A 72,089-nucleotide genomic window follows, 5' to 3' on the forward strand; every position below is an offset into this window, starting at 1 on the left:
AATTTAATTCCATCCATTACAGTAACCCACTTGTAACCTACTGTACAGCAGAACGACATCCTCGAATTATCCGCCTTTTTTTTGTTTAAGTTACATCAAAAACCAAAATCGATTTTGTCGAAAACTGATTGTGCGTAAAATTTCCCGTTTTTCCCTTAACTTTTAGTTTGTTTATCCCGATTCTTAGAAAAATATTGAGAATATTTTACTTTTGACACCCCAATGTTCCAACTAGATTCACTTTCTGATCGAACGAGGTACTGAAGTCAAAAACCTAAGAACTTTTACTGCCCCAAAACATGATGACAGGACACAAAAAATAAAAATAAAAACACACATCATAATAAAATCAATACATTCATCGCTACGCTCAGAATCTAAAATAAAAATAAAAATGTTATTATTATTCCATATGGGTTTTGCAAGCCTCTGTTAATTATATCTAAATAATTTTTAATTCGAATAAAAGTTCTAATGTCATGTGCCATGTTCGTTTCATCGTTTGCATGTGCCAGGCCTTCCTGTTACGTCCCGAAGATCTGCAATATTATAATAAGTATTAGTTATTTTATAACAACATTTTTTCTTTCAAACTCGTAGCTGGAAATATGTATACTGTTTACATCCAAATCATCATCTTTGCAAATTTCCAATACTATAAGTACAATAAGTATACATAAAATGATATGTACAATTAATAATAATAACAACAAAAACATAAAAATAAATAACACAATATCACGGTCACCAGGGCGTCGGCCCGGACTGAAACTCTAGACACGTTGTCCCCACTCCTACACAGCACCTGTTTCTTCGATGCGCGCGTGCAATATTCCTGAGGTTAGTGAAGTGTATCGTTCGCAGTATTCTACCGCGCACCGACCTCTACGCTCGTCAGCGAAATACGCGGTGGTCGAGACTGCGAGTATAAATCGAGTGGCCGGATACCGACGACGCTGACATCCGATAATTCCGGCACCGGCCGTTCGGTCCGATAACCACCGTCGAGCCTCTCGATATAGCTCGGTATCGTAAACCCGGCCACGTCCACACCGGAAGTACGAATCGATCTAAATTATATTACATAAAAACAGACGAATAGACAGCGGAGAACACCAGATCGGTGATTTTTTTTCCTACAAGGAACATCACCTTCCGTGGCCGTTGGTCATGTGCAGGCCGGCCGATGCTGCTGTAAAACGCCTAGTCACGGTCTTCGCAGCCGCGGCGGTGGTTGCGGGGGTAGCGGCCGTCACGCGACACCCAGTGGTCGTGGTGGTGTCATTCGACGGTTTCAGGCCCGATTACATCCGGCCCAACGTGACGCCGCACATGGCCCGGTTCCGGGACGCGTCCGCCGCGCCGCCGTACATGCGCAGTGCGTTCCCCACGAAGACGTTCGTCAACCACTTCACCATGGCTACCGGAATGTACTCCGAGAACCACGGCGTGCTCGACAATTACATGTTCGACAAAGACTACAAGACGATGCACTACACTTACGAGCAGTTCCATTACGATGATTCGGTGGTGCCCATCTGGGTAAGGTCATTTCGCCCAAGTTATCCATAATGATTATCATTTATAATTGAGTACCGGATTTATATGTTCCAAGAACCTCAGAAGCGCATGCACTATAAAATATACATTTATGCTCTTATGTTTTTAGAAACATATACCTACCCTATAAATTAAAAAATATACAAAAAAATCGATTCAAAAAAGTATTTTTCACTACTTGTTATGTTACTATATTATATTTATTTGATTAATTTTTGGCATTTTAAATATAACGAATTAAATCGAATGAAAATTACGCGCACTCGGATCACGAAAACCACTCAATGATAGATTTACTACTTGTCTCGATTGGTTTCAGATATGACGAGAAAACGACTTCGTCAAATTACATGGACTATAAATATAACTATAATACGTTATTTTAGTTGATATAAGCAAAATATTACATATTATGCATTTAAAACTCGTATACCTATACACAATAAAAAATTTTAAAATACAGAAATATATGCAGTAAATATCCAAAAATGGTAAAATATTCAAAAAATATGCTAAATCAAAAGCGTACTTCGGATCCAACGACTTTAATTAAAACTTGTAGCTTACCTAGTTATTTTTTGGACTATTTAGAAAAAACATTCAAATCCATATAAATTCAGGGACTATTTATAATAGTTTTGTTTTGGACACTAGCAATCTCAGTCCAAGAAAATCTATCCCAGTAAAATCAGTCCAAAAAAACTAGTTACCACGATCAGTTACATATGGTTGAGACATATAGTCGGACTTAGTTAACTCAAAATTGAAGGGAGTCATCAAGGGACCGATCAAAAAGTTTGAATTGTTCAATTGTACTAGGACAAAAATAATAGGAAATTTTACGGACCGGGAAAAAGTTTGAGATATCAACGATTTCGAGTTAAACAGTTCAAGCTAACCAAGTTTGGCTGAATTTTGAAGAATAGACCATGGACCGCCGTTTCTTAACCTCTTAACCTGTAGTAAGCGAAAGAAACATAGACGGAGATTTTATTGAATTTTAGGGGAAGGCTTGAATATTTCTTTACAAAATAAATAGCCAGTAGGGATTTTTACCCATACTCAGTGTCTCACCTAATCATAATATTACCTATTTACGCATTAAATTTTAAAATACTAACTAAAAATCTAAATGGAATGAGAAAACTTTAATTCCACCAGGCTAAAATTCAATAATATTTTGAAAAATTGTCCTACAATATGTTTACGTATATTTAACTCAGAATTACTGAAGTCTACATCCCCATAGAAAAAAAAACATTATATATTTCGTTGTACAGGTATTTGTATTTTTGATAGAGTTACTCAATCGTTTTTATTAATTAAATGAAAACTGACAAAAACCTAATATGTTCTCAAACCGATAACCTAACCGAAAAATGTGTTATTAAAATAAGTAATACGATTCGACATAAATAAATTTCTTCTTCATTTGTTGTAAAATTTTGTTTATTCTATTATAAATACGAGGAGAAAAAGTTGGTCTGCGTGAAACAGTTTTTATAACCAAATTACTGAGGTATCTTGAATAATTATCTTTGTTCAAAAGTGTGGTCGTTGTTCTCCTCAGACATTAGTCTGTGTTATCACTTATCACAGTACCGTCTGATATTATCTAATGTAATTTATTTGATATTCTAACTATTATATGTATTATTTAAAATTATGTATTCAGCATTTCTCATTTTTGCATTTTTAGCAAAAAAATATTATGTCAAGTTCCAAGATTTTGTAGAGATGTGTATTTGATGTGTATTGTTTTCACAAGCTCTACAGTTTCTACTCCCTGTAGTGTGTCAACATATCTTTGGAATTATTATTTTTTTTACTTATCGCATAAGTACAAACAATTATTGTACAGAAATAAATGTAATTTAGAAATAATTATTTAAGATTAACTCGGGTGCATATTATATTTTTACACCGAATAGTGATACTTAAGGCCGAACAACTGAAACATACTGTTATTACTTATTATATACTGTTACACATGAATCCCCTTACCGATTAAATGAAATGTCCATCCTATAATATCAGGTCAATGGCTTTGGTCCATCATCCGCAAATCCGCAATCATGCACGTACAACGGTTTTGATGACGTTTGACGTGTACTATAAGTTATAATGTATATTTGCCGGTTTTCGGAATAATTGTAGTTTCTTTTATATACAGGGCGATTCTTTTAAGTGGGTACACTAATTATCTCGAAAAGTATTTACTTTTTTCAAAATATTTTTTTACATGGTTTCAAGTTGATAAAAAACCAACGTTTTTATTAAAAAATTATATTTTTAAATACTTTTTATCCTTATCATTTTTTAAGTTTTTTACTTTTTTGAATGACAACATAGAGTTTTAATTTCATATTACAAAGCAGAATATTTGTCTAAGTGTTTTGATTCATAAAAATCGAATCTAGGACGAGTAGTTTTTGAGTTATAAGTATTTAAAGTTTTGATTGGCAGAGTGGAGTGATATGGGGTTACCCCGCAAAATGTTTGTCCACTACTCCGCTTGTCTAAACTTTAAATACATATAACTCATAAACTACTCGTCCTAGATTCGATTTTTATGAATCAAAATACTTAGAAAATTATTCTGCTTTGGAATATGAAATTAAAACTCTATGTTGTCATTCAAAAAAGTAAAAAAACTTAAAAAATGATAAGGATAAAAAATATTTAAAAATATAATTTTTTAATAAAAACGTTGGTTTTTTATCAACTTGAAACCACGTAAAAAAATATTTTGAAAAAAGTAAATACTTTTCGAGATAATTAGTGTATCCACTTAAAAGAATCACCCTGTATACACATCTAACTGGTTTTCAGTAATCGATATTCCTAACGATTTATAACGATGATTTGTGACGTCCAACCATAGATATTAAAGAATGGATAGGCCATGGCTATATTAATAATGGAGGGAAGTGTGCCGTAATGAGGAAGAGAGAAAGACTGATTTTTATAATAACCTCTATTACCTCAAAATATTTTCATGTTAATTAATCAATGCTGTTTGATAAAATTAAAATTTTAATCGATAAAAGTACCTGACATCTATATATTATAATAAAAACTGAAAATAAATTCGAATTTCAATTATCTATAAATAACTCAAAAATAATAAAAACATTTAGAAAACTATCTTTTTATTATTATTATTATTAGCTTATAAATCTAACTTAACAATTACAATATTTAGGAAATTATACCATGATAATATAAACATTGAGTAAAAATTTGAAGCATTTACGGTTATTTGTTTTTCAGTAAGTTACCCCAAAAACCAAGATTTTGGCAATTATTGGTTTTACGTGAAAATTGTTTTACTTTGATACCACTAAGTATCGATTGGATTAAATTTGTTATAACTAAACGCCCTAAAAATGAAAATAAATGAAATTTTATTACCAAAAAGTCGAAGACTGAAAGGAAAAACACGCATCAATTAAAATCAATACATTTATCACATAATCTGAAATATCCAAAAAGACACAATTGTCATAATAGGAAACCAATATGTTGAATACATTTAATTCCAAAACATTTATATTTATTTTTCTTATAGGTGTCCATAGGTAGTTGTCTCAATATTGTAATAAGATTTATAAGAGAATGTTATCCTTACATTTGTTAATGTATACGCCTTGAACCACCTTACTAAACATATAAATAGGTATCCACTAGTTTCAATAGTTTACTGTTAATTTTTATATCAGAGTGAATTGATCTATTATTAATTTTTTAGGTCAAAACATTATCCGTGTTTAAACGTGATCCTTCAAGCGAGATATGATAATCTTAAATTTGTGATGTTTCTCATATTCATTTCTTACTTAAAAATTAAAATATCGAAAAACTCACTGATACTCAAGCATAAATAATGGCCTTACCTAAAAGTTTGATTATAGGTCTATTCAGTTCGACATTTAAAGTAACAGTATACTATTGAAACTACCTGGTTAACGACAATTTATGTTTATAAGACGGAGACCTCAAACGAATGGGTAACGATAATTTTGATAATTCGTCTAAGAGTGAAAGTGTGTATTGTATAAATTCAAATATCTTATAGTTAGATAAATTATGTATATTTAATATTTATTATTTATAGTAAATTTAATAAGTCATTTTGGCAGATACTCAACAAAAAGTTATACTGTGCAATACAAATGGTTATTACAATAATATAGATACATTTACCCAATTTTGTACTTGTATAAATTGAAAATTTGTAAATGTTTGTTAAAATTATAATTGTATACTACACGACTTTAGGTAGGTACGTCGAAGATCGAAAATTACCATAAGCTTTATGAATATTGATAACACGAGTGATTATACCTGTGATAACAAATGGCAAAATAATGTTATATACTTAAATAATAATATATTAATAACAATCACATCATTATAAATATTCAATTGTAAATCCGAATTTCTTGGAAGGTAACGTTAAGATTGGAATATGAAAAAGTAAAATGTATCAATTAATTAATGGAGTGTTAAATAATAATTCTGTTCATAATGTTCTCACGTGGTATTTGAGTAGGTATGTATAATATGTATAGTAATGATAAGCTTATTAGTTATTACGACACAATTATATAAATGTAGATAATCATGTAATGTAATATAATAGTAATGTAGGTATTACATACGAGTATACATGATACATTTATAATAATATATAAAATAAACTACACGTAAATTGTGTTTTTGTACAAAAGCTACTGATAAACATTCTGTAATTTGTTGGTCTATTTTAATCATAGGTACCTTTATGTTTCAACATCCAGCTATTCAGTAACTTTAAACTAAAACGTACATAGTATAAAAGGTACGACCTAACTTCACTTAACGACAAGCGTCCGCTCTCTATGTTTTTACATAACTTAATATTATTTAGGTTTTATTGGTTGCCCTAAACTCCTTTTTCTAAACCGATTTCAAGAAAATTCTATTAATATCCGAAATCATAAATTTTTTATAAAATGTGCACCAATTTAAAACTATAATATCATGAATTTCCCTGTCAATCTTATAATGACTATGGGTAATAAATGTTTATTTGACCATTATTAGAGGTCTTTGAATTTAATATATTTAAATTTGTAATTCAATTTTTTTCCCTTTTAGTTATTAGTATATTCATAATTTGATTTGTAAATGCACTATACGTAATCATATAGTAATAGACCTTATATTTGAAATAAATAAATAAATACATTGTAGAATTTATCCTTTGTTATTTATTGATTCGTTCTCGTAAATTGGACACAACGTCATGAACTCACAATATTAATTGATGATAAGAATTATTTAAATAAAAGGTCAAGTCAGGTTAGGTTAGGTAATTTATAAAAGGAACCGAGCGCATCACAATATTCATTATTTAATGATATTCTAATGTTAATAAACGTATTAATGCATAATTGTAAATACTTGATCATTGGTCAATTGTATCAGGCTAATTATTGTATTAATTTGGAAAATTCAAAATTACTAAAATGGTACTGATAAAAAACATAGACAGATATGATCTGACACAGTATACACGACACACGTCATTGAACAATTTAGGTATACCTGGTGTAGACATGCATCACACACAATCATTTTTTCGAATTATAATGACTCATCATTTCAATAAAATTCAGAAAAAAAATAGTACAAGGTTGACATGAAATACGAATGTATGAGCTAGGTGTACAAGTTTATAACAACCAGTTTTCGTAGTCTATATTCAGTACCTACATTACTTTTGATTTAATAAATAACAAATAATTTTTCAAACCAATGTATCTTATCATTTCTTATTATTTTAAGTCAAAATTTATTTTTTTTAAAAGCAGGTAAGTCGTAGATGTCGCTCTGCTGTACAGTAGGTTACTGTAATGGATGGGATTAAATTTGAATGCAATGATAGGTGTCATTGTATACGAAAAACGATTCTGAACGGAGATGATTTGTCAGTCTAGGATATATTATTATATTTAAATATTGTCATGTATTCTATTTTGAAACAAATATTTTATTTTTCAATTAAGACGCATTTTGAATAAGGCATGGTTAATCAATTTTTCCAAAAACATTGCATGTAGTTATCATAATTCATAATACTTTATATTATCATAGATATACATATACCTGGTTTGAGGATAAATCGTTATCATTACGCGATTTCATAAAAATTTAAAACTCAAACGCTCAAAACATTTTTCCTATAATGATGACGCTTAAAATTTTCTCTATAGCTATTTGAAGCAAAACTTATGGAAAACTTAGTGTTACATTTTATAACCTTAGATATAAATACAAACAATATTATGAGTTTTGAACTACAAAATAATTTGCAAATATTCATGGTTATCAGTTCGGTCGATACCTCCAATGTCTACACACGTACGTAATGAGTTTCGCTCCGTTATCGCAATCGCCTACGGTCTTAATAATTAAGTATATCGTCTGAGATATACGTATTACACGTTGGTCGAAGTCCACGTCTCCTGACGCGCTTCGCCAAATATGCCGTCCAAACGAAATTTATCTGCTTCCTCAATTTCACCCAACGCCAATGACAATAAGTCAATAAAAAAATTTTTTGTTTCACCAAATCGGTTCTCCGTTCTCGCTACGGATGAGTCCACCGATAGTGCACTCGAAATGCCCGTTTCAAACAGCTCAAACGATCCTGAAGTACCAACTATCATCGAACATGTTGTGGAGCCGGAGCCTCCCCCTCTGTATATTAAAAATATAAACAATTTCTCAGCATTTAAAAACGAACTATCAAGGATTACCAATCTAAACGCCTTTACGTGTAAGTCAACTTCTCATTATCTGATCGTTCGTCCCAGTGATCGTATCAGTTATAATACAATCATTCAGCACTTAATGGATACTAACGCCAGTTTCCACACTTTCCTTCCTCGTCAACTTCGCCCATACAGAATCGTGATAAAAAACCTTCACCATACTACTCTGTGCACGGATATTTCCACCGCCTTGTTAGACAAAGGACATTCCGTGAAACACGTAATGAATATTAAAAATAAAAACAAGTGCGCTCTTCCAATGTTTTTCGTCGATTTATTTCCCCAAAATAACAACAACGATGTTCTTAATATTACGTCTTTACTCAACACCATTGTCGTCATCGAGAAACCTCATAAAGCCCGTCGTGGTCCCCCACAATGTCATCAATGTCAAAACTACGGTCACACAAGAAATCAGTGTCACCATACTCCTAGGTGCGTCAAATGCAGCGAAGATCATTTTTCTGAGGAATGCACAAAAGACCAAAACAGCCCAGCCAAATGCGCCCTCTGTGCTGGTGATCATACGGCCAATTACAAAGGCTGCCCAGTTTTCAATTCACTTTCTGAGCGTCTTAAAAAACATCAGAACAAAAAACGAACGCAGACTCTCAAAATAAATAAACCGGTCGAATCATTTCTTCCAAACACTTTTACTTCCTCTCAGTCCAAACCGTCTTATGCATCTGTTGTTTCCAAGCCCGATGATATCAATGCTACTAAAAATAACATTAGGTTGAATTCTTTTAATGACCTTCCCACATTATCTAATTTTCTGTCCGAGCTATCCTCACTGATTAACCCCCTCCTCTCTCTGCTTACAGTTGTTTTACAGAAACTTAATACACCATAAATATTATTGTATTAATAATTGTATAATATGCTATATCTGACTTGTGCTAACATGCAATCTTGTTATTATTTTATATTACTTCTTGACAATATCTATATTTGTATTATTATGTAATCTTATCTGCTGTATTATATATTAACTGTAATTGTTGAGCTATAATGGTTTTATACCGATAGCTAATAAAAAAAAAAAAATAAATAATATAAATTCATGGTTATGACGAATTTTGTCAATATTTGAAATTCAAATGCTTATAAAAATTTAATTTGCATTTCCGGTGGACATTTTTTTTGTGATAAAGACTGAAAAACTTGTAAGGAATCTTATATTAAATTTTTAAATCTTAGTTTAAAAAAGAAAATTTTTTATTAATTTCTAGCTTAAAATAATTTGTGAATTTTTGTGATTTTTACGTATTTTGTCAAAATTCAAACTTTGAATGCTTATCAAAAAAAATTGTAACTATGAATTTATTTTATTTTTCAACTGCTATTGTAATAATATGTTAAGAGCCTTGTATTAAATTTTCAAGATTTTCTACCCAAAAAATAAATTTTTATCGATTTTAATCTAAAAAAAAAAACTAAGAATGATTGAAAATTGCATATACCTATGAATAGTTCAACTTAAGTCAATTTTTTTTTTAAATTTCATGGTGGATAGAACATAGGTACTTATATAAACATTCGGTAAAAATTTCATGTATCAATGGTCATTCGTTTTAAAGTTCCATAAAAAATCAAAATTGATTTTGTCGAAAACTGATTGTACGTAAAATTTCCTGTTTTTCCGTTAATTTTTTGTTTGTTTATCCCGATTATTTAGAAAAATATTAAGAATTTTTTACTTTTGATCCCCCAAAGTATCAACTAGATTCACTTTCTGATTTAACAAGGTACTGAAGTTAAAAGTCAAAGCATTTTTACTGCCCCAAAACGTAATGACAAACACAAAAAAAAAATATTCATGGTTTTTACGCATTTTTGTCAATATTTGAAGCATTATTTCGACTAGTTATGCTGCTGTAAACAGACACAAAAACAAATATAAAAAAACACACATCATTGTAAAATCAATACATTCATCACTTCGTTCAGAATCTAAAAGCGGGAAAGTGGATGTCGCTCTGCTGTACATTAGGTGGTGGGGTAGACCTCTGACTAGGGTAGGTTAGATTTAAATGCAATGATAGGTATCATTGTATACGAAAAACGATTCTGAACGGAGACGGTTTTTCTGTCTAGGATATATTATAGATAATTGGAAATTTTCAAATCTTAGATATAAAAGGAAAATTTTTTATGAATTCTAGCATAAAATAATTTACGAATTTTCATGAATTTTACGTATGTTGTCAAAATTAAAATTTGAATGCTTGTAAAAAAAAATTGTGGCTATATTTTTCTTTTCTTTTTCAACTGCTATTTTAAAAATATGTTAGGAGCCCTATATACAATTTTAAATTATAAGATATAAGAGAAAAATTTTTAATGAATTTCTAGCATAAAATAATTTATGAATTTTCGTGATTTTTACGTATGTTGTCAAAATTAAAATTTGAATGCTTGTAAAAAAAATGTGACAATGAACTTCTTTTATTTTTCAACTGGTATTGCAACAATATTTTCAGAGCATTGTATTAAATTTTCAAGTTTTTCTACTCAACAGATATATTTTTATCGATATTAATTTTAAAAAAACTAATAATGATCAAAATATGCGAATACCTATGAATAGTTCAACTCAAGACGAAAATGTTTGAAAATTGCATGATGGATAGAATATTCTTATATAAACATTCGGTGAAAATTTCATGTATCTAGAAAAATATTAAGAATTTTTTGCTTTTGACCCCCCCCCCCAAAGTACCAACTAGATTCATTTTCTGATCGAACGAGGTACTGAAATCGAAAATTGAAGAACTTTTACTGCCCCAAATCGTGATGACAGACACAAAAAAAATAAATAAATAAAAAAATAAAAACACACATCGTGGTAAAATCAATACATTCATCAAATCGCAACAATCTATCCAGCGATTTATACGATATACTAGGACCTTTTCTGCAATCACCAGATATATTTGTGTTTCTCCAGGAGACAGGACTGGACAAACTTATTTAATCATTTAAAAAAAATAAAACACAACCTTATTATTATTATTATTATTATTATTCTCATTTTCATATAATTTAGGCATTTATTGTTATTGTTATTAAACTTTTCCTTTATTATTATGTAACACCTATCAAAAAAAAAAAAAATGTATCTTATCCCAATGGCCAAGTTGCCCAGGGTTATTTCTTAAATAATAAAAAAAAAATACATTCATTGCTCCACTCAGAATCCAAAATAACAATTGTAAAATATATTTTTAATTTTAGTTCCAAATTTAAATTAATTGAGAATTTTAAAACCAAGTGATTTCGCTACATACAGTGGCGTATAGCCAACATTTTGAAAGGGGGAGGGGTGAGTTTAAATTAAACCAAGTTTTTTTTTATAGTTTTCGTATATATATACATATCGTTTTATAAGCGAAAAAAATTTCAACGGAAGAAAGTTTATCACCCAAAACCTCTCCTAGTTATATACCACTGACTACATACATTAACATTATACCACTAAATATTGATATATGACATCTCCATCGTCATCGTCCATCTGATCAACAAGCTTCAATTATTTTTAGTTCTACTGACTTGCACGCTCGTAGTAATATTTCCCATAATACAATTTTCATTCAGAAATTCAAAGACTGACTGAAAATTTGGAGAACAGTGTTATCTTATATTGTGTATGCTATAATATTGTTCAAACTACTATATAATAGTAATTATATAATTATATTAATACCTATTGGCTGTTGGGTAGTATGGCTATAAATTTTCAATCTAAAAAGAGAACATTTCCTAAAAACGCTTAAGAATTAATGATACCTATTGAACACCTAAACTATAACTTAATAATTGATTATTCCGCTAATCAGTTATGTATTGTATTTATACTTTATAAAATAATTACAATTTATTACGATAGTGGTCAATGCTCGAACTATGTCGTTTTTATAACTAAAACTGCTGTATTCCACATTATTGATTTTTTTTAAATTTGTTTCAATATTTAATAATATAGTATAGCTGCCAACAGCCGCCCACTGAGAAATCTCGAATAATTTGAGGGATCCCTACCCCATTTGTAAATCCTTGCACTGCTACTGATCCTAATGCATGGTCTAATCGTCTAATGAGATAAAATAATTTCAGATTCAAAACGAAAACAACGGAGATGGACGATATAGTGGTGTGATGATGTGGCCAGGATCCGAATTTGCATATCAAAACAAATATCCTACCCATATTCAAAAATACAACCAGTAATAAAACATTATAATTGTAATTATAAGCAATGAGTCAATTTTTTTTTACTTTTCAACTTTATAAACCTTTCTAAATTACTTAATATATGGCCATATGGGATATCTTTAAATAAAACCAACACATTATAAATACAATTCTGCTTTTAAGTATTTATATATTGTTTTATTACAACGAATTAACTAGTTCATTGCATTTCAAAACTAATTTTAAAAAGTTATCTCTATTATAAACAATACCTATATTATTGATCTTCTTTAGGTTTTCTTACAAATCGTGTTAAATTAGTTATTGATATTAATGAGTTATTTATTTTTGTCTAGTTCAATGCCTTGGACTAATCGTATAGACACCATTATGTCTTGGATTAAAGACAAAAATAAACCAGCCAATTTAGTGTATGCGTATTTTGAAGAACCAGACAATACTGCTCATTTAAAAGGAATCAACTCACAAGAAACAATAAATCAAATTGTGAGAGCAGATGTCACACTAAAGTATTTATAATTTATAAATTAAATTAAAAAATAAATTATAAGTATGTTTTTAGATATATACACGTCACTATGAACAATGTATGGAAAATATTTTTAATTTTTTCATATTTTTTTTAAATATTATATTCATTTTATTAAGTTTAAAATAATGTGTTTTATGTTTTGTAAAACTTAAAATTTAAAAAATCATAATTTTAGGTACATACTCGACCAAATAAAATATGAAAAACTAGAAAACAAAATAAATCTCATTATTCTTAGCGATCACGGCATGGATACAGTTACGTATGATCGAATGATACATTTAGATGATTACGTATCAAATACGACTTACAAAAGCGTTATTTCAGGTCCTAATGCATTCATACATCCAAATCCAAGTGAGTAGCTTATACAACCGTCGTAAAGAGCATAATGCTAAATAGTGATACTAAACACTTTAATTTTTGCTATGATTTTCAGACAAATTTGACGAAGTTCATAAAAATCTTTCAAAAATAGCCAATACTTCCAGGAAATTTAATGTATTTAAACAAGATGAATTACCAGACCGTTGGCATATAAAAAATAATACAAGATTGAAAGATATTATTTATTTGTTGGCTAAACCTGAATATGCATTTTGGGATAAATATTTTGAATTGATTTTGAACGGAACAAGTTAGTACTTACAGCTCAATAAAATTACGTACAACGCTATGATATCGATCAACGAACGTTTTTTAAAGTGCATTATTACGGTCCTAATTTTGTAGAGACAATTTTGGAACCTATCAAAACACTTTTTACTAAAAATAACAACAATACATATTCGAAAAATAATAAGCCACCGTTCAGTCGTTTAAAACTAGTTTTTTTAATTTTCAGTAACATTATTTTGTTTCTAGTTAAAGATAATACATATTATACTGTGATCTTGACCAACATTTTATCTTTGATAAAAAGACTTCAACCATAATTTTTATTAGCCAACAAATAAATTAATAGCAAAGAAAATATATGTTAAACGATATTAATATAAAGTATATCCTATACTATGTTTGTAATTAGTTACATGTTTGGGAAAATGTTCAATTTTTGGAGTATGGAAAAATGTACATATTGCTCTTGTGTTCTCTTCGGTTTGGTTTGATGAAAAGGGATTGTTAGGATTTTGTGAGTTTCGGGATGTTTGAGGAACTTGAATACCTACCATAATTTATTCTATTGTTATTTGTTGGTATTTCATTGAAAGTATCACAGTGTTGATTCCTTACTGATCAAGTGATGAATGATGATATAGAAATGTATAGAATTAGATGAGAGAGGCTTATTCTTGCTCGAGTGATGATATTTTCTTATAAATATTTTACACTACTTGTACATTAAAATGCATTAGCAAATATAAATTATACAGGTACTTCAATATTTAACAGACATATTCGAATGGAATTTATCAATACATTTGTTTGAATTAACGAATCTTTGCGATGAACAATGTGCTATGGTTAAAAAAAATGACCGTACCGTTATTACTTGATCGTTTATCATTGTACCTAACAACTGATCTAATCGTGTTTCAGCCAAGGAAAAATTCAAAGTTGGAGTGCACGGGTACGACAACGAGGAACCACTGATGCGAGCCATCTTTATGGCTTCCGGCCCGGCGTTCAAGAAGAATTATTCGGCCGTGCAGTTCAACAACGTGGACCTTTACCCGCTGATCGGCCGGATCGCGGGCCTAGCCGAACCGAGCCGACCGACTGACGGGACCATCAAAGGCGTTGAACAACTGCTGTCGCCCCAGCCCGACGGCGCCGCCCCCGTGACCACGCAGCCCGTCTTAGGTATATTCTCAGCTTTGTTATTACACACGATCGCACGGAGTCTGTGAACCCAAAAACCACTCAAATACCCCGTCACCACTCGTCTGTGGTTTGACCCAAAATTCGATGTCACACAACAACAACATGTTACTTTTGTCGTCGTCCCTGATTTTCGGGCGGGGATGATGAGGTGGTTGTCGACCCTTTCTCAAGCCCTATAAACTATATATTAATTATATCAAGGTACAATTATTTTGTTTCAGTAGTTTGATTAGTTCTTCTTCTCGATAATTATATTGCGTTAAGTAGTTAATTGTTATTTATAACCAAATAACTATATACTTTGATTCGATTAATTGTCCGAACGTGTATGCACGGTTTACATAATATTATAACGAATTACAAAAATAAAAACTAGCCAAATCGTAGCCGATATATTATGATTTATGAGTCTTATCACAGTTGTATTTTTTTCAAACAATTTTGACTACTCTAATAATATCGCAATACCTTAAGGGTAAAAATATACTTTTTTCTATTATATTATATACCTACCTATAGTTATTAAATTCGTACGTGTCGTATCGATTCGCCTTATTTAAAATTCATGTATATCGCTTATTCGCTTAGTCGTACTTATATTATGGTGAAGTAGGTACAATAATATGTAAGTATGCTGTTGTGCATTTTTTTTGCCAGCAGTAAACTTATTTTTACGGTGTATTGTTATGAAATATTTGTCATTAAGATTTGGGGAACGAAAGTTCTAAATCATATTTTTATTTTTATTTATTAAATTATTGTACCAAATTAAACAATGTAAATAAGTGAGTCAACTACGGAGTGTGTTTAATGTAAAATCAAAAATAGAACTTATATATATTTTTAATAGAATTAAAATACAAAAAAAATAATAATAATAATAAACTTGTCTGCATTATATTCGCCATCTTTCATATATACTTTTATTTATACAACAATATGTTCTGCCAAAAAATACATATAATACAACATGTTATGTGATTGTAATTTTCATTCTATTGATTTATATAATTACAAATTAACATCATTATATTTCATGAAAATAACATTAAGTCATAACAGCTATTATGAGAGTATAATATTTGAATTACATTATAGTAATTTAATTTATTTTGTTATCCAATTTATTCTAATTTTAAAATCTCATATTATGATTGTTTTAAATAGTTCACTCAAGAATCATTTCTACAATTTCGAAGAATAAAATGAAACATTTTTTTATTCCTGATTTCTAATTAATTATTTTATAGTATATTTCTCATTAATACTTTGTGTAAAAATAATATATTTTGCAACTTTAAAATGGTACCTATATTTCTTTATACTCTTAAAATATTTAAACGTTGTAAATGTGTTTAAATTATTTATTTTAAGAATGTAAGATATATATTAAATTACTTGGAAATTGTTTTTTAATTAAATCATAGTTTTTTTTTTAAAAATGTATTAATATAATTGTTTCAACACGCCAAGTATTTTTACAATGATTTTACAATGATTTTACAATATTTTAAAGTTAATTAATTAAGTTTAGAAATGCACGAACTTTTCATGAGCTTCAACTGCTTCAAGTAAAACATCTCGTGGTAGCCGTGGCTTAAGTCTAAGATTTATGGATTTTTTCCAAGGAATATTGAAACACTAATAATGGAAATGACGATGATGTTAATCATAGTTAAAACCAGATATTTTTTCTGTCAGAGAAAAAATGATTTAAAATATAACTATGACATACTACATTTCAACCAAAATCTTAACTTGGAATGCAAAGACTATAGATGCCATACGGTCTTCAAATCAAAAAAAAAAAATAATATATATTTATGATTTTTATTTAAATACCCACTGTTGTTCATAGTATATTTTAATATGTATGATAACATGTATATGTATGATTTACAAAAAATAGGAAAAAACTGCACAAATAACAGCGGCTCCACTCATCACAGGACAAAATGCTAGTGTGTTATCATGATAAATTTAAAACTTTGATAAATTATTAAGTTCATAAATCAATTTTTATAATACAGAACTTGCTAAGACTTCTTTGACTTTTTCGAAACGTGTAAAATGCATTGCTTTCTCTATTGTGTAAACATAAAAATCATCTCTTTCAAGTACTACTTAGTCACATTTAACGCATTATCGCCTCAGTGTTCATTGTATATACAGTACGTCAACAACACGTTTAAATGTCACGTCCAGTTTTACTGTAAAGCCAAAAGCTGTATGCAACTGAATTTAAATGTATTTATAAAGAATTAAGAAACATTGAACCTATCATTATATAGACTAAAGCATTACTTCGTTCTGTTAGTCCAGTTGATTGATTTTTAGGGAATAGCACGATCAAAAAAAAATAATAATTTTACAAAAGGCGATATAGATACGATACCTAACAGTAACACATATCGTGTGACATATCTATTGGTAAATAATAAGGAAACAAGAACATTCGTGGCTCAGCTGTATATTAGGTCGAGAGTTATTCGTCAATGAATATACCTACTCAATATTCAGATAAAATTAATAAGGATAGATTAAATTTGAATAAAATGAAAAATAAATATCGTGGTAAACGAAAAACGATCCTGATCCGAGACGGGTTTGTCAAGCCCATAATTCTAAGTAGTATTTCATTTTGTACATTTATATTATATATATTATTTAAATTGATATTTTGAATTAATTTTTTATTAGTAATGCGGTAGGATAAATTAATGTTGTTCAAATAAAAATTCCATTTATTATAAAATAATAATTTATGATAAAAATAAATAAATAATATTACTGTCTATTATTATCATTAAAAACTCAACTAGGCCTAGGCCAAACGATATGTTTTTTCGCAGACCTCGATTGCGATGGTTCCGCACATCCGCACACAGCAGGGCTTATATAGTCAATAGTTCAACACCGTTGAACTGTTATAATGTATAATGGGTTATTATAGTGCTTTAATAGGTTAAAAACAATCTTAATACTTCAACATTTAACTCATGGGTTTTCATGGTATTTTAATCTTTATCCAATTTATACAAGTATGCGTATGTACAATATTATAATTTAAAAATTCTCATATATAAGATATATCTCAGAAAAAATGTAAATATTCGCATAGAACTCATGCGAAAACACAGATAATTTTCTTATCTTTAAGTTTGATGATAAGTCAATTCATTCTAATAAAAACTTGCTACACCAAAAAAAAAAAAGAACTGTGAACACAAATTTGTCATGGCGTACGTCTAAAAGATAGATACAAGTTGTATGAAATATCATGTTATGAAATAAGTATAAACCGACCTATGACTGGAGGTGACCAACAAAGTCTTATCGTTGTTATAACTGTTGTCGATACTTAACATTACAAATTTTTGTCTAAAAATATTAAAACTTGTTATTGGGTACTGATATATAAATAAACATAACATAATCATTGTTTGTAACTTGTTTCTTAAGAGGACGCTACACCCGCATGTGTTGTCTTCGTCTTACAAGTGCGTAACATTGCAAAAACTGTTTCGCGCGGGAAAGAACCGAGAAAGATACAGTTATAACTAAGAAACGAAATTTTCACCACATAAAAAGGAGAATTTTGTCTGTGAAATATCGTTTTTATTTTTTCGATATCACTTATACAAAAAAAATTCTTATTGTTTTATAATATATTAATTTTTGTGTTTTTTAAACATGAATAACTTTTTTTGTAGTTCTAATATCGAAAAAATAAAAACGATATTGCACAGACAAAATTCTCCTTTTTATGTGGTGAAAATTTCATTTCTTAGTTATAACTGTATCTTTCTCGGTTCTTTCTCGCGCGAAACAGTTTTTGTAATGTTACGCACTTGTAAGACGGAGACAACACATGTGGGTGTAGCGTCCTCTTAATCATAAAAATATACCATATACAAGTAAAAAAATATTTAAATACACGATGCATGATACAAAAATTCAAGATACAATTTATTGTATCTTAAATATTGGTATCTAAGATATTGCCCAGATCATCAAGATACAATATCTACAGACAGGTATATCTAAAAATATATTAACATTAAGTGTAAACTGACTAAACTGTAAAAAAAACTAAAATAGATTCATGTGTCTATCTATTACTTTATATATTAAATATACTGTATAAAATCTATTATAAATTGCTTTAAAAAGAATTTGTGGATGCCAACGTACTTAGTACCATGTTTTGAAAATGGTAGACGTTTCATTATTAGATTAAAGGTTATCATGAAACACGTTTGAAATGCTACATTTTGGAAAATGAATTGACTTGTTTTTTAAGTATCAGAATGTGACATTCGTATAAGTATATAGAACAATATTCAGTAAAATAAAATGCTACACAATTTCGTATTATAATTTGTGAGTATTTTATTTAATTTAGTTTTTGATCAATGGATCAATGAATGCACATATGACCTGCAAATAATGGACTGTCAAACCGGTGTAGTTATGTTGATATTCATAATTCATACAATCAAAACTCATAACCAAACAAGCTTATTTGATTTTACAATAATACAGTCATGGACGAATGGAATATTTAAACAATTTTCTTTCATTTTGAATAAATGTGAATAATAGTGATTGGTTTTTGATTGACCCAAATTTAAACCCTGTAGATTTTTCCCATTTGCAGATTTCTTCGATGGCTTTTTGCATGAGAGTTTTTGATGTGTTTATATTTCTTCCTTTGCAATATATGTTGGTATCGTCGGCAAACATAACGGTTTTGAGAGGAGCTGGTATAATACTAGGAAGTTCGTTAGTCTAAAGTAGTCGGAGTATGTTTTTTTTTACATTTAATTTTACTGAGAACGATCGTTCTGATAAAAAGTTTGCAATGTATGCGAGTATATTACCATTAATTTTTTGCTTCTGGAGTTGGTCTAATATTCAATAGTGCCAAACCATATCGTAAACTTTTTCTATGTCAAGTGAGGTTAATAAAACATGTTGCTTTATATTGAAAGCTGAGTATATTATGTCTTCTGTTACTATAGTCAAGGCATTTAGGCATCTATGGTGGATTTGTTCCTTTGAAAACCAAATTGTTAGTTTCTGATAAAATTATATTGTTTTAGTGTCCAGTATAATCTTTTGCTCACGATTTTTTCAAGTAACTTGCTAAAGGTGCTAATGTCATGTTTTCGGTTATATTTTTTTCGGTGGGGGGGAGGGGGGTAATAATAGGTGTTTCGTTTTGTGTTGTTTTTAGATTTGGGCATTGATTTGATATGTGCCCTTTTAGTTTGCAATGGAAACAAGTAACCATGTCATCATTTATAAATATTCTGCATGCAATATCATCGTAATTAATTAAAATCGAAGTTGGTTTGTTTTCACTAACATCTCGTTTGGCAAAAATTTGTCTTTTGAAGCTTAGTATATGGGCAAAACCTTCTATATTATACCGGCTCTTAGTTTAATAATCGGAGAAACTAAAATCAAACCGTCATTAATCAAGCTAGATTCGATAATCTCACTAGTTGGACATACATTAGATAAAATTAGATTTTTTGCTGGGTTAATGAGTCGACAAATATTGATGATCTGATTGTTAACTGTGATGTTTTGATGGTTGGCTAGGAGGTTGTCGATTGTATACTTGTTAAATAAATATACACAAAAATGGCCATTAAATACACATGAAGCATATTATGTAATGTTTTTCGGCGGAATTAATTTGCCGAGGGCGATAAGATATTCGATTTGTGGTATATTCTCGATGTTGTTGAATACTATAGCTAATTCTCGTTTTGTTAGTTGTTCGGAGGCCACTTTCGAAGCGAAGCTTACGGTATTGGTATTTTGTAGAGATATATTATAATTTGTAGTTGTAGGGTTATTAAGATCGGAATCTTGAATGGTTCAAGCATTTCAGTTGTCTTTCGTTTTTCGTACTGATGTACGGTTTTCGTAATATTATTGAAACACGTATATTATAGTAAGATAATGCATTATAATATTTGGATCGACGTATCTTTTCCGCGTAATGACTGTTCGGAGATTAGATAAGAGAACAACACTGGAATGAGTGGAATGTACGTCTAGTCGGTATGACTGCACACGTAAAAGTAAGAAGTGGAAATACTTTTATATTTTAAGTTTTCCATACTTTATGCTGTACCTTTATAAAATAAGTAATATTAAATGTGACACCAGTATGTAAGTGTTGTTTGGTGTAAAATAGTCCAAGGGGTTATAATGTTATATCATATCTATTGTTATCAAACCAACTTAATGTCAACATTATATCAACTTACAAAATATAATATGTTATGATGTTACAGGTAAGCAGAAGAATTCAGAGAAACGACAAAAAGGTTAGGCACCTTGTCAAATACGAAATACAATATATTATTTTGTACTCGGTTTTCATAATCCGTGAGAAAACTACTCGCACGGTGACTTATTATGTATAAGAATGTATATATGATAAGCAACATTAGATACTGCTCTGGAAAAGAAGAAGCAACATTTTTTAAATTTTGCTATCCATTTTTTTTCATCGATTGTATAGTTGTGTGTAATACTTACCAACCTTGTTATTGAATTCGTAAAAATAACTAGGATACAAATTAGGTAACAAGTAACAATTATAATCTCAAATAATAAAAGTTTACTAGACTTATTATTATAAATTATTAAAATATATCAAATGTTTTTCAAAAAATAAAATGTTTCAATGTGTGTAGTGTAATAGCGTATTGCAAAAATAAACATATTTCAGTTGTATATTATGCTGAGCTTATAAAAATAAGGTTTGACTAAGACAAAGTTTGGTATTCGTTTAGTATGTGACCTACCGGTCGCGTGACCTACCGTATAGGGTGAACGTTTTGTATGCGTGACCTACCGGTCCGGTAATTAATTTTAAAACATACAAATTAAAAATTATATAACTAGACGTTATTTTATTATTACAGATAACGGATTATATTCAATATCAGTCAAAATATATTATTATTACAAATTACGGATTATATTTAATATCAGTCAAAATTAATTTAAAAATAGTTACAATTAAAAATTATATAATTAGGTTATTTCACTATTACAGAATATCAATATAAAAAAAAAATGCATAAAATTAAATTAAGTTTGGCAATATACTTTTTGTACATCGCTTAAAAATTTAAAAAAAATTGTATCTTGCCTGTTGATAGATCGATACCATGCCTCAATTAAATGACGTGGCAACATTTCAGCTGATGTTCCATGCATTTTTCGAAGGATTTTAGTTTTTAATACTCCCCATGAACATTCAATTGCTTGTGTGTGAGCTCCAGTAGTTGGATCAACAAAATTTTTTGAATGGTTTACTGTTCTATGATCATAGCCTATATTTTTTAAACAAGAATATGCTCTCCATTCATCTGACATTATAATAGAACCAGGTAATATTTCTTTTTCGATAATCGGAATTAAAGTTTCTCTATCACGTTTTTCTACAACAAAAAATCTTCGTTCCAAATTATCTCCGATTTTACTACATAATCCGAATACCCAGGGTCCTTCTAGTCGACGACCATAATTTCTGTTTGATGTAGGTGAATTAGCTAGATTTATTTGATTTTCTTGATCACTGTCAGAATGGAAGTCTGCTGAGTTATCTTGTACTTGTTCATGACGCAGATCACCTAGCAGCAGTCTTCCTCGGTTATACTTTCTTCTTCCTCTCAATAACGATTCATCAATTTGTACCACTATATTTTGTCCTCCCATCTTTTCACGTTTTTCAAATAATGAACAACACACGTCTCTACACAAATTAAACCAGTCAACAATGGTTGCATTTGAACGGCCCGTCAAATCAGAAACAGTTTTTATGGGTAAATCTTGTGACCAATAATAAATAAGTTCTAGTATTTGGCCCAAACTGAGATTAGAATTGCATCGTGCATTAAGATCAGTGTATGTAAAAAATCCATTTGTTGATCGAATTGATTTATATGTCTGACATCCTTTTGTGATACATCGTATAGTGCTGATCTCTCGAATTTCACCCTTAGCCAATCTTTTTTTCCTCATGTACATCTTTGTTTCACCATGACATTTATGGCATAAATTAGTTTCGTTATTTTGTGGTAATAGTTTATTATTTTGTAAAAATTCTAATACTGTTTTTTCGGAAGAAATAATCGCATACAATTCGACTGCCAACATTTTAAAGTTTTAAACACGCGATATCGGATTGACGACAGAACAGGTACTGACAATATTGTCGATAATGTTAAAATGACAAAATATCTATTGGTAAAAACCAGTAAATATAATATAATATAACTATAAAGATAAGCAAGCATAGATTGTCTATATCTATAATATAGATAATCGTCTAGGTAGGTCACACACTAAACCCAGTAATACAGGTAGGTCACATACTAAATTCGATTTTCATCCGGTAGGTCACATACTAAACGAATACCCAAAGTTTTATCATTTTGGCATTGAATAATAAGTTCTTTTACGCTACCACATGAGGTTCTTCCTCAGTATAGAGTAATTTCTAGTAATATTTCTCACATACTGTAAAATATTATATTTTTTTGTTCCTAGAATATAAAAAAAATTAAAAGTTGTCAAAAACCAAATTTTCATATTGACTAAAAACATCATCACATACTCGAGATACTCATTGTAATGACCAACAATATTAATAAATTATTATTTGTAAACAGATAAAGTAAATTAAAGATTTATTTGGCACTTATGTAATATTTCCAATAGTTATAAATAAAAATTGCATTAAATACGTATTATGCATAAATCCAAATTTTACTTACTCTAACTTGGTCAGTTTTGTAAATAGAAAAAACTTTTGATACAAAAAATGTTTAAAAAATAATAATCTATTTGAATAGGTATATAAAAAAAATAGTGTTTTTATTTGAAAATATAAGTTATATTGCACATGCGCACACCAATAGTGTTAAAAATTTGAAATTTATCTGAAAATACTCCCAATCACCTCCCGAAAACCTAATTACAATACAACGTCATCCACCTGAAATATTTAGTGTTACCTATCGTCATCACACTGTATTATACATTTATAGAATTTACTAAACAATTTTTATGTTATCAAATTCATAATTATAGTATAAATAATAGTATGATATATTTTATAATTATAATTGATAATTAATGTTCAAAGTACAAAGCAAAACAAGTAACAACCATATTTCCTTTTGAAACCAAGCAGTATTTAAGTATTTTGCAACTAGTTTTATTATATTCCCAAGTTGATGGATAGTAATAACAATAAAATCCAAACAATAAATTTTAGAAATGTATGACTGTATTTAGATACTCATTTTTGAGATAAATTAGCCCGGCACATATGACATTTTGAATCAGAAAATACAAGTGACCGGTTGCATCTGAACAGCCGAAATAATGTGAAACGTTATGGTTGGATAAATATTGGTGAGTCCTAGTATCAGTTCGTACTAACGGAAATGTTAGGGTTCTTAGAGACAACTTTGCCAAATTTCTGATTAGGTTTTTGTGGTTAGTATTGTCAAAACATCAACAATTATTATTAAAATTTGTTAATCCTTTTTGTGCTGTTTATAGACGTTTTAGACTTTTTTTTATATATGTACGGTAACATTTTTATTTTTAAGTGAAAACATTTGGAATTGAAAACAATATTGTTTTAATAACATTCAAAAATAGAACTTAAAAATCGCGAGATACAAAACGTTTTAGAATTTTCATGTTGTTAAAATTCATAATTTTTTTAACTTTAATACCTTTAGTCTTGAAAAATGAGTGGATGTTAATCCCTCAAGGGTATCCTTAATATAATAAAAAATAAATAAAACACCCAGCCCATGGATGAGCTCTCCCCCTGCGTAAAAACCGTGATCTTCAAAACGTCAGAACTTCCTAACTAAATCAGAACGCTTCCAAAAATTATGTTTTCAAATTAAAAAGAAAAATCGAAATTCGTGAAAGGCGTGATAACCTAAACTCTAAAAAATATTGTCATTATTTATTTGTTTTACCCTTGACTTTTGATGTAAAAATATAATATGAATCGTTCGTAATTTGAGTAGACTGTAGACCATTATTCAAGAGCGATGTACACATGATGTGTATAAAACGGAAAGTCGTAAACATCAGATGGCACTAATACTTAAAAATTTAAAAAATTTAAAGAAAAACTTAAAAGTAGATTTATTTTAAATCAGTATTATATGTAAGTAAAAAATATAAAAAAGTTCAAACAATTTTAGTGTGGTTTATCTTGTTAATGTACCTTCTACCTTCTTTTTATTTTACAATATTGATTAACGTAAATAAATATAAATTTTTCGATATGATTTAAAACGAAAAAATTAATAAACACACTAGGAAATAAATTTTAATTAATATAATAATTAACAACTAATGGCCGATTTCGCCAATGTTTATCAATAAATATATATATATGTATATGTATATGTATATACTTGTTCATAATGCACTTTATTTTTAGGTTATGTTATTGTACTTTGAATTATAAACAAATGTAGTGATTATACAAACGTTAATCATTTAAATAATTAAAGGGCATGCATTTAAATATTGATAATTACCTTATTTGTTTAAAATTCTGAATTCATCATGATGAAGATCCCAACTATCAGCCATTCAAAATTATATCCATCAATATGCAAGACAATAATGTTTCCTATCAAATGTATGCAGTAAATGTCATAAAATATGCATAGCTATTTGTTCAAACTTTGAACTCATTGTGGTTATCACAATTATTAGTAAAACAGACAAAACGAGATCGTTTTTGAGAAAAGAAGATTTTAGATCTCGAGATCATCTCACCTTAATCCTGATTCAGTGTTTCGAAATAAACACTAAATTGACTGGTTTACAATTCTACGTTGCACCTTCGTGGGGTTGATTTATGATGCTCTTTAATGAACAACTGCACCGTTTCGAAAAATTTGAAACATACACATCGTGCAAAACCAGTCTATTCGGTTTTAGTCGGAACGCTGACTATTTTTTACAATAACTTTAATCATTCAATTAATTTTAATAACATTCCGTACCTATATGATATAGGTATACCTACTCTTATTGTTTGATTTGGGCACCGCTAAGTCAACAATTGTGGACCGAAGAACTGCGCACGGAGACCGTTTTGATCGTAGCGCCCGGAATTGTGAGAAATAGGCAATTCGAGATACGTCAGATCTGATGCCCCTTGGAACTGACTGGGTAGTCAGTTTAACATCCTTGCGTCTGATCACGAGTTCGTGGTGGACGCTCGCTGTAAGGGCGATGACGGCGACCACACAGGAATAGACACATGATATGTCACAAACGAACGGAATCAGATCATATACAAATGGAATGTTGGAAATTCGGGCTAGTTATTTATGGAGGGGTCCTCGGAGCCGGTCCGGTATGGTGCAATGACCGTCGAGGCTCACAGAAATCGGGACATTCTTACGTACTGTCTACTTAGAGTTGCTTTAAATTAGAGCTGCAGGTGACGGTCCAATCCAGTGAGCAACATGACTTGGCGACCTGTGCTGCACACACTGGGCTGCTGAGTGCTGGCTGACTTGCGCTGAGTTCTCTGGCACCAGTCCCGATCTCGGGCGACAGATAGATTCCGCGGTAGTCAGCAACCGACGTTTGCAACAAGGTGACAGTGGTGAAAATTGAAACAAATACGTGGTACTTAGTGCAGCACTTGTCCGCAGGAGTGTATAGTAAGGTTTAAATCGAAGTGGTGTGAGAATGAACACAGACACAATGTATGTATGTAAATTGGACCTCAATGGCAGCGCACACCAACTACCTACTGTCGACGATGAATGAATCATCGACTTAATTTTGCCGTAATGGCGGAAACGGTTAATTTACAATAAACAATTATATTCGGCGAGCATAGATAATTTAAAACGAAAACGTATTAGAAAAAGATTGTTGTAATAACGAACGACCATATTGTATATGCACACGAATACGATTTCCAAGGTGAACCGTTTCGTGGTTATGTTGACACACAAAACAACAAAGCGTTACAAAACAGTTGATATAAATTATGGTGAATATGTGTAGGAAGAGAAGGTGAAGAGTGGGCAGAAAAGAGTTGGCCTGTAGTACGCGCTGTACAATCTTTATCTTAGACGTGGTGACGGAAGTGATGCTGACATTTGTGGCACGAACACTTATATTTTAGCCAGGTTTTTCATTTACATAGTTTACTATCCATTATACCCTCATGATATTCAAAATTATTCAATAATAATCATAATAATAATAATAATATGGAATTAGCAAATGTTAACTCCCCTAAAACATAAAATAGTAAATTCCCCTAAAAACATTTTGCTACCGGATTACACTTACGTAAATTGCCCTAGAACATTTTACAACAAAATTAGAACCATTTAGCGTAACCCAGAGGACACCACGTGGAGGCGGCTCTAGTTATCCTCAAAAAATATTTTTATTTTATTTTTTTATTGCATATAATATATTCCTTTATATTTTATATTTTAAAAATTATTATTCAAAAATTATTTTTATTGATTTTATCCTGTTGATTATTTTTTGATTGAGTAATAATGGGAAACTGTTTTTATGTAATGAAATTTAGTAATTTTTTTTTCTTTATAAATTTGTATCAGCTGATTTAATAATTTTTGTCGCATTTTTAATTTATTATAGTGGCAACTATTTTGGTTTATGTATACTTTGTTATGTACAAAATCTTCGTGGCATACCAATCCATATAATATTTCCGAATATCGATAATAATATTGGTAAATACATATACTTATAAAACTATTAATAGATCTCTCATGGCACACTTCAAAGCATTCGAAGCACACCGATTGAGACCCGCCGAGAGTTATAGAATTTTAGGAGAATTTACGTATACGTAATACGGTGGAAAAATTTTTTAGGGGAATTTACAAAATTTTAGGGGAGTTTACATGTGCGCTATGGAATATCTGAATATGACCATAGATGTCTAACATTGATTTGAGCTTATTTGATAAAAAATATTACCCAAGGTTTCGTACCATTCAGTCCTTATAACGTTACCGTTCATTAGGTGTAGTCCCTTTACCCTTTAACGAATAACGATATTCGTCAATGTCTTAAAAATATGTTTATTGAGCATTGAGTATATTTCAAATTCTTATACAGTTATATTATTTAACAGTGTCGCAGATTTGCAGATTTTGCATGTGTAATTCTATTCAACAAAATATTTTTAAATATTAAATCTACGTTGTAGTGTGTGAAACTGCACATTTCATATATTTTGCTTTTGTGTTGAAATACGTATTCGTCCAAATGTCCAAATATATTTTTGATGAAATGCGTTTCTGACAAAAACTTTGCCGAAAAATACATTTCTGACCAACTACATTTTCGAAAAGATACGAGTATGGTCCCGAGAAAATACAGTTTAGAAAATACGTTTTCGACATAATACATTTCTAACAAAATTAGTATCGGACAAAAAGTCATTTCCAACCAAATACGTTTCCAGACAAATAAGATTCCTAGCACCAGTGGTGTAGTTACGGGGGGGGGGGGTGTAAGGGGTTTCCACCCCCCCCCCCCCCCCCAAATTTATATTGGTATTTTATCTTCTGCGATACTTAATATATAATACTAATACGTTTAGTTTAACTATAACTTGTAATTTGTGTCATAAATATATTTTAACCCCCCCCCCCCCCCCCCAAGAAAAAAATCGTATCTACGCCGCTGCCTAGCACACAATTTTAGGCATGAATTCCACAGGAATTATATTTTAATATTATGTTGTCTTTTCGAACACGAGTCGACGGCGGTGCGCTTTGGTGCGAAAAACCGACGTTACTATATTATTCGCGTATAGCGTGGCGACGGCTGACCGCGTTCGTCACTGCTCCCACTCCGACCGAACGAGTGTGTCGTCCAATGTTCGGCCCGCGCGTCTCCTCTCACACCACCACAAAAGTTTTAAAAGTGTCACGCTTAGAGTAATATTTACTCTATGGCCTATGCGCTGCAGTTCCGCGCACGCCGCCATCAACACACACACGCACACGATATTATTATTAACATTGTACGCCATATATCCGTTGTCGTTCGGCCGTTCATTTGCAAAACTCCACGACCAACGGTTGAAACAATATTTCGTTTCGACGTCCGATCTAGTGTCACACTTGCCGCGACCTTTGCAGACCACCGGCACCACGCCCATTAGCCGTCGATTATTACGAATCCCACGAATTTCAAAATAATGTTGCGTCTCTGTTTTACTGTGCCCGTCATACAATCCGTTTGGTAGACGGTGCGGTTGAGGTTTTTACCGCCGTTAGCCACTAACCATAATAATTACAACTGGCCGCGCGTCAGTAAAATGGGTTCGTAGTGCCAAGTCCTGTGGCCGACGAATAACGACTGCAGCGATCGTATACCACGGATACCAACGATCTGCACTGCACGTCGAAACATAAATCATAAATTCAGACGACGGCCGTTCCGGTCCGAACACCACGGTTGACCCCGGTCGCTTTCCGCCGAGAATCCCGGGTACGTCTAAACCGGAAGCTTCGCCGCCACCGGTGGACGATTTTTTTCACCGACCACCGTCCGCAGCCGATGACCATGTGCAGGCCGGCCGGTCCTGTGACCTTGCAGTGTTTGTTCGTGTTGTTCACGGCGATGGCAGCGGCCGGCGTCTCGCGACACCCGGTGGTCGTGGTCATGTCGTTCGACGGTTTCCGGCCCGATTACATCCGGCCCGACGTGACGCCGCACATGGCCCAATTCCGGGACGCGTCGGCCGCGCCACCGTACATGCGCAGTGCGTTCCCAACGAAGACGTTCGTCAACCACTTCACCATTGCCACCGGAATGTACTCCGAGACGCACGGAGTGTTCGACAATTCCATGTTTGACGGGCACAACGAGACGATGCACTACACGTACGAGCAGTTCCACTACGACGATTCGGTGGTGCCTATCTGGGTAAGGTCCCATATTGTCCACGATACGCAATAAGTTTTTCTTATATCAATGCTATAAGGGAATTTTCCACACGCCAAGTAGCGTTCTCGGGGGGGGGGGGGGGGGGGGGGTGTTATATTCCCTCTCCCCCTTTGTCTTTTGTTGGCTAACCTACAGAAAACAAATTAATAGTTATCTGATTTAGAGTCATTATACTTAATACTTTTTATTAGTTATTTGCAAAATGTTATTACTTATGACTTATGAGTCATGACAATAAACATTCACTATATACAGAGTTCAGGTTATAATATAATATATTCATAATCTGCGATAGTCTGTATACACTATACAATTATTTGTACTCGCAGATTACATACACACGCTATGGGGTATCAACTATCAATGCAATAATTGTGTGTTATCGCTTACCAGTTATCAGCAGCATTAAACTGTAGTCCAAAAGCCAAAAAACATAATGAAATTATTAAAATAAATACAACCGTAATCCAGAATTACAAAATTTATCAAATTCATTGATATAAGTTGATGACGTTAATGGTGTTACGAAATTCAGTATTAGTGTTTTTATAATTTAAATGAATTTAACTATAGAACAATATTTACAAATGTACACAATATTATAAGCTAGAAATGATTTTGGTGAGCTCGAAACATAAACGTATGAGTTTTTGGTATTTCCATGACAATTCATTAGAATATTATATTATTACTCATAACATCCCCTTCCCCATTGATAATTTCTGGCCACGCCCAAGAATCGCACCCCTACACGAATTGATATTTAATTTGTTTAATTGTTTTCCTATCGATATCGCTGCATCGCATTTTTCTAGTAATATTTGACGATCAATGTTTATCATAGGTTTTTTTTTTTTTATCAGGTGACCTAGACCTTAACTTTTTGCTCATATTTTATTCTACGCGTAAAAATGATATGAAAAAAAAATAATAAAACGTAACGTTTAGTATTGAATAAAATGAAGGTTCTTTATTAGTGCCCTTGAATCATGGCAACTTTCTATTTATGGGGAAAAATATACAGATTGATATGATTCGTTAAAAAACATGAATTATTTATAATATGTGGACAGTTTAAACATACAAAACTTTGTTATATAATATATATAATATATAGGGATTAATTATTTGACAGTAAAGATAGTAAACTCGGTCCTAGAAAAATCGTTCAACGCGATATTAAGTGAATATAAAATTAAATTTTCCTTGAAAAATAGGTAATGAGTAATTTGTGTATCATGTGAGTATAAATAGTATTAGATATAATATTGGTGATTTAATAATGTAAAAACTTGACTAAACTGTAAACGATTAGTATAATTTTTATATCGTGATCTCAAGTATATGTGAGACAATGAACAATACGTCAATATAGCTATAATACGAATAAATTAACTACCTATACTACATCGGAATTTTAAATTACCTAAAAGGCCTAAATTAAATTTCCAGATAGCTAGTAATACTCATCAGTCGCTGATCAATATCTTCATGTAAAAATATAAACTACATAAAAAAAAAAAAAATGATTTTAAAGATGCCAACTACGCTTCTGCATAATCTGTTTCCGAAAAATAAATCTATGGTGTAAACTATACATATTATCAAGGCTGGGCATTAACGAGTTAAAAAGTTAAAGTTAAGTTAAAAAGTTAATTTTATCTTAACTTTTTAACTTAACTAGTTACTTTTGGATATTCATTAACTTAACTATTAACTTATTAAATTTATTTTTTAATTAACGTGAAATTAACGAGTTGATTTTCATTTTATGGAATAAGTTAAGTTAATTTTAAAAAATTTTATATTTTTCTAATCACTCTGTACTCTAAAGGAACACCTGTATAGTGGTATACATCAGAAAATAATTAATAATAAAAGGTTTTATATTATTAAATTAATTATATCAAGTTACAATAAATATAATATAGACATAATATTGTCCCTTTATGACTATAATATATGGCATTATGGCTATACCTATATCATGCGGGTATATTAGTGTTATCGACGACCGAAGTCGTCATTTCGGGAAAAATAAATCCAACAAGTCTAAAAATAAACTTTACAAAAACCAATTATCGATATTTTGATTTTGTGTGATGTACTGATGTGGGCCTGACATTTTATCAGTATTCAGTTGTGAACTTGTGGTTGTACACGAACGTCAAATAATTTTTTAGTATAAAGATTAATGCTACCTATTTAAGTTTAAATTTATAGTTTAATTATATGAAATGTGTATGTTAAAATAATAAAATATTATCCAACTATTTCAACTTATTTATTATCTTTCTATTTAAATTATAATATGTTATATTTTAGTATTTTAGTATTTTAGTAAGTATATAGCCATATAGGTAATACCTAGTATCTATTTAATACAATATTTAGTGATTATTTATTAAACACAGTAATACTCTATTTCAAACACACACTCACAAATAGTATCTGTTTACAAGGCTTGATTAAATAATATTAATTCATTATTTTTAGGTATTTATTACTTGTTATATATAGGTAATTACTGTTCTTTTTTTAGAAATGAAAACTTCAATGAAATACAATAATATACTGTATAAAGCATAAACATTTGTTATATAGTCATAAAAATTAGTTTTGGGTTTCAGGGTTTGTAAAAAAAGAAAGTATGTGTAAAAAAAAAATTAACTTTTTTTTAACTTAATAAAAAGTTAAAAAAAAATGTGTATTAACTTTTAACTTAACTGAGTTAACCTATAATTAAATTAACTTTTAACTTTTAACTTTTTGTAATTGGTGCATATTAACTTAACTTAACTGAGTTAAAAAAAATCATTAACTTGCCCAGCCTTGCATATTATATACATTCCGTATTTCCATTAAAATTTATTTTTTCCAAAATACTTAGACATTCTTTAATTGCTTTTGTCATATTGTTAAATATAGTAGTTTGATTTAAAACAAAACTAATTAATATGACTTATAAGTTATAATGATGAACAAAAGACTTATTGAATTAATTTTACCATAGTAAATATGTATCACTATATGATCCACGGCGATCCACCCATTACTTTAGGCCCTACGCCAATCTTATAGTGATATTTATAAAATATAACTACACACATGAAATACATCCCATTCTATTCATTATATATTATGTTTGTATCGTGATGTTTGTGCAACCCAAATGGTTTTCATCCATTATTTTTTAGTCCCCAAACGGAACTCGTCAACAAAAGGTTTCACAAATACGTAAATCCCCAAACGGCTCCGGTATTCAATAGCAAAAATCTTTATAATTTACTTAGTGTAATATAAAATTTAAAAAATAACATTTTTAACCACATATATTATAAGACAGTGCTAAGTATCTATGAAGTGAGAAAAAATGTATGTTGTCAATAGGGCTCGGGACTTTATGCATTTGCATATTTGTTCGGGAAGTAAATAAAATAAATCTGATCCGCTACAAATTTCTGTTGCGGTATTTGGAGTTACAGTTTATTATGCATATTTTGGATTTTTTTCTACAATTGCATATTTTTAAGATTTATTGATTTTTATTGCATATTTTTAAATAATTTTTGATTATTTACTAGTAAATCAATTTTTAATGCTATGAAACGTCTTAATGGGACAACTAGGAAAAATATTTTGTACAAAGATGGAAAATGTATTAAAGAAAAATGTTGGTCTTGCTATGGTAAAGAAAATTAAAAATATTCTTAACGGTGAATTAATTGACATGATAGACTTACCAGAAGACTTGGATATTAATGATCTGACATATTTTAAATATGCTTCAATCATATCGGTAAACGTAGAAATATCATTTTCCGGCTATAAAACTTTACTAACAAATAATACAAGATCTTTCAAAGTCGAGAACATCAAAAAACATTTAATAATTCAGTGTAATGCAAGTAAGTACATAATCATAATTATAAAATGATTATTTCTTAATACATACAAATTTTTATTTGGTATGTATAGAAGATGCTGAGTGTTAAAAATATCTCACATTCAATAACAGTTTTGGCCTTTTTTTTAAATAATATAGTATGTATGAGATATACATTTTTAGTAGCATGTACAATATATGTTTTTTTTAAAGTAAATTTTTATAAGTAAGCCTTTTTTAATTTAAAAAAATGCATATTTAAGCGCATATTTTGATATATTTTGGTGTATATGTATGCGCATATTTTTAAGATTTTAAACACATAAAGTCCCAAGCCCTGGTTGTCAACAACGGGAGCAGTTTGATAATTAACGTATTTTTTAACAAAGTTTGGAAATTTACCTTTTTGTAAACAAGGGGAGCATTTCGAGAAAAACGTGAGCTAAGTAGACCATAACCGATGTTCTGCTATAATGCCAACGACCAAAGTATCAATAGATAATTGTGACCCTATTGAATATACTACTCGTTCAGTTTATTTTAAGACAACACGTCAAAAAAATAAGTCTTTCGATTCAATGCCTATTTTTAATAATCGTAAATAATCTTACATACAATATTTAGATTAATTTTATAAGTTTTTAGTGCATTAACTTCTGAGCCTTTCCTATCACTCTTCGCATAATTTGTCACTTAACATGATATCCAACCTTGTTTATTTTTGTAGCATTTATGCCGATAATGTTATGTTGTATCTTTTTTTTTTTCGTTTTGTCGACAACGCTGCCGGAACTGCAGGTAGGTTAGGTTATTAGAATGTAATGTGTTTGATACAGCATTTTATGAAATTTCATCTTATTATACGGAATTTAAAATTTTCAAAATATTAACTTTGGAAATACATAGGTCTTATCAACTAAGACCAAAGAACTTTTAGATTGAACATTTAAAAATAAACGTCATTGTATGTATATTGTTTATCATAAAATATTCGATATAAAGAAAACAACTTCAGTAGTTATACGTATTATACATATTACATGTACAATATACGTTTGAATACCTATTCAATAGCGTAAATATTCTTGATTTCGTAGTGTGTTTCATTATTGTGTTTGAGTATTTATTAGTTATTACTAATGGTTAATAAAACAGTAAGACCTGAATGGACCGATTCATAGACAATGCTTAACAAGAAGTATTGGCATATTTTTAAAGCTATTATATACTTATGACTCAACACTCAAATATGATTCATAAACGATATTTTGACTAAAAAAATAAAAAGTATTACTTGTTTTTAAAGTTGGTCAAAACTTGCTTTAAGCATTACTTTTAGTTTTTATCACAATTTTTTATTTTTTAAATTATCAAAATTTGATTAAACAATACTTATTCTGCTTAAGCATCGATTATACACTAAGTATATATCTAATATCTTATCGTCATCTACGCCTTATAAATGATTTATTGAACTTTAAAAATATCTAGGTACCTGCATATTTAGTTCAATTATACTTTTTTTTAGTTTTTTCAGTCAATAAGACTAGGATATATAGGTGTACCGCGGTACACTTTAATTCAAAACCGGTGACAGTCCCGGTTTTACTATAGACGTATGATTGACTATTATGTAATAAATTCATTTCATTTAGCAGTATAAATAAACTATTTTAGTATAAACATTTCTTATTATTTATATATATATATATATATATATATATCAATGTACCTATGGAACGAACACGGTCACATTATATAGCATTTCGCTGCGTGGACAGTTTTGATCCACAACGGAGGCCTGCCGACTGCGCTTGCCCTGCAGAATAGAAATAAGTCGGAGTTGTGGTCGTAGTCCAGTAGAGCCTCGTGTGAACTTAATTTGTTTTACGTTTTTTTTTAATAAAAAGATAGTCATTTATTTTTCTGAGCGTACTTATTAATTTGTCGTGTAGACGTACATAACAATAATGACTTAGCTTTGTATAATGTATATGTCGTAGCCACTTCGTGAAATCGGTCTTTTCATGAAAAAATTACCAGTTCGTGAAATGGAAACACGTTTTTTACTGCACTTTGTGAAATTCAAAAATATTTTACGAAATGGTCACTCAAATTAAACATTGTGTGATTTTTTTCACAAAGTGAACAACCACTTTGTGTACTGAAATGCAACATTTAACAACTTATTCTACCCTTATAAATTTAACTTAAATAATCATGTATACTTATAAAGTTAATTTATATCATATTAATTTAATAACCGTATTGATAACATTTTTTTTATTTATTAGAGCATGAAAATGAATTGTATTTTAGCTGAATAAGTTGACAAACAAATTTTCGTATTATTTAATTAACCTTGCGTAAAACTGTCCAAATTGTATCTGGAGGTCAGAGATTTTTAAGTTGTGCGTGTAAAAATGCATGTCAAATCAAAAGATGTATTTGTTTTAAATTTAGTCCAAACTGTAACAGCCGTTGTCACAATTCATTTTCCTGCTCTAATAAATAAAAAATGTTTACAATACGGTTAATAAATTAATATGATATAAATAAACTTTATTACTATACATAATTATTTAAGTTAAATTTATAAGGGTAGAATAAGTTGTCAAATGTTGTATTTCAGTACACAAAGTGAACGATCTTTTTGTGAAAAAAATTACACGGTGTTAAATTCAAGACTCGAGTGACCATTTCGTGAAATATTTTTGAATTTTACAAAGTGTAAAAAACGTGTTTCCATTTCACAAAATGGTCATCTTTTCATGAAAAGATCGATTTCACGAAGTGGTTATAACATATTACATATATAATATATATATATGTTTATTTTTAACCATTAAAGAGTTAATAATTAAAAAAAAATAACGGGTCGGGGGAAGATGTTGCTTCGGTAGAAGAAGAGGTTAAAGACTTAAAGTACTGGTCATAGGTACGCACAAGCAAATCTGTGTAGGGTGATAACACGACATTTCAGTCAACACACAAGAAAACAAGCGTACGATAATCGTTAACTATTAAATATTATAATAGTAATATGCAAAAAAGTGGAGTAAAATACAATTTTATTTTAAAATATGCATATTTATATAATAATTTGTATATAATTTGGTAAATTTTCTATTTATATTATCTAAATTTATAATTTATGATAATTTATATTCTATAATAGACATATAACAAATTCATATTTTGAGTATTTAACAATCAGTAAATTTCGGAAATTGTCAGGTATTTTGTACATTTCCTAATGGCTCTTAGTCCTATCAATTTCAAAATTAAATTAGTATCATTGCTGCATGTATAACACTCAAATTCCAATCTTAAATTCGACTGAACTTGAAATTATGGTTTCATCATGGTCAATGGAAGTATAAACTGTGGCCATGCGTTTTCGAGCGAGATAAATTATACCTACATAAGAGAACGATAGGATATGAAATTATTCATAGATAAGGAATTTCATGAAGATTTCATTAAAATTGTTAGTTTAATGAATATTCAAGTAATTATCCAGGTTCTTTCAAAACATTTTAAAAATTTAAAATTACAAAAAAAATTGCTTTATCAATAATCATGATAATAAAATGTTGATAGTAATTTATTAAATGTAACCATGGTTAGGTTTTATTAATTATCAGCTATAAATGCTTATCACGGAGCCGAACTGTTCCTACCCGGCTATGTCAGCCATATATTTTTTGGCAGTAATATTTGTCGGCTCAAATACTGTCGACCTTAATATTTGTCGGCTAAAATACTGCCGGCCGTTATATTATTCGGTCTGAATACTGTCGGTTACAATACTGTAGAATAAAATTCTATCGGATTAAATATTTTCGTCTAAATATAGCACCTCAGCCATTGAGTAAGTCACTATTATTAATGTGGCTAATTTTGATCCAATGATAATTCATTTCACACCTATGAAAAGCAATTCTAAGTTACTACAGTGGATAAGATTATATTTCTAAGAATATTTTATAATTAATTTATATGATTATTCGGTATACCTACAATTGTTTAAACTTATTTTTTCCAAATACCTCATCACATAATATATTATTTTACAAAAATGTATTATTACCATAGGCGTAAATTTGGCTTGCTAGAAGGGGGGGGGGGCTTCGATAATGCATTATAAGTTTCAACCATAGAACGTTAGAACAAGCCTGAGTTTTGTCCTCCCCCCACACCATCTACATCTAAATTTTACAGTTTTTGAAAATATTCCTTCATTATCGTTGGCACCAAAGTTACGACACGGAAAGCAATATAAAGCATCATTTTGTATGATGTATTCTAACCAATCATGTTCGTTAAAATATGAAGCATTAAAACTGCGTTTTTGATTTCCAAATTTGGTCATAGGGTAAGACTGAAAAAGCATTTAAAAATATTTGATAAGTTTCTATTAAGCATTAATAATAATAAGTAATCCAAATTACATTATGTAATGTTATATAATTATTATAATTACCTTTAGAACTGGTCTTATTGGGCCAGATTGCAAATCGCCAAGATCAATCATTTTTTCATTTTTTAGTAAGTTTGTATAGCTAGTAGATTCATAGTCGGTTTCACTTATTAATATTTTTATTTGAAATTGAAAGAAGATTTAAAAAAATTAGGGGGGGCTATACATTTTTTTTTGGGGGGGGGGGGGGGGGGTAAGTCCTCTAAGCCCCCCCCCCCATTGTACGCCTATGATTATTACAATAGTAAACCGTGCTTTATTATTATCAACTCATAACTGAAAGTCATTACCGTAAAACAGTGTGAATACGCATCATGGTACAAATTATTAATAACTTAGTATTTGGAAAATGCCATTGTATGGCAATAAAATAAAATTATCGACAAAATAAATACAGACAAACATAACAGCAATATAAGATGTTCTAAACTTATGTTTAGAAACCAAAATTTTAACTAAGTATCTTAATTAATTTTAATAAACGTATGAAAAACCTTATATTAAATTTTTAAGCTTTTTGCTTGCTAAAAATGTCAAATACATACCTTTAAATAACTAAAAACACCACAGAAATATTTTTAAATAATATCACAATAGTTTTTGAAAATCTAATCCAACCTAACCTACCTACGATTATATATTTTTGAATCATAATAAATACAATTTACATTCACTCAACAGAGGAAATAATAATTTAAATCGTTGTTAAAACATAACTAACTACCCAATAAACATTTTTGATTTGAAATTTTACAGACAAAATAATGAGATAGAATATTTACATTATTATTATTTTTTCCTCGAGAACATAATGGAAGGGCACTAAACAAGTTCTTTTGTGGTGGGTTCTTTTTTTAAAATTAATTTATTATCTTTTCACTGTTACAGTACATTCAAATAATATTTAATTAAAAGATAGGTATTTAATTATTATTCAGAGCTCAATTATCTGGTGAAAAATAAATTATAACTATATTACAGATACAAAATGAAAATAATGGAGAAGGCCGTCATAGTGGTGTAATGATGTGGCCTGGATCCCAATTTCCATATCAAGGCAAAACCCCAACTTACATTGGATTATACAACAAGTAATAACTTATAACTCAAGTTCTGCCACAGGAGCGATGAAGTTTTTCTTAATAAATATTATATTGAAACTTGAAGGTGTATAATAGATATTTTACATTTCATAATCAAAAAAATTTAAAATGTAAAACAAATACTCAGTAAAGTGAAGGATAAAATTCAATATTGTATTTCAAAATTGTTTTTTTTTTTTCATTTATTCAAAAAGATATCAACTTTCCAATTGATTTTTAGAAAACTTCAATAACGATATTTTAACATTAATATTTATTACGCACGCATTCCATGTACTTATTGTGATGTAGTTAAGAGAGGAAGAAATCACATAAAATGCATTATTTTTCTGAATAACAGAGGTAAAAAAATAATCTTTTACTGTCAACATTTGGTATTTATAAAAAAGATAAAACAAAAAAAATTAGCACTGGGTACTGGGATGTCAAATTTCTAATTACATAATTGACCAACTCTTAACTAATCAATTATTTCCTATGGCATAAAGAATGATCATTTTAAATAATTATTAATATAGAACAAAAAAAAATGTACCTATTATTGTTTAGTTCAATACATTGGAATTCCCGAATAGACACTATTATGACATGGATTGAAAATAAAAATCAACCAGCTAATCTAGTGTTTGCATATTTTGAAGAACCAGATAAAACTGGTCATAAAAAAGGAGTCGGCTCACAGGAGATAAAAAATCAAATCGTTAGAGTAGACAACACGGTCAAGTATGTTTATAATTTAACTATATATAATTTTCAATACATATAATTATATTACAATATCTCAAAACTATTAATATTTAATATTATACACTTATTTAAAACTAGATGAAGATAATTTAAAAAAATTATAAATAACTCTTTTTTCACCAAGTTAGTTCAATATTTTTTTTTATAATAACTTTTATCTATTTAAGTTAAATACAATGTTATTTGTTGGCTCCCGCATGTTTGAAATCCTACGCAACAACCCCCCACCCCCAGGCCACTATCATTTGTAAAAGGTATGTATAATATAATTAACATATGCCAGGATCACGCACCTCTGTTTGTTTTATATTAAATTATAGATTAACGTTCTTAACGTTGGCTTTACTTAAATATAAATCAAATTAATTTTTTCATGATGGTCTTGCCAACCTCTGCCTTAACTTGGTAGGAATCATATGTTAAAAATATTTTCAAAATTATAATTTCAGTTGTTTAATATAGATATATGGTTGATCAAATAAAATATAAAAATTTAGAAGAGAAAATAAACCTCATAATTCTTAGCGACCATGGAATGGACACAGTAACATATGATAGAATGATATTTTTAGATGATTACGTATCCAATATGACCTACAAATCCGTTATTACAGGTCCAAATGCATTTATACTTCCAAATATGGGTAGGTAAATAATTAAAAAACAACGGTCGTCCAAGTTCAATGTATAACATTATTAAAGACACTAATAATGATATTATTTTCAGGTAAATTTGACGAAGTTTTCACGAATCTTTCAAACGGAGCCAATACATCAAAAACGTTTTACGTATTTCAAAAATATGAATTACCTGACCGTTGGCATATGAAGAATAATCCTAGATTGAACGGGATCATTTATTTGTTGGCGAAACCCAGTTACGCGTTTTGGAATAGTTTTTTTCAAAAAATTTTGGATGAAACAAGTTAGTTTAGTTAACTTTTAGTTAAATTATTTCGTTTATTTATTTTAGAAGGTAGGTACATAAGATAAGTAAAAGTATATTTTAAAAACCGACAATTGTAAAAACGTAAGTACATATACTACTTTATGTGAAGATTATTATCTAAAAATTGATATTATTTGCCATCAAAATTATACTGTTAATCGATTTTTTGGTTTTGGTTCGAACGATCACTACCATTTATAAAAATTATTTAAAAAAAAAAGTAAAGACAACTTACCACTTTATAATCTCATAAAATTTTTATTTCGCAATATTAGATTTTGACAAAAGTTAAGAATGTTTAGTGGAGGTGGATTGATGGTGGTGAAACGTAAACCATTGTTGGGGATAGGATATATCGTACATGGATACGCACTACTATTGACTAAAGTAGCTGCCACGTTTTATATTTTGCTTTAGGCCTCAAAATTCCTATATCAAGACCTGGCTGAAAGCTAAAAAATCATCTACTTTCACCCCTATAAATTATATTATAGATTAAATGAAGTTTTATACATATACTTATCTACACCTTTTACTGTAATTATACAAACTATATATTAAATCTGATAATCATCTTATTACATTAGAAATCCCTTTGCTGCATTATTATCTTCATATAATCATATCTTAGATGTGAGAATTAGATGATAGAGAAATTTTATTGGCTTTAATAACATGGCTAAGTCGGTTATCTAGTATCACTATTATATACGCGAAGTACATATATCCGTATGAACCGAACATTTTTTTAAAATGTTTCTCATTTATATTTTGCGCAGCCAAGGAAATGTTCAAAGCTGGGACCCACGGATATGACAACGATGAACCTCTGATGCACGCCCTTTTCATGGTCTCGGGACCGATGTTCAAGAAAAACTTCACAGCACAACCATTTGACAACGTAGACCTGTACCCGCTAATCAGCCACCTGTTATCATTAGATAAGGCGGCTAATTACGAACGGACAGTGAACGGGACGATAGCTGGCGTCGAACAACTATTGCTGTTGTCCAAGTCATCCAGTGCCGGCACGTCGTTGTCGTCGCCATCGCCGCACATCCTGGCTGGCATAATAGCGACCTTCATTGACGCTTTGCAAAAGTTCCAGTAACCATAATATTCTAATATTATGACATTATGTATAGAAATCTGTTTTGTCTTGGCATTCGACGCAACCGCAATTATACATTGCAACTTGCCACTGATATGTCTTGTGATATTGGTATTGTTATAAATTTAAAATTAGAATTATTGTCATTATAGTCTCGTAAAAAAATGTATTCAATGCACAGTAGAAGAATAAAACTGTAGATTGATTTTTGGCGAATAAATTATTGTAATATTTTTTATAGACGTTACCCTTTTAAATGTTTAATATCGCCAAATAATAATTAATGATTTATATGATATGCAAATAATACTGTTTATTTTTTCTTTATATTTAAACAAATAATACGAAACCTGGATATTGTGTATTATAAATAGGTAACTAGAAATTGCGATGATAAGTGTGAACTGTGGAGTATAAGCAGTAAACGGGAGAATGGTATAATTTTAGAACGACCAATTATCCAAAATAAAAAATGTAAAGATGTTTGAATGGATTACTTTATATTTACTGTAAAATGAATCAAAATATTCAAATACTCCGTATACCAGATACAAGCTTATATCTCAATACGTATCAGCATTATTGATGTTATTTATTGCAATTATTGAACTTTAATTGATTTGGCTGAAATTTATAATTAATAAAATTAATAGGCAAGATTACTTTGTATCTATTTGAAAACTTTTTCTTTTTTGGAAAATTATTGAAGGTAACAAACATTTTCAATTTTATCAGTTTTCCCAATTTGTTAAATAAAATATATTAAATAAATAATAGAACTGATGCAAAGTAATCTTTATCAAATAAAATGTCCTTACATTTTTAAATCGAAGTAAATTAATTTTTGTCAGTTGCTAAGATCGTAATACGGTTTGCAGGGACTTTAAAATATTAAGAAATTTGCCTATATTAAACGCCTTAGAAAACGCCGTGAGACATTCTCACAGCTATGTAATTTTGAACTGATATCTTACAAATTTAATTTATAATAAATATTTCTATAAACTAATTATTAATGAGTAATAACTAATAACTAGATTAAATAAGAATTTCATCAAACTATATGTATATTTTTCACATATGCGTAAAATAAAAATAAACTAGTCAATCTAGGTTTAATTAATTAGTTTATAAATTAGTAGTCATAGTAGCTGACTTTATAAAATACCTATAATATGACAATATCTAATTCAATAATTAATAAATAATTGTAGGTAGTTGCCACATAAATTTACTTAAATGTTTTATTGATATATATTTTTTTTTTAAATAACAGTGTACTATTACCTATTTTAAGAAAAATAAACCATTTCTATAATATTGTTTCAATATCAATTGCTTAAAATAGCATATACAGTCATTAAAACATGATTTCGTCTTAGTATTTTGACATTTTTATACTTATGCTTTTATATTATATATTGCTTAATGTTTATACTCCCATTATATTACACTTGAAAATATTTAATTGAACCCTGCGTCTTATACAATTATTAAGAAAAAAAAATTTTAAAAAATATTGTTACAATTTGTCGTTGGCGCTTAAGCCTTGAGTAGCCCAATTCGATTTATAAATGTATTATTATTTTATAAAGTTTATGGACAAAAACATAAAATGTATTGAAAATATTATAATATTAGGAAAATGAACCCACAACAGTGCTGTGCCTAAATAGCCTACCCAAAACGCCGTGTAATCATATTTTTGTAAAATTTACAACATTATATTATGTTATAATAATAATATTTGGTCCTGGTGTGTCTTTATGGCTGGCCTCAGTCAGTAACGTGTTCTGTAGTCAATCTTAAACCATCTTTGCTAGTTTTCGGATGGGTGACCACCCGGGTTTTTAGTGACGAATCCTCGCCCCACATACACGTGTTCCTCAACCAACCGTAACCACCCTACAAAAATGCTAAGAACTGAAACTCAATAAAAAAAAAATAATTATAATAATAGCATCCTTATCTTAAGCTATACAAAATTAACTGGCATTATAAAAATATATGAAATTTATCATAAATTGAACACTTATACCAGATAACCAGGTATTTAGCTACAAATTTGATAGATTGGGTTCTTCGGATGTACGAGTATTCATGGTTTAAAACATGCAATTTTAAGAAAATCGCTAAAATATTTACAATTCGTTTTAAACATTATATGTTTAATCAACGAATACATTAATTAAATCATTAATCTATTATACATATATGTATATGATATGGTGGCAAAACACTTATATTAATATATTTTATAATTTATAATTTTAATACAAAAATTAAAATATAATAATATACTAGTAAACACATATTTTATATAAGTAAAATTATTTATAAAATTATACCTACTACTTTAAATTACACGTGCTTAATCTTATCAGTGTTAAATTAGTAATTACGAAATAATATACATATTATAATAGTTTTTATAGTATATTAATTTTTCCATTTACATAATAACAATTAACACATTATTCACAATCAATATATCAACTCTTAAACCATGGTCTAATTTCCTCTTTTATTTTACTTTATTTTCGTTTTTATTCGTAGAATATACAAGATACTCTTCGGCACAAATATTACTATAACTGATAGTGCATATTATCATATTATATTTACACCTTGGAAAAACTTTCTAATTTTTTATTATGATTGTTGCATATTAACATAAGAGGTCACCAGTTTGTCACCTATAAGTGCCTTCTACAAAAATTTAATACATTTAATGAAATTGATAAATAATTTTTTTAAAGGGTTTATTTAGAATTATTTAGATGGATGAAATTCTTTGAAATGTTTGTGAAATCTATTTAAATGGAAACTTTAATCGTATACCTAATTAAATATAGCTACGTTGATCGATACTGTAACAATTAAACATTAAACTAATACATTGATTAACACATGACCAGTATATACTATATAGGTTATCATAAAAATTTTAGCTGCGGCTAACCTAATATTAGAACAAGACATGTTAAACTAACTAAAAATAAAAATATTATTAAGAAAAATGTTGTAAAAAAGTAAATATTAACTAGCATTAATCCATTTTAAAATATTTATAAATATCATATCAGTTTTCTATGTATGGTAAAACACGTGTCACTTAAAACAAAATGAACGTTCAATTATTTGAATTATTTTCTTAAAAACTATTACAAAATATTTATACATAATACGTCATAATATAAAATCGATATGTTATACAGGTGTATATAGTATGAAAATGTATAACAGTTGTGTGTACATTGTACATAGCATGTAAATAGTGACAGATATTTCAGTTGTGGCTAAATTTTAAAATATCCATGACAACATTTCCAGTAAATTATAATATAATTACTCACTATTTATATGATATTTTGACTTGTTGATGATTCAACTTACGTATAATTCCAAACGCAGAAACAGAATTTTTACTTTGATCTTATATTCTATAAAAACTGCCTGTTTATAACTACAATAGTTTCTTGTTATTATATACAAATATACTTTTTATGTTGTCAATTGAGTTTCCGTAATTTTAGTTTGAAACGATTTCTTGAACTAGTTTTCTATAAGCGTTTATCCAACTTCCATTTGCAATTCCAATTTACACAGTACATTATCTTTCAATATTATACGGTAGGACTCATTGTTTTAGTGAACTAAATCACAGGTAACTAAATTTACAAATTTAAAAATTTAAAATTTCTTATATGAACATAATATTATAATTTATGACCCTCGATAATTATATTTAGATAACACTGATAAAATAAGCCTAAGTAAACTATAATGAGCCTATTATATAACAAAAGATAACAATTCGTAAATCGAATTGTAGTTTCTGAAAATAAACAATGCATCGATAACCTTTTTGTAATGTAACATGAATTTTAAATATATTATACCCTCAATTTCTAACCATACAAATTAGTACCTATTACAAATATATAATATCTAAATATGTTGTACACTTAATTTACTTTTTGTACCTATTTTAATATAAAATAATATATCTATCATAGTTATATACTAATAGCTAATAAAAAAAAAATAATAATATATTTCAATACAATGAACCTTCGATATTATTTCGTATAAATATCAAATAATTACAATATCGGAGCATCGTGTATATGTACAGTATATTGTTAGGTTATAATGTTCTAATTTTAATTAAAAATAAATAAAATCTTAATAATTATTGGCAGTTATACATAAAAACATAAAAATCAAAAAGCTCTTTTAAGTAATTCTGAAAAAAAATTTGAAACATGCTTGAAAAAAAATGTTCATTATCTTTACGTTTTACCTTTTTGATTACCTATGACAAAACCTACCCGGCTACGCTACATTCTTAATTCATCCAAATCTCAAAGTACTTATATTAAATTTTATTAATTTCAATCTGCCTCAAATATTTAAATCTGCAGAATAACTTCATGAAATTATTAAAAATCTATTTTGATTCCATCATTTAAAAAAAAAAAATGCTATCAAATATATCTTCAAAAAAAATTATAATACAAACAATTTTGGACGTTATCGGTGTAAATGTATTTTTCGAATGTTAGTTCCTGAACTAATAGAACGTCACACACCTCCAATTTTTAAACGGTTTTTATAAGCAATTTCAATAATTAATGTAATAATTTATAAATAATTTATAACATTTTAAATATATTTACAAATTACGATGAATTAGTGGAGTAACCTATTTCAATATTGTAGTTTCCTGCGCTTATATCATACGAGGTCATCAAATAAATTATGTTCGTACAACTTATTGTTAAGGATATTATGTGTTTATGTACGATAAGAATATTAGGACTAAATTATCAAGAGATGATGGGAATAGGTAATCGATAGCCCACTTCCGGGATTTTATTACGCACTACAGTACTGTACACCAGATAATGCGTCAATAGTCTTAAGTCTTAACGGTAATAAGCGCTTAATATGTTATAATTTTTAATATTGCGATTAATATTATAAGATTTGTCCAGTCAATTGACATTCAAAATATGTCTATACACCCGTGAGAATTAATCGACAACGTAGTTTCATAGAATCGCATTTTATTGAAATGGACACGTCATATAAAGATATAAATTATGAATTATCTACAATCTACATAATATATGTGCAAAGTAAATTAATACTTGTATATAATATTATTATGTAGAAGCAGAATGTCAAACATTCAATATGAATTATGAATGCACTTTTGACAACCACGAGACGTTCACAATACCTACAAGGCTACAACACAGTATATACACTAGCTGAGTTTCCCTCACTTGACCTGATAATTAGTACACAGATTTTTGTTTCAATAGCCTTTTAGTTTTTAGTTTTTTTTTATAAATATATTTCAATATTTGACAATTTTCGTTTTTATACAAACTGTTAAGTGAACTAGGTATACAAATATAAAAATTCATTTTATAATGTAAGTAATTTTTTCACAAGTTGAATTATTAAATATATAAGTATATAGTATTTTTTTTTAATTTTTTTTTTAAATCTATCGATTTCATTGAATATCTATGATTATTGATTGCATGACATATAATTATAAATGTGATATAACCAAGGCTGGGCAAGTTAATGATTTTTTTTAACTCAGTTAAGTTAAGTTAATATGCACCAATTACAAAAAGTTAAAAGTTAAAAGTTAATTTAATTATAGGTTAACTCAGTTAAGTTAAAAGTTAATACACATTTTTTTTTAACTTTTTATTAAGTTAAAAAAAAGTTAATTTTTTTTTTACACATACTTTCTTTTTTTACAAACCCTGAAACCCAAAACTAATTTTTATGACTATATAACAAATGTTTATGCTTTATACAGTATATTATTGTATTTCATTGAAGTTTTCATTTCTAAAAAAAGAACAGTAATTACCTATATATAACAAGTAATAAATACCTAAAAATAATGAATTAATATTATTTAATCAAGCCTTGTAAACAGATACTATTTGTGAGTGTGTGTTTGAAATAGAGTATTACTGTGTTTAATAAATAATCACTAAATATTGTATTAAATAGATACTAGGTATTACCTATATGGCTATATACTTACTAAAATACTAAAATACTAAAATATAACATATTATAATTTAAATAGAAAGATAATAAATAAGTTGAAATAGTTGGATAATATTTTATTATTTTAACATACACATTTCATATAATTAAACTATAAATTTAAACTTAAATAGGTAGCATTAATCTTTATACTAAAAAATTATTTGACGTTCGTGTACAACCACAAGTTCACAACTGAATACTGATAAAATGTCAGGCCCACATCAGTACATCACACAAAATCAAAATATCGATAATTGGTTTTTGTAAAGTTTATTTTTAGACTTGTTGGATTTATTTTTCCCGAAATGACGACTTCGGTCGTCGATAACACTAATATACCCGCATGATATAGGTATAGCCATAATGCCATATATTATAGTCATAAAGGGACAATATTATGTCTATATTATATTTATTGTAACTTGATATAATTAATTTAATAATATAAAACCTTTTATTATTAATTATTTTCTGATGTATACCACTATACAGGTGTTCCTTTAGAGTACAGAGTGATTAGAAAAATATAAAATTTTTTAAAATTAACTTAACTTATTCCATAAAATGAAAATCAACTCGTTAATTTCACGTTAATTAAAAAATAAATTTAATAAGTTAATAGTTAAGTTAATGAATATCCAAAAGTAACTAGTTAAGTTAAAAAGTTAAGATAAAATTAACTTTTTAACTTAACTTTAACTTTTTAACTCGTTAATGCCCAGCCTTGGATATAACTAGTAATTTACTACTCTATAGTTTATAACTTGTTTAAAATATTTTAATACCACGTATGTATTTAATGCTTTTTTATTTTATAATATGTGTAATGAAATAAATATAGAAACCAATATTTATGCTTATATAAATGTCTATTAAAATAAATCAAATTTATTAGTATCATATTTACGTACTTAAATAATCAGTTCTAATAGCCAACAACTACTCTTTAAGCGGACTATTAATAATCTTCTACAGATTAACTAAATTAATAGGTACCTATAATAAAATATCAATCGGTCAATATTCGATATAAATGCAATTGTGTTCTGATAAAATTATTTATTTATATTGGATGAATTAAAGGTTAACGTGGTGGTCTGGTGGTCACAATATATTTTTACTAAATTACAAATCAGTATTGCGTTATTCTCAAGCCTGAATTTAAAATTTAAAAACGCATGTTGAGAGTGTCCAAACATAAAAAATTCTAATTATTCATAATAATTGAAGCACTCGGTAAACAACCATCAGGCAAATCCACTCATCACGCAAATTGACTTTTATGTTATGAAATCGAATTCATGGAAGAGATTCCTTCCTATTGATATATCAACCATACAAATAGGATTATTATCTTTAGAGTTAAAGGAGCTTTATACTACATCGTGTCGTGTCGTGTCGTGTAAATTAATTTTCCTTGTTTGGCGAAACCCTGTGATCCATAAAAGTACTTATACGATATGATTTATATTATATTATAATATCATCATACGATACCACAGTAACCAGAATGATTTTTTTCTTTTAATCATCGTCGATATACAGAGTGATTCCTTTAAGTGGGTACACTAATTATCTCGAAAAGTATTGACTTTTTTCAAAATATTTTTTTACGTGGTTTCAAGTTCTTAAAAACCCAACGTTTTTATTAAAAAATTATATTTTTAAATATTTGTTATCCTTATCATTTTTTAAGTTTTTTACTTTTTTGAATGACAACATAGAGTTTTAATTTCATATTCCAAAGCAGAATATTTTTCTAAGTATTTTGATGTATAAAAATCGAATTTGGAGCTAGTAGTTTATGAGTTATAGGTATTTAAAGTTTAGATTGGCAGAGTGGAGTGGTACGGGGTTACCCCGCAAAATATTTGTCCACTACTCTGCTTGTCTATACTTTAAATACTTATAACTCATAAACTACTCGTACTAAATTCGATTATTATGAATCAAAATACTTAGAAAAATATTCTGCTTTGGAATATGAAATTAAAACTCTATGTTGTCATTCAAAAAAGTAAAACACTTAAAAAATGATAAGGATAAAAAATATAATTTTTTAATAAAAACGTTGGTTTTTTAACAACTTGAAACCATGCAAAAAAATATTTTGAAAAAATTAAATACTTTTCGAGATAATTAGTGTACCCACTTAAAATAATCACCCTGTATATATATAAGTGTTCCAATGATGTCTGTTGCACAGTCGTCTCAGCGCTGACCTTTAACTATACATTTCTACGTATTTTACACAGCACACATCAGTAACGGAGTTTTGAAATTAAATGCTGTGGCACCCGACAGATGAGAGACAAATGTGTACATTTTTTTATTTTTTTACCCAATTTATTTTTATTTTTATTCATGTTGGCGCCGGCTTTCATTGTGCAGGCAGAAAAGTTACTATTCGCGTACTACATGGGTCATGGGTGTACGGTTTTTACCTCCATATGGGTGTCATATGCGTGCATATATTAATGTTGAATAACATTATGGAAAAACGCACATCTTGGAATAGAAAAAAAAAACAATCATCTACCATTTGAAAGAATAAAACGACGACGCACAAAACTCTCTGTTGTCTCGCTCGTCCCCATGCGTTTTCTGCATTTCTGAAAATGGAAAATCCACCATCTCATTGCGACGAGCATTAAAAACTTCCTATCCTCCGATGACTGAATATCAGCTGTACAACTCGACCCGTAACCACTTCAAGTCGCAACAGTTCATTAACGTCTGCTGTTTTAGTTGCTCGTCTGAATATTTTTTAAGGCGCCCGTAGTATTTTATTCACTTGCCACTCGTTTTCTATCTTATATCAACTGATACCATTATTTATGGTATAACAATTAAAATGAACAGCCACATATCATGACGAAATAATTATAATTACGTATCTTAACAGTTATCATCCATCATAGTTAATGATATATTGCAGGTAAACACCAAATTATATAAATTAAATTGTAAATGCTTATATTATGTATCATATATATGTTTGTAAATACACATATATTCATATATTAAAATATATTACATACTACGAGTAAGTAAAAATTTTAATTAACAATGAATTCAATAAAATTTAAATAAACTATAAAGAGATGATACAAATCTTGTTAGTATGATCATTCAAAAAATTAATTTAGCCAAATTTAGAAACCTGGATGACACTGGATATTATGTTTGATTTAACACATCAATTTTTCAATATAGCTACCTATTGAACTCAAAATTCCGCAACGTGTCAATATTGGACATTCTCGTTTATAATTTATCAATCTAAATGATTTTTATAAGCCAACTCTTCTTTGAAATCACTAAAATTTGTAATACATAGTTAGTAAATTTAATGTATAATATACTGTAATGTAAATTTCATTGTATATAATAATTATAATATATATCAATTACCATCACGATACATTTTTTGAGTACAACATACGTGGTAAAATCATTAGGTAGTTGTTAAATGTGTATCTACGGTCTATACTATCAGCCGTCAGGTTTTAAGTTCAAATACCTACCTTCCGTAATGAAATGTATACTAAATATAATATAATATTCATAGTGTCGCAATAACTTTGAATTTTTGTAATCAAATTCAAAAATTATGTTTTTATTAAAATTGACTTGACAATAATACTACGACGTAGAAAAATAAATATGTTATTTATCAAGTACATTGTACAACGAACAACGTATTCATGAAACCTATACCTCCGTTGGTGCCCGATGGTCTATTGCGATCCGATTAAATGAAAACGTGTTAAGACAAAAAACTAAAATTATAACTATCAAAAATATCACTGTATTGCAGGATAACACAAAGTAAACTCTCATTTTCACGTTTTTTTTTCAGAATAAATGTGACTCATAATTTCATGTTTAACATATTTTTTTTCAAGGACAAACGTCATAATATTATTATTTCATTATTGGAAAATTATTTACTATTCAAAGTTAAACAACATATTTTTTGTATTTCACTAATATTGGCGTCAATTTAGTTATAAATTACTACTGAAAATACTAAAATCTGCACTTGGGTATAAAAAAATACTTTTTTTTCAAGTACTAAAAAACTATAAAATATTTATATCTAAAGCACCTGTTGCAATATTTTTTAACATAAACGTTTGGAACTCAAATTTGACAGTATAAATTACCATACCTTTACTATACATTTTTATGCGCGATAAATGATAAATACGATGTATAATAGTATAAATTATAATACACATTGGTTAATACTTAATAACAAATATTATATAATTATTATTTATTCGTTACATTTGTAAGTATGCATCAATTGTTTAAATATTTCACTGGAACTACAAGGACTAATAATAGTAACAAACATAATTTACTAATGAAAAACAGTCAGAAAATATTAAACCATCTATCAATTTATAAATGTAATAACTAATTAACACAGTTCTGAATCGATGGAGTGTCTTATCGATGTTTAGGTACATTATGGACTTTTCTGTACAATATAATTATTTCCTATCACTATAATTGCATAAACTATTACTGAAATTGTTATTTTTAGCATGGATTTTTTAGTATTATTAAATCAAATTCTGAACAGATGTCTCGCATTATTGGGATCCCATTTTTGAAATCTAAGTGACTACGTCCTCATTTTTAATTAGTCCTGATTTTTTTGCTTATATCCCGAATTAAAAAATATTTAGAAAAATACTAACACTGTTAAAGCATTAACCTCTAATCATCAATTAAAATTATAAAGATTTTATAGTGATGTTCTATAGTATTACAGTATATCATATTTTATGATTAGTATTTTTTAAATGTTGTTTTACTATTAAATTTAAATATTTTACAAAAGTATAAATAATTGGTTTACCTAGAAACCAAATAATAAATATTAAGTGTTCTATAATTTTAAATAGTTTCAAAAGGTGTTCCTCATTTGGAAAAGAAAATTATGATCACTGTATGCCAGTATCACAGAACTTCAGAAAATTGGCCATACGTGGCTTACACACAGTTTTCTTATGAGACACGAAGACCCCGGAGAAGCTCTAACCATTAAACACAACCTTCTACACTGCCGCAATTTTTCTGATACCAGAACCTTCTTAAACATTCCATAACACTTTTATGAAGCACTTGGACCAGATTATGAAAATTCTAACACTATTTTAACCTTTCTAAAAATAACCAAACTGTATAACTTTATATAATTTTATATTTTTCCTTTTCTACATAGCATATATCAAAAATAATTATATTGTAATATTGTAAAATGTATTGTAAATTGTACCTTATAATGTAGAAGTAATGTTTAATTATGTAAGCTAATAATCTTAGTTGTTGAGGCTTTAAGTTTAAAGTAATAAAAAAAAAAGAACTTCAGAAGTAATGTCAAAAAAATATAGTTTGATCATTTTCAATTTGACCGAACAATAAACATCTTCAAAGTACTTATCTGCATTGTATTGCGGTTGACGAGCTCTCAAAAATGGACAGCTATCATAATAGGTACCTCGAAACCTATAGGTACACACAAGGCAATCATAATAACATTAAGCATTTAAAGTTTTATCAGTTTTACCAAAATACTTAAATACATTCAACTAAATAGGTAGGTATATAGATTCTAAAAATATTTTAGAACATCTGAACTCTGTTGCAGTTTTATAGATATTATTTCAATTTTGAACATAGAACATAACGTATTTAATTAGCTCCACTCAAATCTCAAGTATACAAAATCAACATAAAATAAAAATCATGTAATTTTTATCGACCAAAAACGCATATAAAATTAATATAAAAATAAAAATTCTTTTTACTATGTAATCTACAGAATTTCACGTTTTGGATAATAAATTAATTCATCAATTGCCCACCGACGCAAATTAATTTAATGTACAATACTAATTACCAAGTACTAGTGTACTACAGTGTATAGTTTGCAAGTGTCTATTCATTGTTTCGTAATATAATGTGTATAATGCAACATTAAATTTGATTTTTTTTAACGAAATAATTAAAACAGCTGCTCGCAAACTATTCAAGGTCTTAACGGTGCGTATTTTGGCCGTTCGGGGCAACCTACCTAAATGCAACGATATGAATTACACACCATAAGCATTTGTGTAAACAGTTTTTGGCGGGATTTCGTTGTTTAAAAATTTAACATATTTTCTTTGCGCAACGTTATAACGCACGTCAAAGTCCTTCATAACCGCCCGGCGCCCGCCAACCGTGTACACATAAATAACTTATTTGGCTCTACTGAATCGGGAATCCGCAAAAAATATCAAACCCTTGGCTAATTATTATCATTATTACTATAATCGAGGACCGCGACACGTCAAAACATTTTTCCGTGACCAAAAGTAAATAAAACAGACCGAACAAAACCTTTTGAAACCATCGAACATCGGCTTCCCGATTAATTTACTAAAAACGTTTGAAATACGCAAGACTATGAGGAGGTATATAGAGAGTGAGACGCAAGAGAATGTGGAACAGACAGAAATTACGTTAATTTTTATCGACGTAATAAAAATAAAATAAAACATTATTATTTATTAAACTTAGTGTCATTTCACAGCAATGTGCCATGTGGTCAATAATCAAAGATGACACACTTTTTTTAATCGTGGTATAAGGATGTAATAATCATTTGTTTCACATAATTTTCATTAAAAGTTCATACTTTACATTGGGTCACGGACACAACCACATGCATTTTTGATAAAATATCATAAAGGCAGCCTTTGGACGTGGTGATAACATTGAGAAAAATTCTAAAATCTCTGAAATAAAAAAGATATTAGCAGAGCTCATTAGAGCAGCATCAATAATATGCCTAATTTTATTACTCAAAGCGTGCCATTTAATTTTATAATTGTATTTTTTTATACATTTATAATGTAATAAATAGAAAATTGTTTTCTTTTCTAAAAATAGTCGATTAATTAAATGTTATATTATTATGTATTATCGGTGTAAACGAAAGCTATACTGCATTAATGTCAATCAAATGCAGTGGAATATCGATAATTATGTACCTAATTGGAATCCCAAAAAAGAAATACAAAACCATAAAAAAATTAATCGGATGTTTAAATAAAATTAGTTCGACGAACAGGGTCTTTTGAATATAAGATTTAAATTATGTTTCGTAGTTTGCTTTTTATTTGATGGACGATTTAATTGGAGTAGACGTAATTACGTTAAGATTTCTGAGGGAATCGTCGGCATTCGACCTTGAATTTATTTGAATGCTATGGAAATGTTTTTCATTAGTTTCCTAGTAGAGATTTTAAACTATCAATTTACAATTATTTTTTAAGTACCTAGTAACTAAATTCCGTTGCTTGTGTATAAAATGTATAATAATTTACAGTCAGAATTATAAGAAAGATTATAGTACTATTATAAATAAATTCTAATTAGACCAACTTTGACCGCTTAGAGTTTAGACTGGATTACAATCTGTTGTGAACATAATTTGACCGTTGTAATTTATATTATTATAGACCCAACAAAAGATATTTTATTTATAAAAATTATTCCAAGAACTGTTTTATCTTTTCATGTTAAAAAACATAAAGGAATTACAATCTGCATGAGGTTTTATTTAGTCATCTAATCGTCGTAACCACGAAAGATTTCTTTAGGTAGGTAGCATTGATAATCAAAAATTTGATAACACAATACGACCACTATGCACTTTAATTTCTGGACAATGCAATAAAAAAATAAATGTTCTCCGAGTCCGAAGTGCGTGTTAAAATATTAAAAACGTATAGAGGTACATGCGTAATGCGTTTAATAATAATATCGTACCCATGTCCACGTATAGTATTCGAGGATTTCGGTAGTATTAAATTGTATTCTATTTTTGTCCTCTAAACGTGTGTGTACGTTTTCGACCGATAAAAATATCCAACATGCATTATTATTATTATTAAATAATTTTTCGGCTATAAATAATTTGGTCGATAGTTCGACGACATAAAATATTACATAATATCATTATCTGATTTAGTGATATCTGTAAAATTCAAGTAATAGATTAATAATAATAATATTATATTATACTCATTAGGTAGTCATTAGTCATTAGTCATTACTCATTGGTCATAATGGTTTTTAATTTTTATAGTATACTTAAACTCGCGGCTTGACGATACTGTGACTGTCGTCTGTTGCAGACTTTTAAATAAAATTAGCCACTCTAAACGCTTACTCGCATTGTGGGTTTCATAAAATAATATTTAGCATTATTAAAGTCGAATATTTGAGTATTTGAGCAATGGACGTCGTACCTATTTTAAATATCGAAATCAAAATTTGGTGTAGGTATTAAAATATACTTTAATATATTGTTTTAGGCATGTATAGTGTAGAATTATGATTTAATACTTTTTATCTATGTCCATAGTAATATTACATTATGATACTATCTCGAACGCGTTATTCTTATTACCTATTAATAAACTTTATTTTCAACACATGTGTTATAATAATACGTGTATGTTGCGCATTCCAAAGTCCTGGGATGATGGCGTACAGTATAGACATTTAAATATTACAAATCGTTTTAGATAACGTATTATTTTACGTGTGTGTTCATCAACTGTTTTGACCTACGCTACACATCGATTCATAAGTTATTACATTTCCATAACATGACCACTGGCCAGAGAATCGGGTGAATTATTTGGTAATCGATGTTGACTAACAAATGCTTACAGTTTAAAAAAATTCTAGGAAAGTATTTTAAATATTAAATTAAACCTAGACATACGAATATAAGATTACAACCAATCGTATTTAAATTGCATTCGATTGTACTAAAATAGAGTTTAATTTAATATTGTATTATATAATAATAGCTTAATTTTAACTGCCGATATTTAATTTATTTATAGACTTACTTGATTTGTTTTAAAATGTATACAATTTTATATCTTAATTATTTAAATAATATCTTAAATATTTTAAAATCGTTTAAAAATCTAAAAATTATAATTGGTAGGTTTACATAATCAATTTTATATTAATTTCTATATATAGCGAGTACATTAAATGTGTCTCATTCTCTTATTATTGATTACACAATAAATACAATTTTCTAATACATAAATATTTCTTTTTACGTATACTTACAAATTTATTTTTAAATATTTCTGTAAATTATAAATTAATTATTCACATTTCTAACCATCATTTGTCAATAGTATAGTTTTATATCATAGTTATATCGTATTTTTAATTTATTAATATTTGATCATTATTTTTGAACAAAATAAGAAAAAAGAATGGTTAACTTGGTTTTAATTTTTTAAGTATCCAAATGTTCAATCGCCGTTTAACTATCGAGTTATTTTAACTACTCAACACGTCATATGTATATGCTCTGTAAAATAAATATTATGATTAAAATATATAACTATGGCCAACAAATACAGAAACACCACTTAACAAAATAAAATAATATAAAAATGAACACAGGTAATCATTAACTTATATTCTAATATAAATGTATATAATATTATTTAGTCTTTCTAGGTCACGAGAAATCTACACTTTCAAATCGTCATATATATTAAGTTGATACAACTTTTGAATTGGCATAACTCATAAACCGTTTTTTCTATTTCACTAGTTTGCTTGTGTACATCATTAGTTTTCCTAAAAAACTATCAACCATTGGTTTATGTAATTGTAATTTTTCATTTTCAATCCTATAAATAAGATCAGAATAAAAAGTAACTGTAAAAACGTCAAGTATACATCATGTTCTTTTTACTGCATATTTAGCATTGTTTAAGAGGCCGTTCTGGTATCAAAATTCGGCCATAAAAACATGTTTTCGTACTTCAAGTTTTCCTCACTTCTGGGTTGTCGTGGAAACATGATTTTTTTACCAAAATAAACGTGAGAATAGTTCTTCTAGATTTTTTCGTTTCAGATTTCAAAATTTTTTTAAACCCATATATTTGCATTTGAAATTTTTAAAAATCATATAAAATTCACAAAAAAAATATATAAAATCTGGAACTACAAAATCTAGAAGAACTTCTTGCGTTTATATTGGCGAAAAATCATATTTCTACGAAAACTCAGAGTTGAGGAAAACTTGAAATACGAAAGCATATTTTCGGTCAAAAAATTCTAAATTTACGCCCGACATAATATGCTCCTCTGCTGACTACTCTAGACCACTCTGGCAGCGTTCAGAAACAGTGTTCATACCATCGCATACTATACTAAAATTATGTGTACCATGAGTTATTTATTAACCTATTAGTTATAACTTTAAAACATAAGTTATAACTTATAACTAAAAAAGTAGATTGCACTACATTTTTGCAAAAAAATAAATCACAAATATAAGGTAATTATACCAATACCGCTGCAGTACGGTGTGAATAGGTACAAGTCGTTCGGAGTATGATTGTATTTTATATGAATATACAATAGTGGTATTCTAGGTGATATAAAATTTAATTGTGTACAGTAGAACCTCCTTATAATGGGATCGCTGTGTACCAATTGATTTTTATCCATTTTAGGGAGACTAAAATATACGAAATATCTGTTACACGGGACTGTTGTTATTAGTAGTAAAGGAGATTTCCGCAATTCCGCATTACATAAGAAGTCTATCATAAGAAAGTTATAATGCAGATTAAATAATATTATAATAATATACATAACGGCGAAAAGTTTCAAGTCCTTATACGAATAATGTTTTTTGAATCACAACAAAATACATTTTTCGTTTAAATATTCAATTTTATAAAATATTAAACTTGAAGAGTGTAGTGAAATGTATTTTTGAAGTTTTGAAGTTGCTGTAAGAATTATGTATAAGTTATAACTTTTTAAGAAACTTGTATTACATTTTCAAGCTTTATCATCTATTAAAATTATGGGATATGCCAAACTTACTAGAACCCTCTTAAACCTATTTTCCTCACAAACAAATATTGCATGATACTTAAATTCATTAATAACTTTAAATATTACAGAAAGTTCCAAACTACTTTGAAAATGTATCTATGTCTTATTACTTATTTTAAATAAACCCAAATATGAATATTGCATAAAAAATTTTCCCTATTACCTATATCAAAAAGGGTATATGTCAATTGCGCCAGAAATCACAGGTAAGGAAAAAAAATTATTGAATTCAAAAAGGTTATACATCAACTGCACCGGACGATATTTAGGTCCAAAAAAGATTATACATTAATTGCGCCGGCAATACTGAAGTTGAAAAATAAGCTGATTACACACTAGGCGATCATCGTTTATTTATATGTATTTTAATTTTTATGATTTAATTTTATGAAATTTTTTAATTTTTTAAATTACACTTTATTTTATATGTTTGATAATTATATTATAATCTAATAATAGTATAATAATATGATATTTTATAATATCTTCCTGGCACAATAAATATATATTATGTATACCAAATTAATTTGTGATAAATTTATTGGCGCAAAAGACGTATAAATTTCAGGTAGTCTAGAAAAATCGGCGCAATTGACAAATACCGATCAAAAAGAAGTTACCAATCATTTTTATTTTTGAAAAAAATATTATATAATATAGTATCTATAACAAAAGGTAAGAAAAGTTAAAAGATCATTAAAAAATCTACTAACAATGTAATTTGTATTATTTATTATTTTTAGATAGAAAGACACTAAAGTAATGATTTGTAAATTATTTATAAACTACTCTATTAATGTTAATTCTTGGCTCTGGGGAATTATTGATTCCGCCGAAACTACCTGTTTAGAAAAAAGGTTTGTATCGATTCCGCCGGCTACTGTTAATATTATTTACATATTGATTCCGCCGGACACTGTTTATCCCCTCCCCCCCCCTTGTATATGTATTTTATATAGTACATAATACAAATAAATAAAATAATAATTGTATAATTCAAAAATAAAATGTGTGAATAAATGATAAAATATTAAAATGTATATAGGTAATATGTACTATAGTCTGAATTGTATAGTCTTGTATATTATGTAAGACTGTAATTTTAAAAATACATTTACAAGGGCGGAATAAACAGTATCTGGCGGAATTAATATGTAAATAATATTAACAGTAGGTAGCCGGCGGAATTAATAGCCGGCGGAATCGATATGTAGATATTTTAAACAGTAGCCGGCGGAGTCAATAGCCAGCGGAATCGATATACGCCCCTTGGCTCTCGGTAGTAGTTCTTATCAATATCGGGCTATATTTAAATACATATTACCTATGTAAATAGTTGAAGTATTCTAATGTATATTATAGGTATAAAATCTATACTATAAGTCTATAAATGTAAAATAAAAACAATAAATTGGAGAGCACAAAGTAGTTTTTGTTACTAGGGCATACGTTGTAGTTGCTGCCACTAAGTATATCCAATATTATATGCAATGCCACCTAAACCAAATTTAAATAGAAAATCTATAAGAATAAAAATAAATGGGTTTAATAAAATATTTGTTGAAATGAATGCCTTCAGTTTTCATCTTTAGTCTATACTCAATAAATGCATGTCTGCGGGCCCTATTATTTGTAAAATTTTGGACAGCACACTTAATTTTACTGCTTTAAATGAAACTTTTATGCACTACTATCTTAGAAAAAGCAATATATTACATACTCGTATATATGTAATAATTTAACAATACAATCAAATCAAACTACAAAATTCTGGAAATACTCATATTTTCTAATGGCTGGCATATTTTGTAATTTTTTATTTTGTAGACCATAGTGCACACACATTCAAATCGTAGTGCACACTTGTACATTTGTGTTACACATTGTGTGTCGTAGTGCACATAAAAATAGGGCCGATATCTGTAATAGACAACTGGAGTTGCATACTTGCATTAGCCTATAATGTATAACCCCATTATCAAAATTACATAACTCAAAAACTACTAGCTTGAATTTTGATTTAGATACATCAAAATTCTCAAAAAAAAAATCTGCTTGTTAATTAAAAATGAAAAAGGGAGATTTTATTTGGAAAACGGAAGATTGTATTGTCACAGGACCATCCTTAAGTGGTACAAAAAATGTCAATGATTCGAAAAATGGTCTTCAATAGTGTATTGAAAAATTCCAAAAATCTGAATTTTAATATATGCATAATTTAACGATAAAAATAAGACGAGTATGTTTAAAAATCACCCTGTATATTAAATGCTATATTTTGGGTAAAAATAAATTAAATCTACCGTATAATAATAAAATAAATTACTACAATATGTCAATATTAGTAGCAATATAAATTATAAATACATCATAAAATATACTTATTGTGCGAGTATAAAGTATTATATGCTTACGGTCTTCGTTCAGAATCATATTCATATGCAATAATTTGTTATTGAATTAAAATTTAACACACACATTACAGTTACTGACGCCTTAATAACGATATGTACACTCGACACTTACTGTACTGCAACCAAGCAGTTACCTTCTTGATCTTTTTTGTTATATTTTATTGAACCATAAATTAAATTAATATTAAATGAAAACCTACATAATATTATGGGTACGTCATGATAAAAGACCTGTTAGTGGCTTATAAATTAAAAAATTGGCTAATCGACTTGCTTTATGATTTCTTATATACACTATATTATAGTATTATACTATATTACTATATAATATGAAACCAATTTATTTCCTTCCGGTTTACTGTTTAGTATCGTAGTCACGTACCATAAAGGTAATATTTTTACTATTAATTACTTTATTACTTTTTAGTATGAAGTTTTAAAAAAATTCATACATTTTTTAACGGAAACAATTATTGAAATAGTTTTCTTACCAGGTTACTGGAAACTGTAAACACGTAATAATTAAAACTGTTGTCAAACACCAAAATCCAAAATATTTAAACCCGTTTTGCCTCTCTCGTCGAAATACTACCTACGTTATTGCGTATACTAATTTACCACATTATTGTGTGAGCATTGCACACACTTCTTAGAACATATGTAAATGTAATAATGCAGACTATGTTAGAGTAAATAATTTATAGCAGGCCCTCAGTAAATTATGATTTATGATTATGTGTCACTGCACTTCAACACTATCAAATAGACAGTGTAATTATCGACTTATCGTACCTATCCCACCTATACAGTACATACAATATTATACTAAAATACAATTTACATAAAATGTGTGATTAATAGATCAATAAATTAATCAGAGACCATTGTGATTACATTATAATAATATTATGCAGTAGTCGATACGGATACCATTTCGCAATAACGAGAGCTGGTCCGGTGGCTTATGCGCCGTTTGTGGGGCAGTGCGGAGGTAGTTAATAACACGATGACACGCCTCTTATATTGCCGAGTGCAGGTGAAAACGAAAACAATGTTCACCATCACCGACGCACCCCTTTATCGTCGTCGTCGTCTCGTCGATGACCATATGGCCGTCGGTGTCCGGTGACTTAATTATTGGATCTACACGCCCGACCGACGGTGGGAGACTATACAATGTACGTTGCGTTAAATAGTATAATATTAACAACAGCGCTAAGGCATACATATATAATAATAATATTAACAATAAAACGGTAGAACGTGATATTATAATGTGCGATCGGAACATTGATCGACGGCGGTGGCAGTTCTGACGTGGTGCGTAATTATAAACCATCATTATAATAATATGGAGTATGGACTATGAATACAATTATCGTACAGCAGCGAAAACCAAGTGTATCAGTAAGTTATTTACCTCAAAGAAATTAGGCGCCATCAATATTATTAGGACGCGGATGGTACCTATATCTTCTATCTGAGTATCTTACCCGCACAGCTGCGGTATAAATAGGTAATCAATTAATATTGTCGTATTCGGGACCGCATCAGTAAACCATAATAAACATTTATATATAATAATAACGGCAGCTATCGGCGGGCGCCGGGTGCACGTGAAAATATTAGCGACTGACAGCAAAGAACGATAGGTTCACAGGCCACAGCAGCTAGTTAAATATTGTATGATAGGGCGAATGTAAGTTCCTACACAGTAAAAAACAGGTACATGTGAAAGTTCCTACAAGGTAAAAAAGGTACATGTGTAAGTTCCTACACTACGTATATTATAAGTTGTCAATCTAATATCAGTTATATAATATTATAATACTGTCATATATTTTTATCCCTTTATCCTATATATAATATATAATTCTTTATAATATTTAATAATTTTAAAAATAATAATTCATAATCTAATGTAAAAAAAAATATAAATAATATGCATTCTATACATAACATTTAATAATTTAAAAAAAAATAATAATTCATAATTGTAGCTTATAATGTACGTCGTGTAGGAACTAACATATCACATAATATGCACCTAATTGTCTACCTGTTACTCTCGTGTAGGAACTTATACGATTCCCCGTGTGATGGGCGCAGTATCCTTGCACGACGTTTCAAAAATAATGTCGTTGAACCTTGAAGTGGGTATCGAATGATGTGTTCGATCATACGATTTTATAATATCGATACATTATATAATATTATAATAATATGACAATATAACATAATATTTAAATACCACACGTCTAACATACAGGCGTATATCTATTCGTTTATAAAGCACACGTGTTTCTCTTTGGATGTACCAAATTGTTCGGCTTCCATGAATAACTGAAAATATATTAAATTAGTACATCATATTTATCGGCAATTGTATTTAGCTGCATGCCTGCATAAGTTAAACTATATAGTAGTATAGTTAGAGAAAAATTGAGGTCCGAATTCGAACTAACTCAACTTAGATAGTTGAATTTTTTCCGTCAGGGATTGTCTATACAGTTCTCAGAATAATACACATACATGCTACCAAGTTATGTGATGATTTTAGTTTTATTTTTTCACCTACCTAAGCCTAAGTTAGTTTTTTACTAGAAATAACTGATATTTTAAAATTTGATTAAAAAATTAAACTCTTAAATTGAATTTTAATGCTGTTAAATTATTAAATTTTTTTTACGGATATAAACTTATAAATTATAATTAAGTATCAATCCGTGATAACCTAAGTTTGGCGATCCCTATAATCATATACAGCAATGTCGACAACTGGCGGAAGGCAGAAAACTGGACAGTCAACATGTCTTAAAATTTGTTTTCTCATTTGACAAAGTTTTTTGCCGTCGGCCCTTATTTATTTATTATTTTAATAGGTATTCCGGACTCAAGTAGAAATTACTTTCCGACCCCTGATATATAGTGTTAAGAAGATGTATGTCATTTCGTAAAAACTTATAAATTTATAAAATTAGCTCAATTGTACTTATTCAAAATAAAAAAAAACTATATTGGAGATTTGTACATAATTAATTACGATAATATTATAGTGAATTGATTCATTTTTATGGCTTGTTAACTATTATCATTCGTTCAGCTTTTAACTGATAGGATTTTATTTCCAACTCATAAAGGACGGGGAAAGAATATGTTTCATAAATAACCCACTCAAAAAAAAAATGTTATCAGTACCTAGATCCTAATGTTTGTTTTATCTAAAAAATACTTGGCAGGTTTACGTCAATATTTTCGTATACGTTCGTCACAAAAATGTTTTAACCTAATTCATTCCCAATAATACTATAATAGGGATCTTCTATAATGCGCGTTAATTAAATCCTAAAAAAATAAAAAATGAAAATAACAAACAAAAATGACGTAGGTATAAAAGGTGAGTTGCTTGAACTTTGTCTGATTAGCCGATGATTAACGTGAAATTGATAATGATAATAAGTCATGATTTTTGTTACAAAATTACATAAGATTTTTATTTAAGAAAATAAATTAATAATTATACATAATTATTCAGTAATTTAAGTTGGAATTGAATCATATATTTTGATTTAAGTTTTTAACACCATGTGATTAATATTATCTAACAAATTGTTTTATCCCGAAGAATTTAACTTTATAACATCCATTTCACTCCAACTCGAGGATTACATATTATACTTAGTGTAAAATGTAAAGCAATTTCGTACCTACTACACAGTACAGTAGATAATATAGTTGTAGTGTGCTATGTATTATAATATTGATTATTCAGCATTTTCAGCAATTTTCTAATTAAGATATACATAATAATACGTTCTTAACATAATATAATACATCCTCCAAGGACATTTCGTTCAAATAGACGTTGTATTTAAAAATCAATTAAATTACTCGCACATTTGGCGTCATTTGCATTCCAACTGCAAAAAAACTATGTTTTGATTTTCTCAGATTAATAATTTTGCAATTGATAATGTACTAATGTAAATAAACGAGTATTTTAAAATTATGTTTAATTTTCTTTAGACCTTTGGTTTATAATTTATCAACACAGTTGCAGTCTATTGAATAGAAAAATGTTTAATGTGGGTCACCAAAATTACATAGTTGGATTTGGATTCCAAATACACATTTCATTTTCAGATAACAATATTAGAAACATTATAAATATTTGGAATATTTTCGTAGAGATAAGATAAGGAATTTGATTGCATAAAATATAAATAACTACAGTCAAAACGAATGTAATTAAGGTCCAATCGGAACCGCGATCTGAACATATTTTTTGCTTGCAAATTAAATTATTGCGCAGTGTTGAGCCCGACGGAATTACACCGTATAATTATAATAATATTATTGTTGCTATAAAAGTAATAATACGAATTATGTGTGAAATTTGTGTTAGTGTATTTCTCGCAAATATACAGTTGCTCTGCGTGTTATAAGTACGTACTAAACTACCAACTATTTGTATAAACAATGAACTATACTATCTACGCATGTCTTTATTTTTATCTGCCCACACGATAGTCGATAACCACCGGAGAAACCGTGACGTCGTGAAATTTGGAACACAAGCACGCGCGGGCTATACCTACGTATACTGTAACAGACAATCTAAAAAAAAAAATTCCACCTTATCGGACAACTTTTACTCGCAATTGGCCCGAGGTGCAAAAAATGTAGGTACGTCAATTTGATATAATATCATTTATGTGTTACCCACACCCGGGTGTATATAACATGCAGGTATAATTATTTCAATGCATTCGCGCGGGAATCAAAGCTCTAAACTTACCTGATCGGTTGCACTTGAAATATTATACATATAAATTGATAATTAATTATTGTATGTTTTAAATGTTTTAATCGTCTAGTGTGTATAATATTATCGCAATAGAAACGCAGAATTTACTGCGGACTGCAACAGGTTTACTCTTAATATTGTTTTGGGAAAATACTGAAATCCGATAAAACGATTCAAAATGTTTGACATGAATCATATTGTCATCATGATAGTAATAGTAATAAAATTGATTATGATTAGGTATTTATTATTTATAATAACCTTAAAATAATATAATTTGGTGAAAAATACTTCTAAATTTAGTTTCGGTTAGACTTGGTTTTAACTTTGGACAATGTACGATGAAATATCCCCGGGTGGCAATCGATTAATGAATTATATTTGTACACGAATTCACGATAAAGTAATGCCAATTGTTTCAAAAATCATATCATATTATTAAGTTACAGTGAAGGATGACAAAATATTATACTTACTGACAAATGGTTAGGTATAAGCTAACACAAATAAGTGTAACGGGGATTGGGGATAACCAATAGATTTTGTTACAAATGATTCTGATGCAGGTCGTTTTGACGTCGATCAATATTTGTCTCCAGTTGTGAATGTGTAATAATATGACCCGGATCAAATGACATTTTGCCATAATATGGTTATTATTATTATATTATTGTTATTATATATATTATTATTATTATTATTAGTAAGCGCTAAGCAGTATAATTTATACTGTATAAACTTTAAACTACACAAAGGCGTGCTACTTACTAAATTCGTACTGCCATACAGTCACTACTCGTTTGAAGTGTTTGTAAATAATGCAAACATTTATAAATCTGTAGGTACTTGCTAAGCTAACAGCTTGAAATAAAAATGTGGTCATTTGTGGCTACATCTATACAATTTATTTCAAATTACACTTACGTATACACCGAAAAACGTAAATACATAATATTAATAATATTATACTACTCTATCGTTATATTAATACGGACATAGTCGCAAATACAGAGACCTCTGCAAATGCTTACTGATTTTGAGCTCAAAAGGTTTCAAGAGCTACTCCCCCTCAGAAGGTACTCCCCACTTACGTATAATACGTCGCAACTTTACAAAAATGACTGATAGTAATGCATTACCAACAACTACTAATAATGTTGAAAAAATCAATAAATTGTATTTTTTGCTTATTTACTATAAAACATAAATATTATAACTAAGTAAAATATAATGCTTGAAATGGCAAAGGGATGGCTGAGTCCTCTAGGCCCCCAAGCCCCTCACAACTTCTGTTTACGACGCACTCAATGGGCACGCGTATAATATTCGAAAATAAAACGGCCGAACAGTATTTTTGACGAAAAGTATTTTTTCCAAATAATATATCATAAGAAAAGTATTTTAACAGATCTGTATTTTTTCCGAAACATATTTTATCCGAACAGTATTTTTGCCGAAAAATGTAACGTCCGAAAATAAAATACAAGAAAATATTTCTTCCAAAAAATATTTAAGCAAAATTATACTCAACGAAAAAATTCAATCCGAAAAATATTAAGTCAGAAAAGTATTTTTGTCGAAAAAAAAAATGTTCGAACCGTATTTTTGCCGAAAATTATTTTTAGGATGATTTCGCATCAGCGAGCTCTAGTGGATACTGAATTGAAACTCTACTCATTATACGTGCATAATATATGACGTTTGACGGGCGACGGCGAATTAAAATTAATCATTTAAGGGCATGTGACCTGTTTTTCCTTCAAAAAACGGTCTGGAATAAATTCACGTCTTAACATCAACCTTCTCGCGATTTTTAATATTGAAAAATATGGAAACTGAAAATGGTGGTGTTAAAATAATATGCCCGAAACTATTATTTTAGAAGTTATAGCCGTTTCAAATTTGCGCAAATAGCGTTTGGGATTTGGGGCCTTGGGGGTATGAGAGCTAAAGCCTTACTTAGATAATATTAAATAAGCTTAAAACAAAATGTAGGAAATTTTTGTAGGCTTGCCCCTTAAGACGCCCTATTTGATTCTATGCGTTCAACGCATACCTGCAATAAACTGTATTGATTTATTGTAGGCGCTTAAAATTTCAATTTTGTGACTTAACCTATAGACAGTACCGGATCTAGGGGGGGGGGAAGATCCGGGGCCAATGCCCCGGGCGCTTATCATAGAGGGGCGCAAATTTCAAATTTGAAACTCATCATTTTTATGATTTGGTGACTTTTAAGGGCGCTAATATTATGTTGTATAATTTGTAGATCCGGTACTGCCTATAGAGGAAAAGTTTAAGTATAGGTAACAATAATAACGTTCTCCCTATATTAAAAACCAATATAATTCTGAAAGGTGCAAATTTGAACGGTACAATTCTGGAATGTAAATCGTAAATTATTTACTATATAAATATCTGCGTAGCCACTCACTCGCTTTGCTACGCTTCGAACAAAAAAAACCAAAATATCCCTCGACTTGCTTTGAAACACCACCTCAAGTAGGTCAGTCTACATATTTTACAGTCCAGATTTTTACCAGTTAAATACCAAGTATAGTGGTTATCTCCCTTCGCCTACCGGCTCCGAATCCCAAGCTCCCTAGGGCTAAAATATTGAATAATTAAACTTATCTATGCTTACTATATAGTTATTAAAGTACTAAATAAGTTACCTTAACTATGTCTCTATGCTAGCGCCTGGGTGGATTCAAAAACATTGTATTATACTATTTATTATTTATATTATTATACAATACATTATTATAATACCTATAGTGGATACATATTAAAATATAAGATGAACCTTGAAAATACGGATTATGTATTTATTAATATAAATAAAATAAATTATTTAAGTATTTAAGTTTTCGTTTTATGATTCAAAATATATGTTTATAATATGTATTATTAATACCTACTTAAAGACAACTTAGCTTATACAGGTGTTTAGTGACAGACCAATCTTATGATGGTACCTAGGTAATAAATTCTGAATGGAAACTGACCACACACTTTAGATTATGACAAGGGATGGATTTCAATTTAGTATAAAATTTAAAATATTTAAATATATATTTGTTTATTACAAAATATTTATATATTATATTAAAATAGGTTTTTATATTGAAAATAAGATAGAAATAATAACCAAATGTATTAGGGCTGATTAGTGATTATATAAGTATAGTAAAGTTATTAAACATATGTTTAGAAAAGTACGTCTAACTCCTTAGAATTTATTACATTACAACAGTGGACCAGAACTTACTGAATTTATACATAAGCATAGCATAATATATACTATATAGTAACAGACATGTACCTAATACTGATGAGTGATGAGTTATGAATAAATACTTAAGAATTTATTCTAACAAATACTAACTCTTGATTACTCACGATAGTAACTAGGTTACATTTGCAGTATTTGCACAAAATTAGTTAAATTATTAATATGAAAATTTCACCTTAATTTATTATTGATTGCTATAACTAAATACTTAATAGTGCTTAGTTGCTCTAAAATTATACGGTTTTTAAAAATACAATATTACAATTGAACGAATGAGAACGTTGATTGTGTTGTTATATTAAAACTTGAGTCATTATTAAAATAAATGTATTTTGACTTATTAACGGTATCTAATTAAAATCTATTTAAGCGTGTTATACATAAACAATTGTTTATTATAATTTATAAACTTTGAATTTCAATCATCAAAATGTATGATATATAATATATATACCTAGGTGTCGAAAATTCTTATAATTAAATGTATATTGTTATAATACTATAATATGACATTATAACATGTCTTGAAATCTACTAACGCTTTACAATAGGTAGAGTAAATTAGTAAATGACAGAATATGTATGTTATATTAGGTAATAGGTACCTATATACTCTATTAAGAATTATTGTCATCTGTTTGTGGATGAGATTAATCCCACATAGGTCAAATCTAAAGTTTATCGATAGAGAATTGTATGCAGATTCCATTTACATGGTCGGTGTAACGAATCTTTAGATTACTTTTAAAAAGCATATTAAACAAAACCAAAAAATCATACAAATACAAAATTCGCTTAATCAATAATCATAGATTATAAATTATGATAACGAATTATTATTTAGAATAACCATGGTTAAGGTTGTAGATGATTCGCACTAAAGATGTCAGCAAAAAATTGAAATTGAAATTGGAATGGGAATTTTTATATTTCTAAGTTGGTACACCTAAAAAAAATATTAATTTCGGATAAAATATTTTTCGTCGAGAATACGTTTCGGGTAAAATATTTTTCAGAAAAAAAACGTTTCGGTTGAAATATTTTCGGCTTACTTATTTCCGTGTAATATATTTTCTGATAAAATATTTTTCGTGTATTTTACTTTCGTTTTTACTAATTTTCGGATAAAATATTTTTCGAAAGAAAAACGTTTCGGTTGAAATATTTTCGATTAAAAAATTTTCGTCTTTCTTATTTTCGTGTACAATATTTCTGGTAAAATATTTTTCGTGTATCTTACTTTCGTATTTAATAATTTTCGGATAAAATACGTTTCTATTAAAATATTTTTCGGATAAAATAATTTTCGTAAATATATTTTCGGATATTATATTTTCGGCAATAATATAGCCCCTCGCACTCAATATCATAACAATATTATAATCTTATATTGAGTATATTAATATATTATAATAAATTAATAACCATACTATTTGATACTGTTTAATCGATCAATATTAAAAGAATTTGTACATAATTGAATTGATATTATTAATTATTATAATATTACTTGCAAAATCCGTACACCATTAACAATGATGATTAGTTATTAGTTTATTACCTATAATATATTATTATTATTCACAATCATTTTCCGGGACGCTGCGGTTTGCACACATATACGCTGAGAAGACTTTGATATTTAATTACAATTATATGTCATTAATTCATTATGTTATAATATATTATAATATTATTATAAATATACGCAAATGTATTATTTCACAATCACCACATTAATGAATAATTCCTATAATGATAACCGATAAATGTAGAATGAGTTTACTAGGACCGGTAGTCCGCGTCTGCGGCGCCGTATAACACTATATTATTATTATTTTATTTACAATATAATATACGATGTAGTTCAGTAGTTGTCAAATTGGTTTTATTTATTTTATCTATATGACGTATGTACTACACGGATACAATTTGAAGTGTTGTCGTGTTTTAGTTCACTAGTTATAGAATACATTGAAAAATTTAGAATATAAATATAAATTATAATAATATAATAGTAAATCATAATTTATATTGGTATATGCCATTACATGTTAAAATTGAGTGTAAAATTAAGATTGCAAAAAATATAAAGTAATTAGTTTATTTTATAAAGTATGATGTATTTAACATAATATGATGGCCATTGGGTATGATTATAATTCGCTATTTTTGATCTTGATCAGATGTGCTAGATATTGGTGAATTACTTACGCGATACAAACCGTATACTGAATATTTATAA

The 72,089-nt window shown here is 28.7% G+C and overlaps 3 protein-coding genes across 5 annotated transcripts; 2 read left to right on the plus strand and 1 right to left on the minus strand.

Moving 5' to 3' along the window:
- Positions 1-854: 854 nt before the first annotated feature.
- Positions 855-21,656, plus strand: LOC107168660 (ectonucleotide pyrophosphatase/phosphodiesterase family member 5-like). 3 transcript variants are annotated; one of them, XM_089220252.1, is made up of 7 exons: positions 855-1,542; positions 12,501-12,610; positions 12,935-13,108; positions 13,307-13,488; positions 13,571-13,768; positions 14,671-14,934; positions 21,270-21,656. In XM_089220252.1, exons 1-7 carry the CDS (start codon positions 1,171-1,173, stop codon positions 21,305-21,307), a joined length of 1,338 nt encoding a protein of 445 aa, XP_089076378.1. In that variant the 5' UTR covers positions 855-1,170; the 3' UTR covers positions 21,308-21,656. The 3 variants fall into 3 exon arrangements, with proteins under 3 accessions (XP_089076378.1, XP_089076376.1, XP_089076377.1); XM_089220250.1 differs by lacking the exon at positions 21,270-21,656 and adding an exon at positions 16,123-16,205; XM_089220251.1 differs by lacking the exon at positions 21,270-21,656 and having other exon boundaries at positions 856-1,542; positions 14,671-15,931.
- A 308-nt stretch (positions 21,657-21,964) lies between these two features.
- LOC149058170 (uncharacterized) lies at positions 21,965-23,660 on the minus strand. Its single transcript, XM_089220253.1, has one exon. It carries the CDS (start codon positions 23,143-23,145, stop codon positions 22,075-22,077), a length of 1,071 nt encoding a protein of 356 aa, XP_089076379.1. The 5' UTR covers positions 23,146-23,660; the 3' UTR covers positions 21,965-22,074.
- A 5,345-nt stretch (positions 23,661-29,005) lies between these two features.
- On the plus strand, positions 29,006-42,768 carry LOC107165136 (ectonucleotide pyrophosphatase/phosphodiesterase family member 5-like). The gene is made up of 6 exons (XM_089220628.1): positions 29,006-29,979; positions 39,351-39,460; positions 40,022-40,195; positions 40,682-40,863; positions 40,947-41,144; positions 41,948-42,768. The coding sequence occupies exons 1-6, from the start codon at positions 29,611-29,613 to the stop codon at positions 42,277-42,279; spliced, it is 1,365 nt and encodes a 454-aa protein (XP_089076754.1). The 5' UTR covers positions 29,006-29,610; the 3' UTR covers positions 42,280-42,768.
- Positions 42,769-72,089: the final 29,321 nt, after the last annotated feature.

The sequence above is a fragment of the Diuraphis noxia genome, unplaced genomic scaffold, assembly GCF_037042655.1.
Source record: "Diuraphis noxia isolate RWA-SAM2 unplaced genomic scaffold, SU_Dnox_SAM2 contig0002, whole genome shotgun sequence".
NCBI lineage: Eukaryota > Metazoa > Arthropoda > Insecta > Hemiptera > Aphididae > Diuraphis > Diuraphis noxia.

Coding starts and splice junctions, on each gene's coding strand:
- LOC107168660 (XM_089220250.1), top strand. CDS start 1,171: ATGTGCAGGCCGGCCGATGCTGCTGTAAAACGCCTAGTCACGGTCTTC. Junction 1,543..12,500: donor ATTCGGTGGTGCCCATCTGG/GTAAGGTCATTT, acceptor AAATAATTTCAG/ATTCAAAACGAAAACAACGG. Junction 13,109..13,306: donor AGAGCAGATGTCACACTAAA/GTATTTATAATT, acceptor TCATAATTTTAG/GTACATACTCGACCAAATAA.
- LOC149058170 (XM_089220253.1), bottom strand. CDS start 23,145: ATGTTGGCAGTCGAATTGTATGCGATTATTTCTTCCGAAAAAACAGTA.
- LOC107165136 (XM_089220628.1), top strand. CDS start 29,611: ATGACCATGTGCAGGCCGGCCGGTCCTGTGACCTTGCAGTGTTTGTTC. Junction 39,461..40,021: donor TACATTGGATTATACAACAA/GTAATAACTTAT, acceptor ATTATTGTTTAG/TTCAATACATTGGAATTCCC. Junction 40,196..40,681: donor AGAGTAGACAACACGGTCAA/GTATGTTTATAA, acceptor TGTTTAATATAG/ATATATGGTTGATCAAATAA.